General features: G+C 43.9%; 1 protein-coding gene across 3 annotated transcripts; it reads left to right on the top strand.

The window, feature by feature from the left end:
* The first annotated feature begins 4,686 nt into the window (after window positions 1–4,686).
* On the top strand, window positions 4,687–37,115 carry wdcp (WD repeat and coiled coil containing). 3 transcript variants are annotated; one of them, XM_070885061.1, is made up of 4 exons: window positions 4,687–4,705; window positions 8,000–9,911; window positions 17,497–17,617; window positions 36,825–37,115. In XM_070885061.1, the coding sequence occupies exons 2-4, from the start codon at window positions 8,010–8,012 to the stop codon at window positions 36,998–37,000; spliced, it is 2,199 nt and encodes a 732-aa protein (XP_070741162.1). In that variant the 5' UTR covers window positions 4,687–4,705; window positions 8,000–8,009; the 3' UTR covers window positions 37,001–37,115. The 3 variants fall into 3 exon arrangements, with proteins under 3 accessions (XP_070741162.1, XP_070741161.1, XP_070741163.1); XM_070885060.1 differs by having other exon boundaries at window positions 4,696–4,776; XM_070885062.1 differs by lacking the exons at window positions 17,497–17,617; window positions 36,825–37,115 and adding an exon at window positions 16,534–17,479 and having other exon boundaries at window positions 4,696–4,776.
* Window positions 37,116–68,169: the final 31,054 nt, after the last annotated feature.

Consider the following 68,169-nt stretch of genomic DNA (forward strand, 5'->3'; position numbering starts at 1 on the left):
CAGATCGACTTAGGTCAGCGTATGTGGACAGCTCTGAAAAACCTTGCGGGCAGTGAAGAAAAAGCAGCGCACATTCGGCAGAAATTGGAGCAGGGATAGGAGAGGGAAGGGAAGTGGAGAGGACCTCAACAACCTAGCACCAAACATTGCAAGGAAAAGCTCAAACAATTAAATTACTAATAAAAATGAAGTAAATCCTAATGGAGAAATGCGAGCTGCTGGCTGCGATGTCACGGGGGAGCACGGGGTGTGGGTTAGCCAGAGAGAGAGAGGGAGATGCTGGTATACAAAACACTTTTTCTCCGCCCCCCCCAAACACTCTTTCTCTCCCCCCCCACCCCATACACTTTCTCTTCCCCCCCCCAAAACTCTCCTCCTCCCCCCCCATAAACTCTTTCTCTCCCCCTCCCATACACTCTTTCTCTCCCCCCCCCCCCCGCAAAACACTCCTCCTCCCCCCCCAAAACTCTCCTCCTTCCTCCCTGCCCAAATCAAAACTCTCAAGCACACACAACCACTAAATAAAAAATAAAACCGAAGTCCTACCTCGCCCGGGAACTCAGCGGGCCGGCCGGCCGGTGCGGAAGTCCACTTGGCCGGGGATAGGGTGCGGCGAGATCGGTGCGTCCCTTTAGCCGGGGATAGGGCTGCGAGCATCGGGTTCTGCTCACAGCCCGCAGGACATGCTGGGAGGGCAGGAGTATGCGTGCAGACTTCACTGCGCATGCGCGCAGCTGCCGGCAGTGTTTTCTGCGCTGGCCTGTTGCTCCGCCCCCTCCCCCCCTTCAGACTGCATGCCACGCCACGCCTCTGGAGACTCCGAAGAGCGGCCAGGATGTGGCCCCTTTTTTCCGGCGCCCTTTTCAATGTGCATAGTCGGCGCACTTACAAAAGTGGGTGGGCAAAGTTGGGCCCATATTGAGGTAGAAATTCCGACGTCCCCGGGCCTGAACGAAGTTTCTACGGACCCGGAAAGGCATCAGAAGGCACTGAAAACCGGCTTTTCCGATCTGTCAAGCAGCTTGACAGATCGTAGCCAGATCGGGAGCGAGGACATTTGTACAGGCAAGATTGGGCTATTTACGCATATCTTGTCCGGCAAATGTCCTCAAAAATCTTGTGCCTGAAAAAGCAGGTGCATAGCCTACTTTTACTGGTGCATGTGTTTTAAAACACACAAAAACATATCAAAATAAAGTTGTGAAAACATATTTTATTGTTAAAAACCCTCCCCACTACGTTAAGTTTATTTTAAGGCATAATTAAAAAAACTTCTTTAAAAATCGGGAAAATATTTTTTTTATATGACATTAATAACTTTAATTTAAATGAATCTTAAATATGCAATGTATATTTTCTATTTTTTATTAGTATTTTGGGTGTTTGGAGGGGGGGGTTCTCATTCATAATAATGGGAACTCCAACTTACGGAGTTCCCATTATTATGAATGAGAAAATACTGTACCTTGATTGGCTGGCCAGAGCTATGTGACTCCAGCTCCAGCTTACGGACATCCCTACGAGCATGCACTGCGACGTGCAGGGAGAGGAGGCCTGTGGATCGGACACTCGAGCGAGCGCAGCAGCTTCAGGTAGGTGCGCATTTTTTCTCTAAAATCTAGTCGAACACCCGTGGGAAGGAGAAAGCGGAATTTCTGCGCCATTGTGTACAGCTGAAGCCCAAGCATTAATGTTTGCGGTAGCCCACTAGTTGCAGTCCGCCAACTCAAAAATTACCAATTTATTCCTTGTCCTCTGTTTTCTAACTGTTAACCAATCCTCAATCCATGTGAATATCTTACCCCCAATCCCATGAGCCCTAATTTGTGTGGCATAAGAACATAAGAACCTAAGAAATAGGAACAGGAGTAGGCCATACGGCCCCTCGAGCCTGCTCCGCCATTCAATAAGATCATGGTTGATTTGATCATGGACTCAGCTCCACTTCCCTGCCCACTCCCCATAACCCCTTATCGTTTAAGAAACTGTCTATTTCTATCTTAAATTTATTCAATGTCCCAGCTTCCACAGCTCTCTGAGGCAGCGAATTCCAGATTCACAACCCTCTGAGAGAAGAAATTTCTCCTCATCGCCGCCTTAAATAGGCGGCTCCTTATCCTAAGATCATGCCTCTTCTCTGCATCCACCCTGTCAAGCCCCCTCATAATCTTATACGTTTCGATAAGATCACCTCTCATTCTTCTGAATTCCAATGAGTAGAGGCCCTACCTACTCAACCTTTCCTCATAGGTCAACCCCCTCATCCCCGGAATTAACCTAGTGAACCTTCTCTGAACTGCCTCCAAAGCAAGTATATCCTTTCGAAAATATGGAAACCAAAACTACACGCAGTATTCCAGGTGTGGCCTGACCAATACCCTGTACAACTGTAGCAAGACTTCCCTGCTTTTATACTCCATCCCCTTTGCCATAAAGACCCAAATTCTATTGGCCTTCCTGATCACTTGATGTACCTGCATACTATCCTTTTGTGTATCATGCACGTACTCCCAGGTCCCGCTGTACTGCAGCACTTTGCAATCTTTCTCCATTTAAATAATAACTTGATCTTATCAAATTATTTCTAAAAATCCAAATGCACTACATCAACTGGTTCCCCCTTATCTATTCTGCTAGTTACAACCTCAAAAATCTATAACAGATTTGTTAAACATGATTTCCCGTTCATAAATCCGTATTGACTCCGCCCAATCCTATTATTATTTTCTAAGTGCCTGTTACCACGTCTTTAATAATAGATTATAGCATTTCCTTACTACTGATATCAGGCTAACTGGTCTGCAGTTCCCTCTCTCCCTCCTTTCTTAAATAGTGTGGTTACATTTGCTACCTTCCAATCCATGGGAACCTTTCTAGAATCTATGGAATTTTGGAAGATGACAACCAATGCATCCACTATCTCTATAGTCACCTCTTTCAAAACCCTAGGATGTAAGCCTTCTGGTCCAAGGGATTTATCGGCTTTCAGTCCCATTAATTTCACTGGTACTATTTTTTTACTAATACTAAATTCTTTCAGTTCCTCATTCTTGATAGACCCTTGGTTCCCGACTATTTCTGGGAGGTTTTTTGCGTCTTCTTCGTGAAGACAGACACAAAGTATTTGTTTAATTTCTGTCATTTCCTTATTCCCCATTATTATTTCTCCTGTCTCGGCCTGCAAGGGACCCACATTTACTTTTGCTAATCTTTTCCTTTTACACACCTATAGAAGCTTTTGCAGTCTGTTATTATGCCTGTCACTAGTTTACTCTGATTCTATTTTCCCAATGTTTATCAATTTCTTGGTCCTCCTTTGCTGAATTCTAAAATCCTCCCAATCCTCAGGCTTACTGCTTTTTTGGGCAACATTATAAGCCTCTTCCTTTGATCTAATATTATCTTTAACTTCTCTTGTTAGACACGGTTGGACCACTTTTCCTGCGGAGTTTTTGTGCCTTAAAGGAATATATATTTGTTGTAAATGATGTATTATTTCTTTAAATTCCAGCCATTGCTCATCTACCATCATATCTTTTAATGTAGTTTCCAAATCTACCTTAGCCAACTCACCCCTCATACCTAGTTTGCTTTGTTTAGATTTAAGACCCTAGATGTGAATTTAACTAAATCACTTTCAAACTTAATATAAATTTCTATCATATTATGGTCATGCTTCCCTAAGGGACTTTTTACTACAAGGTTATTAATTAACCCTTTCTCATTGCACAATACTAGATCTAAAATAGATCGACTAATAACAGTTAAAAATCTTTCATCAGTTGAATAGTAAGAAAGACTTGCATTGATATTGTGTCTTTCATGACCTCAGGACATCCCAAAGCCCTTTACAACCAATGAAATAGTTTTGATGTGTAGTCACTGTTGTAATGTAGGAAATGTAGCAGCCTATTTGTGTACAGCAAGCTCCCACAAATAACAATGAGATAATGACCAGATAATGTGTTTTTAGTGAAGTTGGTGGAGACATAACTATAAGCCATTCATAAGGGAAAGCTTCAAAACCAATCTGCAGGGATAGATCGTATTTGTCTTAAAGGACTACAAGATATGAGGGAGGAAATTTCTGAGGTATTACTGGCCATTATGAAGGAGTCACTGCACACTTGGGAAATATTGTTGATTGGAAACATAGGAACATAAGAACAGGAGTAGGCTATTCAGCCCCTCAAAACTTGTTCTGCCATTCAATTAGATCATGGCTGATCTGTACCTTAACCCCATTTACCTGCATTTGCTCCATATCCCTTGCTACCTTTACCTAACAAAAATCTATCAATCTCAGAGCAACTGAGGATTCCCCTCTACCGTGGTTGACAGGGCCCTCGATAAGCATCCATCCCATTCCCCACAAATGGCGGATCATCCTTCATCATTTCCACCACTTCCAGCATGATGCCACCACCAAACATATCTTCCCCTCCTATTTCAACACAAAGTTCCTTGTATTAGTTGTGCCCCTTAAATGACAATAAAAAAATATTCAGTGGATGACACTGAGGCAGCCCAGAGTCTCCTTCCCCCTCAGCTTGTTGCACCCGTACTCTCTCATGTGTGGATGACGGCAGCGTCTGTGCGCATGCGTGCATGATGGGCCCGTCTGTGCGCATGCGTAGATGACGATGGTGTCCGCGCGTTTTACGCGTTGACCGGAAGCGCAGCGGTTGCCGTGGCAGTGCTTCCGGTGAGGCCTCGGCGTTTATTAATCGGACGGTCCGTGAGTGGCGGACTGGAGGCCGGGGACAGGTTGAGCGGGTGAGTGCCGCCAGGGGCTCCTCCCCCTCCGCGTGTGTCTAGGGCTCGGAGCTGGCGGCACTGGAACGGGTCGGGTAAAAGCTGCCGCAGCCTTTCCAGGAGAAGTGAAAAGGCACAGAAACATTGAGTCACATTTGGCCCTGAAATGAGCTTCTGACCACATGTCCACCTGGTAACTAAACCACTTGTCCCCACTGTCACCCGTTTACATCGCCAGTCTCTGCTCCTGCCTCAGCTGATCCGCTGCTGAAACCCCCATCCATGTCTTTGTTATCACTAGACCTGACTCTTCCAACACACTCCTGGCTGGCCTCCCATGTTCTACCCTATGTAAACTAGAGCTGATCCAAAACTCGGCTGTCTGTGTCCTAACTCGCACCAAGTCCTACTCACCCATCACCCCTGTGCTCGCTGACCTACATTGCCTCCCAGTTAAGCAATGCCTCGATTTCAAAATTTTCATTATTTTCCAATCCCACCATGGCCTCGTCCCTCCCAACTCTAATCTCCTCCAGCCCCATAACCTCCCCCCGAGATGTCTGTGCCCCTCTAATTCTGTCCTCTTGAGCTTCCCTGATTATAATTGCTCAACCTGTTGCCCGGGCCCTAAGCTCTGGAACTCCCTGTTTTAACCTCTCCACCTCTACCTTTCCTCCTTTCAAATGCTCCTTAAAGCCTACTTCTTTGACCAAGCTTTTGGTCACCTGCCCTCATTTCTCCTTGTATGGCTTGGGGTCTGTTTTGTTTTTGATAACACTCCTTGGGATGTTTTATTACATAAATATAAGTTGTTGAGATTACTAAAGCACCACAAGTGAAAGATTGTAGCTACCAAAGTTGCACACAGTTTAATGAAAAGTATTTTAACTATTGGAATAAAGCAAAAGGGCATCAAAGTTACTCAGTTTAATTATTATATTCAATACGGTGGCTATGGTACTGAGCTAGAAATCTACAGCTTGTGAATTGAAATCCCACCATGGCAAATTGTGAAATTGCATTTAAAATATCTGTTTGTGGATTCGTACCAGAAAATGACCATGAAAGCTGCTGTATTGCCTTTTGGGGGAAAAAAAAGATTCACTTTTGTCCTTTAGGGAGAGGAACCTGCCCATCCCTACTTGATGGTTGACAGCTGATCCAGTTCCACCGACATGGTTAACATAAGAAATAGGAGTAGGCCATTTGGCCCCTCGAGCCTGCTCTGCCATTCAATAAGATCATGGCTGATCCGATCATGGACTCAACTCCACTTCCCTGCCTGCTCCCCAACTCTTAATGCCCTCAAGCAGCCTAAGGATGGGCAATAAATACTGCCTTGCCAGCCCAAGAGTTAGTACTGAAAGTGCTACCACCTGAACCAAGTGTCATCTCGGCTCAGCTGGCAGGACTTCCACCTCTGAATCAGAAGGTTGTGAGTTGAATCCACATTTAACAGAGGTACCACTTTATGATGATCTCTTTATTTAAGCGACCTGATCTGTCTCTTCAGATGGATATAAAGGATCCTAATGCACTATTTGTCGAGGTGTAGGAAGTTCTTGTGGTGTTCTAGCCCCATTCTTATCTCAACCATTCCTCCTTCAACCAATGGCAGATTATCTGGTCATTCATCTCTTTGGTGTTTGTGGGAGGATGCTCTGTGAAAATTGGCATGCATGCTTGGCTGCAGTGACTGAACTTCAAGAGTAAGATATTGACTGTGAAGTGCTTTGGATAATCCAAAAGATTTGATGAATCTCTTAATAAATGCAAGCTTGTTCTTTATTTCTTAATAACTCCCTAAAGTTGCCCATTAATTGAATTTTGGAAGGATGGTGTGTTGCTGGCAAAACATTTTGTTGTGTTGCAGGCAATCCTACTTTCAAAGAGCAGGAAAATGTGTACAGTACGTGCTATTCTACACATTTTGCTGTCTTGAATTAAAATTTCAAAAATATTTTTTAATTCAGTAATTGAACAAATTGCAACTCTAATGGCAGTGTTATTTTTCCACTCTCTTTTTCTCTTCCCCCCCCCCCCCCCCCCTCCTTCAATTAAGCTTGACATTTATTGCAGATGGCCATGGCAAATTAAGTGGACAGTTTTGTGTGTAGATGACATTTTGTAGACAATATAAAAGCTGAAAGTTTGGAATCCTTTTTCTGGATATTACAGCAGTCTGTGGTCCAACTGTGTGTAAACGAGGTTTTCTTGTACAAAATCTTATGCGAAGCTTCTAAAATATTTTGGATATACGGAAGGAGTGGTTTAGTATCAGGCTTTTGACAGTTTATACATTAACTGTTTATGCTGCTGCTACTGTTAAAGAAAAGACAAAAAAAATCACTGAATTTAATGTAGCAGATATAGACTTAATAGCAAGTATAAACAGAGCAATCTAAACCATGTCATTTTCTGGGTGCTGGTGGCACATCAAAGCTTTAAAAATTAATTACAATTTAATGGCAATGACTGCTCTCAGCACTGCTCGATTGTTCAAGGACACTGCTCACCACCATGCTGGCATTTGGTTTGATTGCTGTCGTGTAGAGCATTGTGGGATTCCACTGTAAGCCTAAATTTATGAGATCCGCTCCATGTTAACACGATTTCTATCATTAGGACTGTGAGCGAGTTTAAAAATATCACCACTGGCAGCAATTGATAAATGTGGAATTTCAAAATACAATGGGGTAAATTTTTATCTTAACGTTCCATTGCCAGATGCTCTCTCCCATGAGCATTGAAGTCAAATTTACCCCAGATGACTTTTCTATCTGTCTTTTTTACTACTCTTCAAAAAAATGGAAATATTTAATCCCAGATGTACCTAATGCAACAGAAAAGCAGAGCTATTGCTGCTCTATTTTGCATATGGTTCACTTGTGCTACTTCCACTGTGAGGGTTTAAAATATCTGTTATTTTTAACTTGGAAACAGCAGTTATGCCTGGACTGCTAAAGAGAGTAATCAGCTTAAGTCTCATTATGGATTAAATGCTGTAGATTTCCTCTTTGGGACAGCTGTTTTGAAGAAGCCTTAGGTAAGCAACAGACTGCTGAAAGAGAAGGTTACACCACTCATCTCAGGGAGACAAACCTCCATCTGTACTGCAGAAATTAACAGACGAAATTGCTTTGACTCAGATGTATACAACATTAAGACTTGCATGAGTAAGATTTATTGGAAAACATGCTGCGAGTTCAGGTAGGATTCTAAATTTCATTTTTATTACCTTCAGAATTCTACAGATGATCAATATGGAGCTTGGAAAAGCAAAATTGCTGCGAACTGGAATTAATGTATTGCATCAAGCTCTTCATCCAATTCACGGGATTGCCTGGACAGATGGAAAGCAAGTTGCTCTCACTGCCATTTGCCTAGTCAATGGTGAGGTAAAGTTTGGAGACAGCAGTGTCATTGGATGTTTTGAGCATGTCAATGGACTTCATTGGGGTCCTGTTTGTTATACAGGGGCTCTGGCATTACTTGCTGTTCAACATAAAAAACATATAACTGTATGGCAGTTACAAAACAGTACATTAGAACACAACAAACTTTTGGTTTCCCAAACTTGTGAACTGGGAGAGATTTTTCCTATATTGCCACAAGGCTGTGTGTGGCATCCAAAACATGATACCTTAGTGGTACTAACAAAGAAAGATGCCTCAGCGTTGTTTGCAGTGCAGATTGACAATCGCAGAGTTAAAGCAGATATCAAAGGGAATGGTCTGATTCACTGTGCCTGTTGGACTCCAGATGGGAATCGTTTAGTGATTGCTGTAGGCAGTGCCGTTCATTCTTACATTTGGAATAATACTCAAAAGACACTTCATGCGTGCAATTTCTGCCCTATATTTGATGTCGGAGGATATATCTGTGCAATAGAGGGTTGTTTGGATTTTCAAGTGGTTGTGACAACTGAATTACCCCTTGACAAAATCTGTGGTCTCAATGCTGGTATTGCCTTTGATGTTACACCTATACCAGAAACTGGATCTTTGATCTCACGACCCACAATGCTGGCTGTTGATGAAAACTGTTACATGGATACAAGAAGAAAATCAATAGATTCCTCAAGGTCTTTGACTGAAGACCCAACACATTCATCATCTTGTCCTTTAGACCTGACGCATCTCCTGGCAAATCATCGTAGATCTGATCCCAGTCCCCTTATTCACCTGAAGCACAAGGATTGCCTTACTGGAAGTGGTCACGACTCTTCACATCTGATTCTAGTAACTTTTGAGAGAAAGGTGACAACAACTAAAAAAGTAAGCATCCCTGGGATTCTGGTCCCTGATATCCTAAGTTTTGACCCTCATCATTGTACAGTCGCTGTATCATCCAACACTTGTAACATGATATTGGTGTATTCAGTGACCCCTTCAAGTATGCCCAACATTCAGCAAATTCAGTTGCAAAAAAATGAACGACCAAAGGGCTTGTGTTTTCTGACTGAAAAACTATTACTGCTTTTGGTTGGGAGGCAAAAAACAAATGAACTGGCTTTTCTCCCATCTTCAAATTCAGATCGTTATTTAATCAGACTTATGACTAAAAAGCTATTGTTAGATGATCCTTGTGCATTATCAGCGACTCATCAAAGTGGGCAGCCTGGCACTAACATCTCTGGAATGAAGAAATATTTTGAAAATCTGTCCAAGGAAGAGCCAGTTGCAGGAAAAGAACTATTATTGCCAGGGGATTGCACAATTCAATTTCCAAACTGTAGACTGGGATTAATAGAAGAACTAAATATCAGTAGCAGTGAGCAGAGCTCAGAAGCAAGCACTCCAAAACGGACAAGAGTCTCACCCTGCGAGTCTGCAGTGATTTTGAGTAGCTGTAATGCAGAATCTGTAAATAGCTCCTTAACTATGCATGGACTTGGGGCATCAAATAGGGATTTGATGAGCCCAGTCTTGTTTAAGGGAGACCTAAATACACAGCAACATGCCAGTACTTTAATGAACAGTAGTGACAATGCAAATTACAACATTGAACAGTTGTCGAGAAAAATGGAAAGATTATTTGATGGCTTCACAGAGGTGAAGCAGTGCCTTTCTCAAATATCCGATTATACAAGAAATGGAAAGAAGCCTTCAATGCCCTATCCATCTGATCCTTCCTTTCTTTATGTCATCTGTCAGGTAATTGTTTTTCTCTACAATGTTAACTGTGCTGTCAAAAGATAGATGTTTCGCTCATACTCTTATTACAGAATTGAGCTTTATTTGATTTTGAATCTGCTACATGAAAACTTCAACATTTTAATCTTCGTACAGTATTTTAAAGAAGCTAAACTTAAACCAGGAACAGTTTCTCGATTTTTTTTTTTTGGAGCAATTTGATTTTTTTGGAGTATCTTAAAAATTGCAATTCTGCACATTTAATTTGTGCCAGTGTAAGTGAGTTAGTTAGGATTTTTTGAAGTTTTTTTTTCAAAAGGAGGTGTTACCAGCCATCTACGCCTGTTTTGGGTATTTAAGCTAGTTTGGGCAGCTAATAGTTACTCCAAACTAACTTAGGCCAGCGTATGTGGCCACTTGTGGCCACACAGAAAAACCTTGCGGAGAGTTAAGAAATCAACTCCGGTAAGTACATTTAAAGCACCAAGCACTAAACAAAGCAGTACACTTAAAGCACCAAGCACTAAACAAAGCACAAAAATAAGCATTCAATAACAAAAACAGTACAAGGAATCTGAGAGGACTTGCACCTAACACCAAGACTTACAAAGCACTAAACAAAGCACAAAAAGTATTAAGCAATTAATTAACAAATAAAAAATAGAAGGAATCCTGCACCTAAAGCACCAAGACCAAAGTAATGAGCAAGCAATCAATCAATAACAAATAAAAAGGTCGGCGAATTGGCAAGGCCCTGAGGTCGGTGAGTCGGGACCCTGAGGTCAGTGAGCTACATGTGTGCAGCTTTCACTCACTGCTCCGCCGGCTCCGAACAGCCTCAATCCCAGGAAACTGTTCCCTGCCGGCCGACACTCTGAGCCCTGCATTATTGGTGAGGAGTAATCACCTGGAGAAGTCCTTGTGGATTTAGCTGTCAGCAGTTCTTTCTCACTGTGCAGATCTGCTCCCGGTGATATACCCTCAACTTCCTACTGACTGCAACTCTACTTGCATGCATGTGCAGTTGAAACTCAGAGAAAGCTCAGAATCTCTTTAGTGAACTTAAACTGGGGTCTCGCGATCTCGTGCAACCCAGAAAGCAAAATGAAAAATGGACCACATAATCAATAAATAAATAAACAAAAAAAATAGAAGTCCTACCTTCAGCGGACCGCCGATGAGGGAGCCCATTCGGCCAGGGATAGGGGCGGCGTGCTTTGAGCCCTTCCCACACACCCTGCAGAGCACAAGCAGAGATTCTGGGGGTGAGGAGCTACTGCACATGCGTGCACACTCTAGCGCGCATGTGAAGAGGTCCCGGCACTGTTTTCAGCGCCGGGACCTGGCTCCGCCCTGAATCCAGTGGCCACACTGGGGAGGCTGGGGAGCGGCCAAACTCGGCCTAAAGATTTTTGGCGCCCTAATCGGTGTACAAAAGCGGCGCACCTCTGGTGAGTGCGCCAGAAATCTCTACTGGCCAAATTTGGGCCCATTGTTCTAATTATTTGGTTGGATACTGGTTCATTATTTACAGTTGGTTGTGTATAGATGTGAACGACTTACCATTCAATTTTTATTTCATGATCGGGCTAATCAAAATTAGCTCTAAATTATTTTAATTTTAGCATGAAATAGCTGAAAAGAAAACATTTTATTTACAAGTTATTTCAAAATTAAAAAACAAAACTTTGCATTGGATCTCCTATCTTTGATAATAATGAGGACACAAAAGAGCAGGTATTCAAATCGTCAGGTGTAAACTCCTTTAATCACAGGTGTCCAACCTGCTGCCCGAGGACCACAGGCAGTGCCCACGCCCTAGCAATCCAGCTCTTGAAGGCTAGGCTTATATTTCTCATTTCCTGGTTTGTCCTGCTTGAATTTTGGGGGCCCCTTGGTCTGAAAAAGTCAGTTTTTAGCACTGTTGTCTCATTGGCAGATAAATCCTCAATTAGAATATCCAACATTTATTATCAGCAACTTGAGATTTTTGCAAATAAATGTGAATGCTGATTAAACTTCGTTTGTAGCCCAGCCCCATTGAACTATTTTCTCAATCCTTGCATCTCCCCTCCTCTTGCTTTACTGTCATTCATCTCACCCTGAACCTCTACCCAGCCCTCTTCTCTCTCATTTTTTTCATACCTCTATTTGTTTGTCTGTCTGTCTTGCTCACAGGTGTAAGCAATAATTAGTAACTACCTTTACTATCAGCAAAATAGGTGGAATGGGTGGTCACATGACAGATGAAACTCAACGCAGAAAATTGAGAGGTGATACATTTTGGTAGGAAGAATGAGGAGAGGGTAACAGAAAAGATTTAATAGAATGGTTCCAGGGATAAGGGATCATCATAGGCAGTCCCTCCAAATCGAGGAAGACTTGCTCCCACTCTAAAGTGTGTTCTCAGGTGACCCAACAGTCCAATATGGGAATTACAGTCTCTGTCACAGATGGGACAGACAGACAGTCGTTGGAGGAAAGGATGGGTGGGAGGATCTGGTTTGCCACATGCTCCTTCCGCTGCCTGTGCTTATTTTCTGCATGCTCTCGACGATGAGACTCGAGGTGCTCAGCGCCGCAGCGCCGTCCTGGATGCTCTTCCTCCGCTTAGGGCGATCTTTGGCCAGGGAGTCCCAGGTGCCGGTGGGGATGTTGCACTTTATCAAGGAGGCTTTGAGGGTGTCCTTGAAACATTTCCTCTGCCCACCTGGGGCTCGCTTGCTGTGTAGGAGTTCCGAGTAGAGCGCTTGCTTTCGAAGATAAGGGATTGCAGTTACATGGATAGACTAGAGAAGCTGGGGTTGTTCTCCTTGGAGCTAGAAGGCTAAGTGGAGATTTGCAAAAGGTTTTCAAAATCATGAAGCGTTTAGATAGACAAAATAAAAAGACGGAATGGCTGCTGCCAATGACTGGAAGCTGCGCAGAAGCGTCTTGTGCATTGAAGGTTGGCATGCAGGTACAGCAGGCGGTTAAGAAAGCAAATGGCATGTTGGCCTTCATAGTAAGGGGATTTGAGTACAGGGGCAGGGAGGTGTTGCTACAGTTGTACAGGGCCTTGGTAAGGCCACACCTGGAGTATTGTGTACAGGTTTGGTCTCCTAACTTGAGGAAGGACATTCTTGCTATTGAGGGAGTGCAGCGAAGGTTCACCAGACTGATTCCCGGGATGGTGGGACTGACCTATCAAGAAAGACTTGATCAACTGGGCTTGTATTCACTGGAGTTCAGAAGAATGAGAGGGGACCTCATAGAAACGTTTAAAATTCTGACGGGTTTAGACAGGTTGGATGCAGGAAGAATGTTCCCAATGTTGGGGAAGTCCAGAACCAGGGGTCACAGTCTTAAGGATAAGGGGTAAGCCATTTAGGACCGAGATGAGGAGAAACTTCTTCACCCAGAGAGTGGTGAACCTGTGGAATTCTCTACCACAGAAAGTTGTTGAGGCCAATTCACTAAATATATTCAAAAAGGAGTTAGATGAAGTCCTTACTACTCGGGGGATCAAGGGGTATGGCGAGAAAGCAGGAATGGGGTACTGAAGTTGCATGTTCAGCCATGAACTAATTGAATGGCGGTGCAGGCTAGAAGGCTGAATGGCCTACTCCTGCACCTATTTTCTATGTTTCTATATTTCTAGAAGCATGATGTTTCTGTTTTTTTTACACAAGCCCGCTCCCCGCCCAGCATTTTCCCCCAGGGACCGGTCCCTGCCCGGCATTTTCCCCCAGGGACCGCTCCCTGCCCGGCATTTTCCCCCAGGGACCGTTCCCCGCCCGGCATTTTCCCCCAGGGACCGTTCCCCGCCCAGCATTTTCCCCCAGGGACCGGTCCCTGCCCGGCATTTTCCCCCAGGGACCGCTCCCTGCCCGGCATTTTCCCCCAGGGACCGTTCCCTGCCCGGCATTTTCCCCCAGGGACCGTTCCCTGCCCGGCATTTTCCCCCAGGGACCGTTCCCTGCCCGGCATTTTCCCCCAGGGACCGTTCCCTGCCCGGCATTTTCCCCCAGGGACCGTTCCCTGCCCGGCATTTTCCCCCAGGGACCGTTCCCTGCCCGGCATTTTCCCCCAGGGACCGTTCCCTGCCCGGCATTTTCCCCCAGGGACCGTTCCCTGCCCGGCATTTTCCCCCAGGGACCGTTCCCTGCCCGGCATTTTCCCCCAGGGACCGTTCCCTGCCCGGCATTTTCCCCCAGGGACCGTTCCCTGCCCGGCATTTTCCCCCAGGGACCGTTCCCTGCCCGGCATTTTCCCCCAGGGACCGTTCCCTGCCCGGCATTTTCCCCCAGGGACCGTTCCCTGCCCGGCATTTTCCCCCAGGGACCGTTCCCTGCCCGGCAATTTCCCCCAGGGACCGTTCCCTGCCCGGCATTTTCCCCCAGGGACCGTTCCCTGCCCGGCATTTTCCCCCAGGGACCGTTCCCTGCCCGGCATTTTCCCCCAGGGACCGTTCCCTGCCCGGCATTTTCCCCCAGGGACCGTTCCCTGCCCGGCATTTTCCCCCAGGGACCGTTCCCTGCCCGGCATTTTCCCCCAGGGACCGTTCCCTGCCCGGCATTTTCCCCCAGGGACCGTTCCCTGCCCGGCATTTTCCCCCAGGGACCGTTCCCTGCCCGGCATTTTCCCCCAGGGACCGTTCCCTGCCCGGCATTTTCCCCCAGGGACCGTTCCCTGCCCGGCATTTTCCCCCAGGGACCGTTCCCTGCCCGGCATTTTCCCCCAGGGACCGTTCCCTGCCCGGCATTTCCCCCCAGGGACCGTTCCCTGCCCGGCATTTCCCCCCAGGGACCGTTCCCTGCCCGGCATTTCCCCCCAGGGACCGTTCCCTGCCCGGCATTTTCCCCCAGGGACCGTTCCCTGCCCGGCATTTTCCCCCAGGGACCGTTCCCTGCCCGGCATTTTCCCCCAGGGACCGTTCCCTGCCCGGCATTTTCCCCCAGGGACCGTTCCCTGCCCGGCATTTTCCCCCAGGGACCGTTCCCTGCCCGGCATTTTCCCCCAGGGACCGTTCCCTGCCCGGCATTTTCCCCCAGGGACCGTTCCCTGCCCGGCATTTTCCCCCAGGGACCGTTCCCTGCCCGGCATTTTCCCCCAGGGACCGTTCCCTGCCCGGCATTTTCCCCCAGGGACCGTTCCCTGCCCGGCATTTTCCCCCAGGGACCGTTCCCCACCCGGCATTTTCCCCCAGGGACCACTCCCCGCCCGGGATTTTCCCCTCAGACCGAATGGCCTACTCCTGCACCTATTTTCTATGTTTCTATATACGAAAGGCACAAATTTATGGTGATTGGCAAAAGAACCAGAGGCAACATGAGTGTAAAAACTTTTTTACACAGAGGGAATGAGCTGCCTGATAAGGGTGGTGGATACAGATTCAGTAGTAGCCTTCGAAAGAGCTGGTATAGACTCGATGGGCTGAATGGCTTCCTTCTGTGCTGTACAATTCTATGAGTCTAAAATATGAGTTAAACAGTTGGCTTCAAAATTGGCGTTAACATGAAATCTCGGTATCTGACTGTCTTCTCTCATCTCTTAATATACTTTCTAAAGTTTATGGAATATAAAACAAAAGCTACAACAGATGTGTAGTCAGATCATTCTCTGTCTCACATGCACAAGCTCTTTTTAAAAAGAAAAGCATTCAGTGTACATTTTGCCTCCGTAAAGGTTTTGAAAATTGTCTTGTTTTTCAAAATTATTTGAGAAAAGCTACTCAGTCGAAAGTGCTAGAAGTTGATGAAAATTGTCCCACCGGTTCAGCTGACTTGAACAGTGCTGATATAGTCTGACTATTTTCGGACTACATAATCAAAATTCAACACCTGGAGTTAGAGCTCGCCAAAAATATCAAGCCCAAACCCAAGCATTAAAAGACAATTCCATGGATAGATTTAATCTATTTTTAATTTTTTAAAATTAGATTGAGAGAATTTTAAACAATTTGTGGGAATCTGGTGGCCAGATTGCACGATAATAGTGGCAGATTTATGTAAGCAAATCCCATTATAAATCTGAACATAGAAACTTTCCCATTTGGAAAAAGTTAAAACTCAAATGTGACGGCAGGAAGTTATGTTGTGTCGACAGGAAATGCAAACATCAATATATTATGAACAGATAATGCAGTGCGATTACATTTATTATACCACACTACTTTGTTGAAGACAACTCCATATTAATGCAAAATGCCTCCACATTGATTAATATGGTAGTCACAAGCATATCAAGTATTGAAAGAAATGACCTAAAGCTTATTTAAATAGATCTTTTGGCAGTAATAACATTTCTGATTTTAAATGTAACTCAGTGGTGTACAGTATTAAAAAAATCATATTATGCAGCAGTATTGACATTTAATGGGATCCTGCTGGTTATTGACATAATTTGTATTTTTACTTCTGGCCATTAAACATTTACATTTATATTAAGCCAATGTTCAATACACAAACTCACATCAGTGATACCAAGAACCTTTGACACTTGCACAGTGTTGTCAACATAAATATTATTGAAGCTTGGATATCTCTGCTCTGCTCTGTTATGTTTATGCATGCATTGTTATCGATGTTCTAAATATAACATTGAGCTTTTCAAAGTGTGCTTCTGTGGTGCTGTGTACTTACTTGTCTCTATCGGTTCTCAGATGATCAGTCCTGCTGTCACTTGATTATGTAAAGGAGTGCTCAGCAGGTGTTATTGCCCAGGCAGTGATGGAAACCGCCAAAAACGAGTCCATTTCCAGCAACAAGTCCAAGAAGACAGGGGTAGAAGACAGTCTATTTCTTTCTTTCAGGGATTGATGGTTGGTGTAAGAAAAGCCAAAATTAATTTACAAAATAGAAAAAAATTATTTGTTCCATTCAGCTAGGATGGCTGTGATTGAATCCATCGATAAATAAAATGCCCTCACAATACCTTACTTTCAAATATTATATCTTGGGTGTTAAAACTATCAATCTTCTTCCTTAGGGAGATATTTAATTTATTTTACTGTTTGATGTATTTATGTGCTCATTAAAATGATATGTTGTTGCTAGAAAATGGAATGCCCTTCCAATTTGGGACCCAGTGTCGGCATCAGACACATTCCAGTTCGATGCATCATAAATCAGATGGAGGATAAAGACCCCTTACTTTATAATCACAATATATCTTAAATCCAGCCGAAAGACTTCCTCTGCTGCATGACATTTCCATTTACCACACCAACTGTCTTTCTGGCCTAGCTGAGTGAGATTGCTATTTAGCAGAGTTTATAAACAGCTGTATTTGTGGATGCGCGTCCACCAGCAACTGGATTGAAACGATTGAAAATAATTTTGCTTAGGACCCTTAAGGGCATTGGGGAAAAAACTTTTATCAGTCTGGGCTGGATTCAACCTCGGGACCCTGTAGTCCAAGAACAGCATTCCAACCCATGGTATCATCCAGTTCCCTGTGGCAAATGTACACATTTTAATGAATTCTCATAAAACATGTGTAAATTGTAAGGTTATATAAGATAATTTATTCGATTACTATCGGCTGAATTCATTTAAGTTGTTTGGTTGAAAAGAATTACATCTGCACTACATAACATTGCTTTCAATCTAAATTCTTTTTGAAGAAAAAGCTTCAAGAAAAGATGGTTGTGGATGAAAAACGAGCTTTTATCCTTTGTGAAGGCAAGCTTCGTCTGAGTACAGTCCAAGAAGTTTTTAATCTCTTTGTTGTTGAAATGTTTTATGGTAAGTGCTTTCGGTTTGTGAATAAGAAATGTATTATGCCTTTCTCTGTAGTGACAAAAGTATTTTTGGCATTAGAAACATTAGACAAATCTTTGGTATGAGATGTTTGTTCCTGAATCAGGCACATAACTGAGATGTCATCTCACGTTGAAAATATAATTGTGGTTAAAAGCAATAAGCTGCATCCATCATGCAGGTTGTGCTGGAAGGTATGTTTGTGCTTTAATCTGAGATTCCTGTCCTGTTACTACTGATATGACTGCGGTCTCTTATTTCCTCGATTGGAGCGATTGAGCCATCCCTCTTGTTAATGGTAGAAAGAAGATCACTCAGTATGGTACCAGTGAGTAGCATTTCTTGTTTTTATAACCTTCTTGCAATAAATTGTTAATGTGGGTTGAAAATTCTCGGCTTGAGAAAGAATAAAAGTCACAAATGCAATTAAAAATTTGATGTCATTCTGTCATGGCTCATATTGCACCTGCAACCTCTAGAAGGTATATGCACGTGGAGGGCGGAAATCTCTGGGCATGTGCAAACCAAAGTTTTCTCAGAATGTCTATTGGCAGCATTATGCTGTGTCAGCCATTGGGCTGGAGGTGGGGCGGGACTTATGGCAGGGCGGGACTTATGGCAGGACTCGCAGCAAACAATCTTACCAGTCTCCATGTGTGATTGCAAGGGGAATTACCCAATCTCCATTGGGGCTGGGAATAGTGGTATCGCTATAGGCAGCCGAGTGTGACAGTATTTTTATGCTGCTATGCATTTGGAATTTGGGCCTTTCATAAGCATAACATCATGATCTTCAGGTGGGGAGGCAGGAGAACTGGTAGGCATGTTTTATAAAAAAAAATCAAAATTGTCAATCAAAGAGCAGCCTTGTTCGTGCACTTGATCTGTTATGCCAGGATTATTAAGCTTTTGAAGAAAAGAGACTCAAGTGGCCTATATCCAACTGAAAAATTCCCAACTACTCAATCCCAATCTCATTCAAGTATCTGTAGCCATTTTTTAATTCATGTAATCTCCATTTTCAGATAGACTATTTTCAAAGCTCTGGCTAGTCACTTTGTTCAATTTGTATATTTAGATAATGATACTGTTTCGAGTTTGAAAAATATACAGCTAGAATGGTACAGATTATTGCATTGTGTTCAAAGTTTTCCCCTACTTTATACTGAAAAAATATATTTACCAAAATCTCATTTTGGCAAGGTAACCTGCATAATTGAAATGAGGCTATTCTATTCATTTGGATTCCTTGTGTCTGATAACATAGCTAAAAATTGGTTCTATTTGTATCGGTTCAGTATCTTATAAGTTTAAAAAATAAATGTCAAGCCAGGTTTTTACATTAAAATGATATTAGCCGCACCAGACAGAATTCAGTAAACCATTAATAGAAGTATATGCAAGGTGATTCATGCAGAAATCTTTCTCTCCAAAAAAAATGCAGTTTGATGTAATGCCACATAGTTTACGCAATATATGACTATCCTAAACAGAAGTAAAACATTCTTGAGATTATCATTAGCGACTACTGTGCTAAGGCTCATTACTGAAATCCGATTATGTCTTAATGTGTGACGTTCGTATTCAGTGCTATAAACTCAACAAGTAGGACAGATGGTTGATCCTATTTATTTGCCACTTAGTACTTTTTTAGCATATGGACTAGCAGTATTCTAAAATAATCTGCAAAAGCTCCAGATAAGAATCTCTCACACTTTTCATGCATTTCAATAACAATTTTGAAACTAATCTATTGAGAATAATGGCAATTGTGAAAAAAAGAGTTTCGACAGCATTGTCTACTTGATTTTAGTGGTTGTCAGCTTTCAAAGGTAGTTAATGCAAACAGTACCTCAGCCTCTGGTAACCGAACATTGATTTATGATCTAACACTACTGTTCCTACTTTTCTTGTTAATACAATTTTCTCAGACTGTTGTTTCTGCTTGTTCTTTTAAATTCCGGACTGCTCTTCTCTGCTGTTTGTATATATTTTCTTGTACTACTGTTAATAATTTCAGTGCAGTGCTTCTCTGTTTCTTTTGTTTTCCTTGTGCCACCTAACCCATTAATTAATTCTGTCTCACTTCCTTAAACCCCATTGCCCTGGATCAGAAGCTATTTAGATGGCAGGTATTTATTCCACCTGTGATTCGCTCTGTAGTCCATTGCCCAGATATTTACCAGCAGATGGAGAGGGTACAGGTGAGGCAGAAAACGGCCAAAGAACCAGGTAAGGCCAGGTCTAGAAGGTCTGCCGATCATAACGGCAGGACCTCATTAACATTTTGTAGGTCCCTCTCCCGCCCAGCAGCCAGCCAAATGGACAGCCTGGCTGGCGGGCAGACTGGAGGGGACACCAGTGGCAGGAGGCTGCATCCGAGGATCTTTGCTGCGGACGGTCTCCGGCAATTGAAAGGGCTGGGGAGAGGCCCACGATTGCGAGGGGGGGGAAAAGAGGCCACGATCAGGGGCTGAGGGGTGTGTGGAAGATCCGTGATTGGGGAGGGGAGCTTGGGAGGTCGGAAATTGAGGTTTGGCGGGGGGCGGTGGGCGAGATGTGGGTAGGCTGATGATTGGGGCTGGGGAAGCACTCCTGCTCCTCCTGGCCCACAAGGTGTGCTGAAAGGCATTTACTTTGGGGAGAGAGCAGCTCCCACCTCCATTTCGCTGCCGAGTTGCCTGACCCCTGAGGAATCCCGCACAGCAGCAGGGAATTTCAAACTGGACTCCCAATTGCATTGTAAGAGCCCTATTTAAATATGTTAATTAAGGTTCCTGCCTCTCCACGGAGGAACAGTCTGAAGTCCTGATATATGCGGCTTTAAAAAAAAGGCGGCAGGTGCATGCTCGGAGGCTTGAAGGCGCGTGCGTGCATTTCACTTTTTAAACCCCCCCCCGGACCACCACCTACCATTGTGGAGGGCTTAATATCAAAACTCATGTCTCTAAAGCCCTCCTTTTCCTGCTCAGTCTGTCTCTCTGCAACTCTCCCAGTTCATTTGCCCACTTGCCTCACTCCTGCCTAATTTGCAAATACCTCCTAGATTAATCTCTTATTCTCATAGTTAGGATTAAGGAAACCACCAAGGTGAATTTGTTCCAGTTTATTCATCTGAGAATTAAACTTGGGTTCACGGCATAGTAGAATTTAGCCTCTCTTCCTTGTAATATTCTGTGACATGCTTTTTCTTAATAACTCGGGTTCGTGGCTCTGTCATTTCTCCGAGTCTGTTAGTGACCTACTCCACTCATCATCCTATTCACAATTTTGCTGATTATTAATCAAATTCCTCCATGCTGTATTCTCTTAGTGCTCAAAAGTTTCCTGGGGTGCAATGGCTGCAGCATTACTTCTCGATCTACATGGGGGATCTACGGGGGAGTGAAAATCTTGTTTCAAAGACACTGTTTCTTTGTTTGAAAATCTAATCAACAGCTGCCATCTCCTGTCTTTGGCACCATTTTTGGTCCTTCTTCATCTATCGACTTTTTTGGCCTTTCTATTTCCTCTGACCCAAAATGAATCTCCTGCATTTCCTTAATTGCTAAAGTTGTCTCCAAGTAGTTCAGTTTTCTCTTCTGTGCAACAGTAGTTTTCTCCTTGAATGGTTTTGGATTTTTCCACAGGAGGGATTTCCAAATGAGTTCTATTTAATTGGTGTATTTTAAATTAAAGTTCATTCATACAGGTTTGGAATTCTCGTTAGTGATATGCTACAGAGGAGTTTATATGTTAATGATCCAGGCAGTATAGACGTGTTTACACAATGATTAAGGACAACAGTTAATTTGTCATGTTGTCCCATCCTTTTTCTGAGTCTTCGTACCCATTATTGTTGGGGTGAACTATTCATTTGAACCCAACATTGGGTATCTGCCACAAATCCACTCTTCGAGGTAGGGCGGAGGTGGTCGATTTTATTAGCAAGCCCACTGATGAATCACTGAATAGGGAAGAAGTTGGAGGGACAGCCCACCTACTTCCTGTGGTCGGGAGTAACAAAAAGAGAAAAGCTCATGTTCAAGCTCAGTCAGTCTGGAAAATGGCCTAGGGAGCTTACTGAAAGACTTGTGCTGACCAAGCCTCTGTAAACCTTGATCTGTTTCAATGCAAGACTGACCAAAAGCAAGTATTAGTCAGCCCACTAATCCAGGGCAAGGCAGCGTAGTTTATTATTTTTTATTCATGAGGATAGGTTTGAAGTTAAGTGAAGTGAGTTTTGAGTAGAACTAATACCCTGCGTTCACTTGCTGTCTGAAGAAAAGCAGCTTAACGATTTTTATCCAATCTCGACTTGCCTAATTATTTTCTGTCTGGCACTGAAAGATTTGGCAGCGCACATGAGGGCAAAGAATACAATATCCATTTCAGATCACAAGGTGTTTTATTGTTAACCCCCGGGTTACGCTATCACGAGTAGCCACTGGGCATTACGGCACACTCCTGAATATAAGATAAGAAAACTGCTTATAGGGGTGACCTGAATAGTGGTCCACAACGTCTCACTTAATTCTCTAAAATTCAAGATTTGAAATCGCTCATATAGCTGGGGAGTCTATTTTAGTACCTGTCTTATACTCCTGGACATGGGAAACAAAATTGGTAGCATATGTACTCCATGAATAGGGCTGAAATATCTAAGAATGAAGTTGACAGAGACCTAGGAGTCCTGGTAGATGTGGTGCTGAACATTTCCAATCGATGCAAAGCAACAATCAAAGCCAATAGAATGTTGAACTACATAGCCAAAACAGAAAACAAGTCAGAAGTAGTTGTGGTTAGTATAGTGCTCTTGTATCACTGCGACCTGTGTACCAGGCTCATTCCTAGTGTCAAATGCCTGAGTTAGAAGGAAAGACTGGTGAAAACGTCTGCTTTTCAGACTGGAAAGTTGACATCGGATAGGTGATCTTATGGAGGAATACAAGATAGTTAAGGGAATGGAAAAGGTAAGTACAGAATATCCCTTCAATTTAAATTGCAGGAGACACAGAATGAAACTAGTAAAAGGTAACTTTAGGGCTAATATCAGGAAAGTCTTTTTCACACAGTGATCAACATTTGAATTAGACTTTTTCAAGTAGAGTAGTGGAGGCAAAAATCCTGGAAGCATTAAAAAATTGATTGGCTGCTATAATGGAGGGGAATTTCTAGATGGGCCAAAGGACCTTTATCATCCATAACTGTGATTTTCTGTTCGGAATTTTCTCTCTCACCTATAGCTTGCTTCGCAGACTCTGTTTTACTGATTCTACTGCGGTCTGTACTCCTCTAAACTCTCACTTCTAAGCTCCAAATATGCTGCCTTCTCTTCCTTCCACCCCCACTCCCCATTCCCATGCTATTTGTGTTGGAATCAATTCTCACCGCAAAGTCTTTTATCGACAGTCACCTTGTGATCTTTGGACCTTTACATTGCTTCCCAATAACCAAAAATAGCACGCTTAAATTGAATAGATTTTTTATTTTCATATTTCTTCCCATATCTAGTAATTGTGGATGATAGCACTGTACTATGACTGTGAAGTCAGAATATCTGAATCAGTCACCTGAAAGAAAGAATTGCATTTATATAGTGCCTTTCACGACCAATCGATGTCCCATAATTCTTTACAGCTAATGAAGTATTTTTGAAGTGTAGTCACTGTTGTAATGTAGGAAATGCGGTCGCCAGTTTGCACACAACAAGCCCCCACAAACAGCAATGTCATAATAACCAGATAATCTGTTTTAAAGGGCCCAAGTTTCCACATGATTTGCGCCTGATTTTTAGGAGCAACTGGTGGAGAACGGACTATCTTAGAAATCGCAATTCTCCACATTTTTTTTTCTGCAGTTCTAGTCAGGTAGAACAGTTCCACTTTGGAACAGAATTTTTTCTTCAAAAGGGGGCGTGTCCGGCCACTGATGCCTGATTTGAAAGTTTCCACAGTGAAAACGTACTCCAAACTAACTTAGAATGGAGCAAGTGAATATTTTTGTAGAACTGAAAAAACCTGTTCTACACACTAAAAAATCAGGCGCAGGTTACAAATTAGGCGTCCAGAACGAGGTGGTGGGGGGGAAGGGAAGTCATTAAATTCTACAATAAATCCTTATTTATACTTGTACAAATATTATACAAATAAATCCAACCTGAATAAATATTTATAAGCTAAGAAAAGATGAAATAAACCATCTTCCTACCTGTGTGAAAGTGCTTCAGTCAGGGAGAATGCTGCAGCAAGCCTCACAAAACGAGGCAGCCGTTCCCGAACGCGGGGCGGGGGTGGGGAAGGAAGCCGTTCCAGACGGCCGGCGGGAGGGAGGGGACCGACCGACCGACCGGGGGTGGGGGGGGCGGGAAGGAACCGACCGAACGTGGCTGGGGGGGGGAGGAGGAAGCCGTTCCAGACAGCGGGAGGGAGGGAGGCAACCGACCGAACGCAGGGGAGGAAGCCGTTCCAGACGGCGGGAGGGAGGGAGGGAAGGAGACAGAAGGCTGCAGGAAGCCTCAGAAATTGAGGAGCCATTTCCCGACGGCAAAAGGGGGAGGTCGTCGGGAAGCGGCTGCCTCAACTTTCTGAGGCTTCCTGCAGCCTTCTCAGTGCTGATGTGCTGATGGCAATGTGCTTTTATTAAAAAATGTTCAAAAACTAAACAGCTACAAAGAACTACAAAAATGGCCGCGTGCCAATGTTTCCTTCACACTGCGTGTGCGCGAACGCTCCAACGCGCACGCGCAGCGTTGCCGGCAGGAAAAAAACTAATTTAAATAGTACCCACCCCCTCCCACTTACAAAATCGGCACGAGTGTAGGCTCCGCCCCCCTGGGCGCCGCGCCAAACAGACAAGGAGCTGTAGGGCGCTCCAGAATCGCGCATTTTTTTTCCGACGCCGTTTTAGGCGCGAAAAACGGGCGCCCAGCTCGGAGGGGCGCCCGTTTTTTATCGTGTGGAAACTTGGGCCCTATATGTTGATTGAAGGATAAATATTGACCAGGACACTGACCTGGTCTTTGAAATAGTGCCATGGGATCTTTTACATCCATCAGAGAGAGCAGATAGGGTTTCGGTTTAACGTCTCATCTGAAAGATGGCACCTCCGACAGTGCAGCATTCCCTCAGTACTGCACTGGAGTGTCAGCCTGAATTTTTGTGCTCAAGTCTCGAGTGGGATCTGAAGCCTCAACCTTCTGACTCGGAGGTGAGAGTGCTATCATCTGAGCCACAGCTGTCATAGAAACACAGAAAATAGGTGTAGGAGTAGGCCATTCGGCCCTTCGAGCCTGCATCGCCATTCAATGAGTTCATGGCTGAACATGCAACCTCAGTACCCCATTCTGCTTTCTCTTCATACCCCTTGATCCCCCTAGTAGTAAGGACTATATCTAACTCCTTTTTGAATATATTTAGTGAATTGGCCTCAACAACTTTCTGTGGTAGAGAATTCCACAGGTTCACCACTCTCTGGGTGAAGAAGTTTCTCCTCATCTCAGTCTTAAATGGCCTACCCCTTATCCTAAGACTGTGTCCCCTGGTTCTGGACTTCCCTAACATCGGGAACATACTTCCCGCATCTAACCTGTCCAGTCCCGTCAGAATCTTATACGTTTCTATGAGATCCCCTCTCATCCTTCTAAACTCCAGTGAATGAAGGCCCAGTTGATCCAGTCTCTCCTCATATGACAGTCCGGCCATCCCTGGAATCAGTCTGGTGAACCTTCGCTGCACTTCCTCAATAGCAAGAATGTCCTTCCTCAGATTAGGAGACCAAAACTGAACACAATATTCCAGGTGAGGCCTCACTAAGGCTGTGTACAACTGCAGTAAGACCTCCCTGCTCCTATACTCAAATCCCCTAGCTACGAAGGCCAACATACCATTTGCCGCCTTCACCGCCTGCTGTACCTGCTTTCAAAATGTATTAGTTGCACCATGTGGTATCACAATACATTTTGTGTTGTGTATTATGCTTTCAATAATGGGAATGTTACTTTAGTGCTAATCCTCAAACACAATAATGATAAATGTTATAGGTCAGTATTGAGCATACAAAAGCCTCATAGAAAATTTATAGAAAATATATGAAGGTACAGTAACATTCCTTGAAAACTTGTCAATATTATTACAGGTACTGTGCTGTCGTGTCGTTGTCAAAGTCACCTTGAAGTGTGTTGCACTGTTCCAATATGATGCATTTTGACTTGATCTGAGTATGGTTGCCTGAAATGAATACAGATGTTGCATGCAATGTTCCCTCTAATTTTTTGGTGGTGCGTGGCCCTTTTAACGAGCTGTCCGGCCCATTCAAACTTTCGCGCATACGTGGTCTTTCCATTTAAAGCCATGCAGGACCACCAGTCCGCTGCGTGGCTGCACAGCTTAATGGGAATATTGATTGCATGTCTTTTTTTTGTTTTTGGTATGGAAGTAGATGGTCAGATCCTTTCTTTAGGCGTAATATTGATGACCGTCACCACTGGCATATTTCAGTTTGGTCATATTTCCTTTTAAGCAATTACTCCAGTTACTCCAGTTTAAGTTTTTACAATAAGAAACAGAACTTTCTGTTAATGGCAAAAATTTGCATGGTATTGACTAAAGTAATGAAAGATTGATTGGGTACTGGAGAAGTTCTCCAGGATTGAAAGTTAGCAAAGATAAAATAATTAAATAAATAACTTGCATATATATATATATAATCACCTTATCACGCCAATTATTCCAACGCTTTCATCTTTTAACTTTCTCCCCAACTACTTTTGCTATTGGTATCAAAAACAATTTTTGCTCTTTTCTTCAGTGTCCTTTAAACACCTAATCATTTTTAAATCCATTTAAATCTGCTGTATTCCTGCTAAAGTTCTACCCCATCCTTGTAGGCTTTATGTAGCCCATTTTTCTTGCCTCCCTTTTAATTTCTCTGCTCAACAGTTTGTGTTTGTTTAGTTTATCCTTATTGCACTTTGATATGTATTTGTCTTGTATATCTGATATAGTTTTAAATGTTTTCCATTTTTCTTCACTAATCCCTCTCAACAGCATATATTAATGTATTTAATTTGCACCTCATTCCATTAAATTGTGCTTTCTTGTAATCATATACTTCTGTCCTAGTCCTTGATGGTGCCTATCTCCAGATCTGAAATGTGATCAAATTATGATCTACAAATGAGCTTCCATTACTTCTAACTTGCAAGCTATTAGGTTGGCATCTGCAAGAACTGTCTGAATTTAAGTTTCCTCTAGCCTGATCTATTGCACATGAGCCAAAAAATTGTTGTTGGCAGTATTATGGACAAACACAACACATCGGAATACCCTTTTGACACAAGCATTAATCTATTTGTTTTATTTCTATTTGGACTTTCCTAGTTAATAGTCCTCCATTATTACAATATTGTGAACTGTACAAAACCATCTAATCTCATCATAAAAAATTCTTTCCCTGCCCGCAGAGTTGAATAGCAGAACCAATTTGTTAACGCAGTCTATGATTTTTTGGGGGTCCAGCCACCTTTTGCTTTTTCCTTTTCCCCTGAGATAATCACAATTTCCTTGTCTGTCTTATTATCCTGTACATACAAAGCTAACTGTCATATTATTACTGTCCTTCCTGAACAAGCTATCTTTGAATGTTGAATTCACTCCCGTCTTTTGGGGTGTACAATGTCTGGACAATCTCTAAAATGCCAATTTTTTCTACTGCTACAGTTGCTTCAAGTTCCAGTATTTTATTCCTAATGCTTCCAGTGTTTTCGCAAAAGCTTTTTATAGATTCCTTATTTTTGTCAAAGATTCTTTAACCTATTTTTCTTTTACATTGTGTCTAAATTTATTTCCTTGTTTATTTTGTCTTCTCAATTCCCCCGCCACCCCCCCATCCCCCCCCCCCCCCCCCCCCCCACCACCACGACCATGGACAACCTCCAAATTCTGCTTTTTCTGACTCCCTGCTCCTTCCAAATCTAGTTACATAGAAACATAGAAAATAGGTGCAGGAGTAGGCCATTTGGCCCTTCGAGCCTGCACCACCATACAATAAGATCATGGCTGATCATTCCCTCAGTACCCCTTTCCTGTTTTCTTTCCATATCCCTTGATCCCTTTAGCCATAAGGGTCATATCTAACTCCCTCTTGAATATATCCAATGAACTGGCATCAACAACTCTGCGGCAGGGAATTCCACAGGTTAACAACTCTGAGTGAAGAAGTTTCTCCTCATCTCAGTTCTAAATGGCCTAGTCCGTATCCTAAGACTGTGTCCCCTGGTTCTGGACTTCCCCAACATCGGGAACATTCTTCCTGCATCTAACCTGTCCCGTCCTGTCAGAACCTTATACGTTTCTATGAGATCCCCTCTCATCCTTCTAAACTCTAATGTATAAAGTCCCAGTTGATCCAGACTCTCCTCATATGTCAGTCCAGCCATCCCTGGAATCAGTCTGGTGAACCTTCGCTGCACTCCCTCAATAGCAAGAATGTCCTTCCTCAGATTAGGAGACCAAAACTGAACACAATATTCCAGGTGAGGCCTCACCAAGGCCCCTGTACAATTGCAGTAAGACCTCCCTGCTCCTATACTCAAATCCCCTAGCTATGAAGGCCAACATGCCATTTGCCTTCTTCACCGCCTGCTGTACCTGCATGCCAACTTTCAATGACTGATGAACCATAACACCCAGGTCCCGTTGCGCCACCCCTTTTCCTAATCTGCCGCCATTCAGATAATAATTTGCCTTTGTGTTTTTGTTGAAAAGAAAAATCGATTTTGTTTTGTTTAATCTAACTGTATTAGTAGTCAAAATCTTAACCATATCCTAGCAACCCCACAATTCAGAGAAGTGCTCTTTCACCTTATTGATGCAGCAGCAAAAACCAATCTCACTAATTGTGTATGATGGTCATGGTAACCTTGGAGGTAAAATAGAACAGGGTTTTTGCTGAAGCTATTTTGAGTTGCTGAGATTGAAATTTTTGTCAAGTACCACTGGCACATTTAACATGCTTGATCCACTTTATCTAGTAAGGGAATTGAACAAATAAAAAATCATATCTGACATTTAATGTGGAGATGGTTAGTTATTGGAAAATTGTCACACAATATGATTGATGTTCACTAAAATTTGGTGAAATTTATTCCCCCTCTCCCACCCCCCAAGCCTGACATTATGTGACACAGAAAATACTTAGAGGTTTGTATTAAATTGATTTTATTTCCACAACAAAACCAAATAATTTAAAGTTTAAATAGAGTCATAAACAGCCTTATTTAGAAAATGTTCATAAAAGATCATTATTGTTCAGATCTTAATTCTGTGTATTTCACCAGAAAAAAAGTGTTTATTTTGGTCATACTAAGCCTTAAAGTTGACTCAATGACTGGAGAGCTGTTTGCCTACTTGCTATCTTAGCCGCTGTTTGTATAGATTAGCAAGGTCCCAGGTTCAACCCCAGTTTGTGCTGAGTTAGATGATCTCAACCGGGCCATTAAAAGAGATGCTATAATTAGCCACAGTTCATGTTCCACACACTTCCCACATCCTCTGTATTCAACCATCAGTGGCAGACACTTCATCTTTCTGCCCTCCTCTCTCTCCACACCCCCCTCCACCTTTTTAATGTTTTTTTAAATCATCTTTCCTAACCTTGTCTGTCAAACTAATGTTTGGTGTTCATTTCAATGTTCATTGAAGTACCTTGAGATGTTTTCTATGTTAATGGTGCTATAAAAATGAAAGTTGTTGCGATTTGATTAATACATGGTTTAAATTATTACAATGAACGGTGGGATGGTATCTGTTTTGATGCTGTGCTGGTTCTCTGAAATCTTCTGAACCTTATTGTTGCTCTCTGCAGCTCTGCTGATTCATTTACAGACTTGCAATGTGGCAGTAGTATTTTTCTTTTACAGTTGGGCATACTAGAAATGTAACTGAGGATAGGTGGGAAAGGGATAGAATAAATTAATAGACTGGTACTTGAGAGGTGATAATCAGTGATTGAGATATATTTATCCTGATAACCCTAGGTGAATTAGCCCTAGCTAAGTTTCTATCCTAATGCACGTAATATACTTAATTTTTTAACAGTATCATCAGACTGTTGCAGTTGAATGTTGAGTAGCGAAGTGTACAGACTTCAATATGTGATGAAGTATTTCATCTGTTGAAATTTCTCTGATTGCTACATTTCGAGTGCTCTCCGATACTTTTTTTCTCATGCACAACACAAGGTCTGCTTTCAAAGGCTAGTGAACATAAACATGTGTGAAGTAATTGGGAACGGAACAAGACCCAGATGAACAATTAACCCATTTACGCACATGCACTTTTGAAAAAGTATGTATTATTGCTGCAAACTCCTGATCTCTCCAACTGATGGTCAGATAACATTCTAGTAGATTGTATAGTAGACTAAAAAGGATGAATCAAATTTTATTAACTAGTTCTCTGCAGTATAAGCTTGGACCACACCTTTATTAAAAAGGTTTGAGCTGAGAAATTGTTGGTATCGTTCATTAGTTTTCATCCTTATAACGTAATGATCCCACTGTGGGATGGTAGAGTTGTGCCAGGAAAGGGGAGCCACAACTCCTGCAGGCCAGCTCCACTTGATTGTGCAAGTGGTAAATTAAGAAGGAAACTGGAAATATGTTAATATCTGTTTTATATCCGTATCAGTTTCTCGGGCGCTGTGATAGCTGCAGGTGTCGTACTACACCAGCGTCACACCATTTACTTGGGTGATTATTACTGGAGGCAGCTTAATTGCACCAGTTTTAGATTGAGCATCGTTGTACTACAGATATGGCAACGAATCGATAGCAAATACATGAATTCATGGTGAAATTGATAATGTTAGAACACTAAATCGACCTTATTGAATGTTGGGTTTATAATTGTGTGCACCAGAATATCAAAACATCTGAGATTGGGACTAAAAGCCAACAAATCCTCTGGACCTGATGGCCTACATCCTAGGGTTCTAAAAGAGGTGACTGCAGCGCTCGTAGATGCATTGGTTGTGACCTCCCAAAATTCGCTAGATTGCAGAACAGTCCCAGTGGATTGAAAGGTAGAAAATGTAACCCCGCTATTCAAGAAAGGACGGAGAGAGAAAACAGGGAACTACAGGCCAGTTATCCTGACATCAGTCGTCGTGAAAACGATGAAATCCATTATAAAGGAAGTGGTAACAGGGTACTTGGAACATCATAATATGATTAGATAGAGTCAAAATGGTTTTATGGAAGGGAAATTCTGTTTAACAAATTTATTAGCGTTTTTTGAGGATGTAACCAACAAGGGAGATAAAGGGGAACCAGTGGATGTAGTATATTTGGATTTCCAAAAGGCATTCAATAAGGTGCCACATAAAAGGTTGCTACGCAAGATAAGGGCTCATGGGTGTTGTACAGTTTTCTTGCTCTTTTCACTTCGTTGCTTTAAATGTCGAATTACACACACTCAGTTGTAGTAAAGGCAGGATCAGGTCTTTTATTTAAACATTCATACTAAACAAACCCAGTATGAATGCTACTGAGACACAAACACTTCACAAGCCAACTTTCTGCTTGCTCCAATTCCAGTGGCTGCTTGTGAGGCACACACCTTCCGAATGTCTAGTGTCAAACTCATCTTTATACCAAAAAAGCCTTTGAACTTTGTATAGTACATTTAGACAATTAACATGCAGATGATGTAGAATCAAAATGGCATTGTCCTGAAATCACAACTAACTGCTTTCTGAACTATACACAAACCAAATCATACTTAACATACAGACGATGTCATCAGATTATTATTCGCATAGTAACAAGTTACACTCAAATGCTTAACATAAGACAATGGGCTCAATTTTGGCCAGGAGTTGCTGTGTTTTTTTTGGAGTAACTTGGTTTTTCTGGCATAACTTAAAAATCCCCATTCTCCCCAATTAATTTGCACCAGTGTAACTGAGTTAGTTTAGTTTAATTTTTTTTCTCAAAAGCGGGTGTTATGTCAGTTCTGCCCATTTAGGCAACTTTGGCCAGCTAATAGTTACTCCAAATCTACTTAGGCCAGCGTATGTGGCCACTTCAGAAAACCCTTGTAGAGAGTTAAAGAAATTGGCACAGGTAGGTACATCGGAGGCCATTCAGCCTGGGATAGGGGCGGGAAGCGGAGACGACCTGCCTGAACCTAAACCACCAAGCCTTACAAACCACCAAACCTTATAAACAAAAAGTACTATCGATCTCTTAGAAATCTCACCGGGAGGCCACTCGGCCAAGGCTAGGGGCGGGAGCGATTCCAGTGGCTGGCATTAGGTCCCACAGAGTGGCTGCAGCAAGCACACGGAGAGGCTGGGGGCGAGGAGCGATTCCAGTGGCTGGCATCGTGCTCCACAGAGCGGCTGCAGCAAGCACACGGAGAGGCTGGGGGCGAGGAGCTACTGTGCATGCGCGGACACTCCACTGCGCATGTGCAGACGTCCCAGCACAGTTTTCGGCGTGGAACGCTGGCTCCACCCCCGACTCGACTGGCCATGCTGCGCGACTACAGGGAGGAGGCCGGACAGCGGCCAAAGTGGGAAGGAAATTTTTTGCCGCACTTCAGAACGGAGAAAAGCGGTGCAATTCCGGTAAGTGCGCCGAGAAACGGGCTGCTCCAAAGTTGAGGCCATAGTCATGAATTGCTATACACATCAGATTATTATTCGCATAGTAAGAAGTTACTCATACTGATAAATGACCAGCTGCTCATTTCAATGGCTAAATGGCACCACGCCGTCTTGCAGCCTGTTTTAAACCAAACTTGAATCTTCCAACTTTTAACCATTTCAATATCTCCAGACCGTGCCGAAACAAAGCATTTCTGAAATGCGGTCATGCGCTCTCACATTCCCCCACTTCTTCTCTTTGCCTCTCTGCAGGCCTTATCTGGGTAACATTTGTGTGTCCATTTGAGCTCGTTCAACAGCACTCTCCAATTGTCCTTGTTTTCAAACATGCCATCTGTAGTAAATCAAAATGACACGCACTATCAACTGAAACAACACCAGCATAAGGACAGGATGTATCATGTCCACAATTGCTTGATTCAAACTCTGTAGCTGTTGAAATCTTGGATTCCACTTCCACATTTCCTTCTTCCAAATAGCAGTAGGATTACCATATCCATTTTCACTTAAGTCAACTTTCAATTTTTGACATTTTCTACTGAATTCAATGCTGTTTACATTCAGAAATGTAAACTCTCAATCGGTGTCTTCGACCAAGGCTGTTGCCCTCTGCACAGTATTTAACAATTTTCTCTGCTTTATGGGAGAAGTGTAACAAAATAGAGTAAAGGATGACGGAAATGCTAAATAGTCAGTCGAGTGGCCCAGTCCTTCTCTAAGTTCACCCTTCGGAACTGCTGTAATTTTGACATTTGCGACGCTCCAACTTCTATTTCGCATCCTTTAAGATCATGTTTATAACTCTCACATTTGAGCCTTTCACTGAACACCTCATCAGTTCTGAGACCACCCGTTCCTACAGAAACTTTAAATGCTTTGAACAAGCTTCTCCCACTGCTTTCATCTCTGACTGTTCAGTAACTGTTCCTGGTGTATCTGGGGTGATGGGGTACTGTCTCTGAAGAGGGGAATCCCCTTCCTCCAGGACCACCTCAACCTTCATTTGTCCGGTGGACCCTGTCGATTTCCCACTGACCTTCCACACAAGCCTTGATAAGGGTATGGCCACCCCCATCCTGAAGTAAGGGTCCTAAAGAAACGATGTGTGTGGTTGAGGCACGGCATCCCTATAGAAATCCTCCCTCACCTACGTAATCTACTCCCGACCTCAGCAACTGAACCGAGGTATCATCCCTGTCTGTGACTAGCTTCTCTTTCCTGATTCTTCAACTTTTCTGTTAATTTTTCTAATTCTTTAGCCAGTCTATTGCTGTTCTCTATCAGCTGACGTGTCGGAATCCAGGCACTACCTGTTCCTTTTATGCGACTCCTAGCGGGATTCATCAACTTAGGCCCTTTTGCCTTCCATTGCTGTAACCCCTGTCTTACTTCCATGACTGAAATTCCTGAAGCTCTCTGATACAAGCTTTCTACCCTTGCCAACCATTTATCAAAATTATCATCCCCGCCCCAGGCATCTACTTTCAGAAGTACTGAAGGGGGTAGGAGAGTCAAAATGATCTTTCTGTGTATCATCCCCGTAATGACATAGCAATCCAATTAGTTCCCAAACTTTTACATAACTGGAATATATGTTCCCCACTTCCCTGGGTCCTTCCCCTGGTAATAATGCAAGCTGCTTTATTAACTGTGACCCTGAGTGAGCACCAAAGATTGCAGCTATTATTCTACCAAACAGGGACCTGGAGGTTGTTCAAAACCTACTACCTTTCCCCGGTGATTCCCTAAAGCTTGCAGAATCATGTGAACCCCTCCGTTTCTCTGATATGTTCCTTGACTGCCACCATCCCAGAATATTACACCACCATTGGGCAAACTTAAGATCCTGAAGTGGTGCAGGTCCCACTTCACTAAGGATAGCTCTCATGTACTGTAACTTTACCCCTCCTCGCTCATACCAGGAATCCTCAAAACCACTTAAGGTAGTGTTCCTTTCATGAGCACCATAGGGAGTAGAGGAATCATGATCCTGCTCTCGCCTTGACCGCAAGAGCGTGCTTCCCCCACTCTCCACATTACCGGAGGGTTGTGTGTAATGTTGTGGAGTGTGAAGTGACTGCGGAACCAAAGAAGCATCTAACTGTTCCGCCTCCATACCTAACGTTGCCACGCAAACCACAAGGGATCGACGCTCTGAAGTCAGAAGACAAAGGAGTTGCAGATGGGAACGGTGGGCATTCTCCCTGTCCCTTAATCCCCTTTTCAACTCTCTGACCTGGGGAATCCTCCGAATACCACCCGGTTTTATCAATTGCTGTCTCCGCTGGGCAACCTAATACCATCTGCTGCAGCTTAGATATTCCTTTCTGTAGATCTTGATTACGGTTTTGTTCATCAGCAAGATGTTGATCCAGCATCAGAACAGACCTGGCTGCCCCGAATGCCTGAACTCTCCAATTCTCTACTTCTTTACTCACTGCTGTTAATTATGCTGAGTTCTGAGACTTCCCTATCTCTAGCCTCAGCCTCTTCTAACTTTTGAATCCCCTGCAGTAGACACTGCAACACTAATGCTTTTCTCTTTTTATCACTTTTTAACCCAAACACTTTTATATAAAAAAAAAAAAATCTTTTTTAACTGGACACTCCATTAAGGACTGCCGTGTCTCTCTCCATCCTCCTGTCATCGTTTTCTGCCCAATCTCGTATGGTCCCCCTTTAGAGTTAATCCATTCATTAAGAAATACTCCTGAGCCTCCCATAACTAACTGGAGATCCCTTTAATTCATGACAACGAAGAGAATGCTCACCCCTCGAACTGATGTGTGGGAAACACTTCTTCGAAAAACTCAGCCAACAAACTTTTGAAAATCACGTCGGGGTCACCAATATGTTGTACAGCTTTCTTGCTCTTTTCACTTCGTTGCTTTAAACATCGAATGACACACACACTCAGTTGTAGTAAAGGCAGGATCAGGTCTTTTATTCAGACATTCATACTATGCAAACCCAGTATGAAAGTTATTGAGACACTTCTCAAAGGCAGCTCTTCCAATTTCCATGGCTGCTTCTGACACACACACCTTCCGAATGTCAGTGTCTAGTGTCAAACTCTCATCATTACTCAAATACTGATAAATGACCAGCTATTCATTTCAATGGCTAAATGGCTCTATATCGTCTAGCAGCCTGTTTTGATCCAAACTTGAATCTTCCAACTTTTAACCCTTTCGATATCTCCAGACCGCGCCGAAGCAAAGCGTTTCAGAAATGTGGGCTTGCGCTCCCACAATGGGGGTAATAAATTAGCATGGATAGAGGATTGGTTAACAGACAGAAAACAGAGTAGGGATAAACAGGTCATTTTCCGGTTGGCAAGCTGTAACTAGTGGGGTGCTGCAAGGATCAGTGCTTGGGTTTCAGCTATTTAAAATCTATATTAATGATTTGGATGAAGGGACCGAGTGCAATGTATCCAAGTTTGCTGATACAAAGCTAGGTGGGAAAGTAAGCTGTGAGGAGGACATAAAGAACCTACAAAGGGATATAGATAGGTGAAGTGAGTGGGCAATAAGGTGGCAGATGGAGTGTAATGTGAGGTTATTGACTTTGGTAGAAAGAATAGAACAGAATATTTTTTTAACTGGTGAGAAACCATTAAATGTTGGTGTTCAGACAGATTTAGATGTCCTCGTACTGGAAACACAGAAAGTTAGCATGCAAGTACAGCAAGCAATTAAGAAGGCAAATGGCATGATGGCCTTTATTGCAAGGGGGTTTGGAGTACAAGAGTAAGAAAGTCTGACTACAATTGTACAGAGCTTTGGTGAGATCACACCTGGAGTATTGTGCACAGTTTTGGTCTCCTTATCTGAGAAAGGACATGCATGTCTTAAAGGCAGTGCAACATAGGTTCACTAGATTGATCCCTGAGATGAGAGGGTTGTCCTATGAGGAGAGATTGAGTAGATTGGGCCTATACTGTCTGGAGTTTAGAAGAATGAGAGGTGATCTCATTAAAACACATAATCTGAAGGAGATTGCCAGGGTAGATGCTAAGAGGTTGATTCACCTGACTGGAGAGTCTAGAACTAGGGGGCATAGTCTCAGGATAAGGGATCGGCCATTTAAGACTGGAATGAGGAGGAATTTCTTCACTGAGGGCTGTGAATCTTTGGCATTCTCTGCCCCAAAGGGTTGTGGATGCTCGGTTAATGAATATATTCAAGAATCTATTTTTGGATATTAAGGGAATCAAGGGATATGGAGATCGGGCGGGAAAGTGGAGTTGAGGTCAAAGATCAGCCATATTATCATACTGAATGGTGGAACAGGCTCGAAGAGCCATATGGCCTACTCCTGCTCCTAATTCTTATGTTTTTATTGAGGTTTCTGAAAAAATGAATTAAACTATTTTGCAAGAACTGGGATTGTAAGTGATGTGTATTTCTGATTTTTTTGTTGTAAACATTATTTGCTTAATAAACTATGAATTGGAGCATTTAATGTTTATTTGGTCGGTTTGTTTCATTTGTGTGTTATGAATATCATCGTGTAGTAATCTTTATATTTTCACTTGTAGGTTCTAACTGGATAATTCTAACGGCAGATAGAGATGGATTTGCTCCATTAACATTCAAACCCAAACAGGAGGTTATGATTCGTGATGGGAAGCAAACTACAGGACCTCTAGAATTCCCACCACCTCCATCTCCAACCGACTGTATCAATTTGGAAAATCAGAAGAGTACAGCGTAACGTTCACTTGCACACATTGTCATGAAATCTTACAGGCTTCTTTTATAACCCAGTTATTAATTGTGGTGTTCTTATATGAGCAGTGGAGTAATAAAATGGTTTGAGTTTCTATCAATTATGTTAGCAGGTGGCTATGCATAGAGTGTCAGATAGTTTTCTTTCTGCTGGGATCATCATAGGCACAGGTGTAGGGCATTCAGCCCCTAGAGCCAGTTCTGTCATTTAATGAGATCATGGCAGATCTCTATCTTAACTCCATCCACCTGCCTTGGCTAGCAAAAATCTATTATTCTCAGATTTTAAAATTTTAATTGAGCTAGCCTCTGCTTTTTGTGGGAGAGGGGTTCCACACTTCTACTACCCTTTGCGTGCAGAAGTGTATCCTAACTCCCCGTGAAGGGCCTGGTGCTTGTCCTAGCCTCCCCCACCAGCGGAAAAACATTCTCTTTATCTACCCTATCAATTCCTTTCAAATTCCTTAATAACCTCAATTAAATCATACCTTAAAGCTCTCTATTTCAGGAATACAAGCCTAGTTTACAAGCCTGACTATTATATTTTAGTGCAAAAGCAAAATATTGCGGATGCTGGAAATCTGAAATAAAAACAGAAAATGTTGGAAATACTCAGCAGGTCAAGCAGCATCTGCGGAGAGAGAAGCAATTAATGTTTCAGTTCGATGACCTTTCGTCAAAGTTCTGAAGAAAGGTCATCGACCTGAAACATTAACTCTGTTTCTCTCTCCACAGATGCTGCCTGAGCTGCTGAGTATTTCCAGCATTTCCTGTTATATTTTAGTGACCAGGGCCTTGTATAGCTGTAGCAAAATTTCCTCCCTTTATATTCCAACCCCTAGTTCGAAAGCCTAACATTCCATTAGCCCTTTTGATTATTTTTTTGTACCTGACTACATTTTAGTGATCTGTGTACATGGTCCCCTAAATCTCTTTGGACCTCCACTGTTCCTAGCTTTTCACCATGTAAATAATACTCGGACCTTTCCTTTTTTTGGTTCAAACTGGAGAACCTCTCAATTACCTGCATTGAAATCCGTCTGCCACTGTTTTGCCCACTCATTTAATCTGTCAATGTCTTTTTTGTCATTTTATTTCCATCTACACTACTTACTATACCACCAAGCTTTGTGTTATCGGCAAACTTGGAAAAATGTGTTATCTAAGTCACAATAAATATAGTGAATAGATGAGGCCCCAGCACAGAACCCTGTGGGACACGGCTAGTCAATTCAAGTACATACCCACTATCCCTAATTCTCTGTCTTCTACTGCCTAACCAATCTCATAATCACACCAATAATTTGCCTTCAATTCCACGAGGTTTAATTTTAGCTAACAGTCTCTTGTGTGTGGAACCTTATCGAATGCCTTCTGGATGTCCATATAAACAACATCCTTAGACATTGTCCTGTGGCTGACTGGGAGAGATTTTCCTGGATCTGCACGTGGGTGCACTGGATTGCCGGGTCAACCGAATGTTGGAAAATCAGGTGGGTTGGAGCTTGCCTCCTTAAAGGAAGCTGTCAATTGTTCTCCATTAATTTAAATAGAAGGAAAATCCGATTGGTTCCTTTACAGGCAGCGCTCTGGCCTGACTGATTGATTGACTAGATGCAGTGAGTACTGGAACAATCAATCAGTGAGTCTGGGTGCAAACCCAGTATTTCCTCTTGTATCGTTTAACAACTTTGTGTACTGCCTAAATGGCTAATCCTTACTTCCTTGCTATTAGAAGTTTGAGTTCGGGCGCGTGAAGATAGTTCCCTAATTGAAGGATTCAAATTGGAAATAAACAGTACAAAAAAATTTAAATTCTAGACTGCCTATTTAGACTAAAAATCCATGGCCCTTCTGATGCATTCTTTCCATGAGTCATGCAGGAGTGTGCCGGAAGGGACAGAAAATAGACCAGGGCATGGATATGCTGGGTCCTGGCCTAACCTCGTGATTTTTACAGACTTTGTAAGATTAAGAGTCTCTATCCTCCCCTTACAATATCAGAGGCATAAGAGGGGGCTAGACTAGGGACTGAGATCTTATGGTAAGGGTTCCTGAGTCCCTGACTTAGTAACAGATTGAGTAGTAGGAGTTGGGGTCCACATGGGCATCCAGGCCAAGGATCATATTTCTTTATTGATTCCTTATAAAAGGGGACCAGTTGAGCATCCCCCTCCACCACCTGCCCAAACGCCCTGGAACTGGCACCACTTGTCACAATTTACCCTTTGAGAACAAGGTGGACACTCAATATGGACCCCTAATGGTGTAGGTGCCTACCTGGACCACAAATCAAGGAACCTCCCCCGGACGGTTCATGCTCTGAAGGGGATCAGCAGCAGAGGTCTTGGGTGGGTGTATCCTGACATTTACTGAGGGATGTGTTCCCTATCCCCCACCCCTGGCAGATTTTTAATCTTCATTGTACAGTAACTAAACCAATCGTTTGAAAAGTACATCCTGACTCAAATTTTGAGATTAAACATTATAGCCTGGTAAGATTTCTCTTGGCACTGCTGTTACAGGTAATGAAAACAGGAGGGGACGGTGTCTACTGAATTATAAAAATTTAATCTGAAATACTTAAAACACAGTAGAGATTATAGAAAATTCTATGAAAGTAAAGACTACTGATTTTCTTGGTGTCATTTCTAGAATTCTAAAATGCCACGTGTTTAGCAAACATGGTTTTAAGATGCAGAATCTCATTTGATTCATTTTTGGTGGCCATCTTGCATTTCAAAACAAGATCTACCTTTCCATTTTTGAAAATGCCATAGAATTTGATTGTTCAGGTTAAATTGCTTGAACCTTTAATGTAACCTGTTTTAAATTGCTTAGTTAGATTTCTTGCATGATCCTTTCAGATTGTTAAACTATAAATACCTTTGTGAATTACTACAATTTTAGTTTAAAACAGCTCTCCATCTCATCCACCTCCATAACTCAAGGCAACCAGAAAAACATAAAAAATAGGAGCAGGAGTAGGCCATTCAGCCCTTTAAGTCTGTTCCGCCATTCAATAATATCATGACTGATCTACCTCAACTCCACTTTCCGGCACTATCCTCATATCTCTTGGTTCCATGAGTGTCCAAAAATCTATCGATCTCTGTCTTAAATATACTGAACAACTGAGCATCCATAACTCTCCAGGGTAGAGAATTCAAAAGATTCACAACCCTTTGAGTGAAGAAATTTTCTTCACTTTATGTCCTAAATGGCCCACCCCTTATTCTGGGACTGTGATCCCCTAGGTCTAGACTCCCCAGCTAGGGGAAACATCCTCTCAGTATTTAAATTGAAAAATCTAAAGGCCACAGCGGCATTATTCACTTTTACACTTGCCAACATGCAATTTCCTGTCCATTTATTTAATGAACAGAGGATTGTGGCTGGCATATCCAGAAACAGAAAAGTGCAGCCCATCTGTAGGACATCTAATCAGTGTGGTATTTTTGTAGTCACTGGAAGATTGGGGTACCATTTGGAGATTAAGAAATAAATCAGCAGCATTAGACCACAATTACTATCTTTCCTTGTTGTAGAAGCTGGTAGTGATGCCTGCAACAAAAGTCTTGTTTGTGAGAGATCACTTCTGAGTAGGGTAAGTAACATAAATCTTGGAAGCCTGACATTTACTTATGTGAAATAACCTGGAAGGTGGAGGCCATGATTGTAGCAGATTGGTTTTATCATTAAGTGAGATGAAGTCCAAAATGATTTTAAGACTCGTGTAGTTTTACACCTACTTTCCACTGTTGTAAAATCAACTGTATTTTTTGGCACTGGAATGAGCAAAAATAAGAAATTAATAGCAAAAAAATGGGAAATCAAGGAGTGTTTTTTAATCTGATATTCATATTACAACCCATTAAATTACTGAAGCATTTCGTAACCTCAGTCCAATATCATCACATTGTCAAGAATAGATTTTTGAAATCTAAAGTCAGCAGGCTAGATTTTCTGCTACTGCGATCTTACAGTGGCATGTCTTCAGCACCACAAAGCTGCCCTTGCAGTTTTCCAGCCTCTGGTCATTTAAATCATTTTGACGGGTTTCCCTTCATCTTCCGAGGAGTTTGGAGGTGGCTCAAAGATTGTGCCAGATTTTGGGTAATTCCGCAGCATAGCTTGGGTAAGCTGCCATCGGCTTCTGAGCTGCCAGTTCAAGTTATTTATAAAATATTTCTTTCAATTCACTGCCCAAGACAATATTGGGCACCAAGTATAAACAGGCGTTACTGATGTCCAATGTTGCTATGGTGCAAATGACAAATATATCAGATTAAGTATTCCCATCATTTGTGCAGTGTCTGAATATGCCCATGGGTATTTGGGTGGATGTATTCTATGCATCATTAGTTTTGGCAAAATATTCAAAAAGTATGCAGTGCCTGCGGAATAATTCAGGAGCAATGTCCTACCCACATCCGCTGGAGTGACACCGACTGCCTAGTGTAATTTTCAACTGAAATTCTACCACAGTGTATTTGCAGTTTAAAAAAAAAGAAAGATTTTTGTCATGAAGTATTTACTGTGATCTCTCAAGTTGCCTGTTTAAGATCAGCTAATTTAATATGCACTTTCGATGACATAAGAGAAATCCACAATTATTGTTCAAAACTTGATTTTGTTCAACTGGTTATATCTATTATTGCAGCAAAGATTTGTGACAATTGTGAAGAAAGATGTCTGGAAACTGTCAACTTGTAAATTGTTTGATGCACTTTTGCTCTTGAAAATTATATGCTATATTTGGAATAGCTTGTACTCCAAAGAAAACCTTGCATTGAACAACTCTGGGTGAACTGATCCCTTAATATTACAATTGATGGCTTTTTTTTTTGCTTTGCTGTCGAACTTACTGATGCATCTGGAAACGGCACATAATAACATTGGGTTATTTCTCTGGCTGTAGTCATTAGGGGTGATTTACTGAGTACATGCTAGCAACAGGGAGCCTGCCCACCACCAGTTTATATCGATAAATTACCCTTGTTGTGCTTTTTTCTGGATCGATCACTGTATTAGTGGGCAAAATGTGCTATTGCTGCAATATTTTGGAGATAGCCATCCAAAACAGGAAGGTTGTACTTAGGCTTTAGGAACAACAGTCCAAGATCTTCTGAGTCTTGGTCAGAATCCATACTGGTGAACTATGTGTTTTCCTTCATGTTTATATATTTATTTAAAAATGTAGTTACTGTATTTTACATTTTAGATTATATTTGTTATAATTCATGTAATTAAATATCCATTGTTGGAGAAACTATCTGTAAAAGGATATTTTGGAGTGTATTGGTCTTTGTGTAGTCTTTAGAAATAAATAATGGTCTGTCTTTACAAAATATTTATTTGATTTAAAATAGGTTTTTGATGTGAATTCTTTTGTACTACACCAGTTGCTTGCAGCAGGACTTTAGAGAATTGCATACAGAAAAATCTCTTTTTTGATTCAAACTTTTGTGCTAGTTTGGACAGGATAAATCTGGATAGTTTTATAAAATTGCTTGTTTAGCCAAGGTTGAAAATTCCCACATTTCCATATATTTCTGTACTCTTGTAATTGATGATCAATTTTCTCCATTAATTGACATTTATCTCCAATACTAAATTGAGCTGGTGTTTAAGTTCAAGAGCAATGTTTATTGGAGGCTTTATTTTATGCCACTTTCATTTTAAAACCTAAGTTGGCTCTATAACCATTTGTTCAACAAATTTGATAGCTGTGAAATGATACCAAAACGATTAAATTGTTTACATATTAAATCATGTTTCCTCATTTACTCTGATACCACGTACCAGCTTTGATCTTATTAAAACTGCAATTCATTCCGTAGCTGTTATAAATAAGAGAAAAACATCCATGATATCATATCTCAATATCATTGAGAGGTTATTTTGAAACAGATATCCATGGTTGCCAGCTACCTCCATCATTCTACAAAATGTGATTACAGAAAGCCAGCCTGATCTATGATCTATGCTGTCTTGATACTATGACAATTTTAGGGTTAATGATGTGTAGATGAATGGTAAAAAAAATTCTGTACTGTATCCAGCTTGACCAAGGGGGCTACCCACTTAACATTACAAATACCTCAAACTTCTACTTTCTCTTACGTTCGCTTTGGTGAATTTCAAATTGTATAATGTATATAATATACATTAATCTTTTACAGTAGAAACTGAAAATGCTGGAAATACTCAGCAGGTCAGGCAGCATGTGTGGAGAGAGAAACAGTTAATGTTTCGGGTTGATGACCTTTTGTCAGAACTGGAAAAAGTTAGAGATGTAACAGATTTTAAGTAGGTGCAGAGGCAGGGAAAGGGGGAGGGGATGAAAGAACAAAAGGGAAGGTTTGTGATAGAGTGGAAGGTGGGAGAGATTAAATGACGAAAGGGATGATAGTACAAAGCAAAAGGAGATGGTAATGGGACGAGTAAGGAAACAAAAGATGAGTCGAAGAGGTGTAAATATAAATGGCAGAAACATCAACATGTAAAAAATAAATAGGGGCAGAGGTTATGGTCTCAAATTGTTGAACTCTATGTTGAGTCCAGAAGGCTGTAAAGTACCTAATCGGAAGATGAGGTGCTGTTCCTCGAACTTGCGTTGAGCTTAGTTGGAACAGTGTAGGAGGTCAGAGTGGAGAATTAAAGTGACAGGCGACTGGCGGCTCGGGGTCACTCTTACGGACTGAACAGAGGTATTCCGCAAAGCGGTCACCCAATCTGCGTTTAGTCTCCCCAATGTAGAGGAGACAGCATAGTGAGCAGTGAATACAGTATACTAAATTTGAAAGAAGTGTTAGTAAATCACAGTTTCACCTGGAAAGAGTATTTGAGGCCCTGGATAGTGGGAAGGGAGGAGGTGAAGGGGCAGGTGTTGCACCTCTGTTTAATATTTTGCAGATTATCTGCTTTTATTTCCTCCAGTTCTAGTATTTTCAAATTGTATTTTGTTTATTACACAATATAGTTCCAATCATAAAATCTGCTTCTTGGTTATAAAAATGAAGTATTAGATCCAATATATATCGATTCAGTAAAATATTTATTAATCGGAAGTCTAAATTCAGAGTATGAACAATGTATTAATCACCATCTATTTAATTTTATTGGCATATCTTTCAAATAACATGGAATCAAATAGGCAAATAGATAAGGATGAAATCAATTTTGCAACCTGCACAAATACTAAGATCAGTCAAGCATCTAGTTTGGAATTTGGATTTTGTGATGGTGATAAAAGTGATCTGTATCTCTAGGGTGTAAAACCCACCACAGAATAAGTATCAATGAACCATATATACAATTTTCAGAATTTGTAGGTTTAACTTTATCACCATAAACCAGAAAAAGTGTGGGAATTAATGAGCTTGAAATGTTTGGCGGTAACAATTTTAGAATATATGAAGTGATTTTATGCTGTGAAAAGTTCATGAAGGAATTCTCTTTGGGTCTAAATATATTGACCAATTTATAGCATCTTTAAAATTTGGGATCATTGGTGATTACACTGAAGAAAGAACAAAATTGCAATTATATAATACCTTTCATATCCTCCGGACATGTCAAAATGCTTCAGTCAATTAATTACTTTTGAAGTATAGAAACACAGCCATGAGATAAATAAGCAGTTAATCTGTATTGGTGGTGAAACTCCCCTGCTCCTCTTCAAATAGTGCAATGGGATCCTTTTATGGCCACCTGAACAGGCAAAAAGTTTAACATCTTATCTGACAGGCAGCACCTCTGACAATGTAGCATTCACACATAACTGCACTGAAATATCAGCCTAGATTGAATACTCAACTCCAGTAGTAGGGCCTAAACCCATAACCTTCTGACTCTGGCACAAATGCTATCATGAGCCAAGCTGAACTTTAATGCTAGTTGGTTAAATGTTAGGTGTTCATTTTCAGCACAACTATTTTGCCAGATTTGAATGCTATGCAACAACAACAACAACTTGCCTTTAACGTAGTGAAACATCCCAAGGCACTTCATAGGAGTGTTATAAAACAAAATTTGACACCGAGCCACATAAGGAGAAATTAGGGCAGATGACAAAAGCTTGGTCAAAGAGGTAGGTTTGAAGGAGTGTCTTAAAGGAGGAAAAAGACGCTGAGAATTTTAGGGAGGAAATTCCAAAGCTTGGGAACTTTGGCAGCTGAAGGCACGGCCACCAATTGTTGAGTGATTAAAATCAGGGATACTCGAGGTCAGATTTAGAGGAGCGCAGATATCTCGGGCCATATGGGGTTGGCGGAGATTAGAGATAGGGAGGGGTGAGACCATGGAGGGATTTGAAAACAAGGATGAGAATTTTTAACCATTTTGCCAGATTTGAGCCAATGTAGGTCAGTGAACACAGGGGTGATGAGTGAATGGGACTTGGTGCGAGTTAGGACATGGACAGCAGAGTTTTGGGATGGTCTCAAGTTTACGTAGGGTAGAACGTGACCAAGAGTGCGTTGGTATAGTCAAGTCTAGAGGTAACAAAGACATGAATGAAGGCCTCAGCAGCAGATGAGCCGAGGCAGGGGCAGAGTTGAGTGATGTTACGGAGATGGATATAGGCGGTCTTAGTTATGATGCGGATATGTGGTTGGAAGCTCAGTTCTGGGTCAAATATGACACCAAGATTGTGAACAATCTGATTCTGGTTCAGCCTCAGACAGATGCTAGGGAGAGGGATGGAGTCGACGGCTAAGGAATTGAGTTCGTAGTGGGGACTGTAGACAATGACTTTGGTCTTTCCAATATTAAGTTGGAGGAAATTTCTGCTCATCCAGTGCTGGATGTCGGACAAGCAGTCTGCCAATCCAGAAACACTGGAGGGGTCGAGAGAAGTGATGGTGAGGTAGAGCTAGATATCGTCAGCGTACATGTGGAAACTGGCATAGTAACTGTTTTCAGATGATGTTGACAAGGAGCAGCATGTAGATGAGAACTAGGAGGGGGCCAAGGATAAATCCTTGGGGGACCACCAGAAGTTACGATGGAGTGGGAAGAGAAGCCATTGCAGGTGATTCTCTGGCTACGATTAGATAGATAAGAATGGAATCAGGTGAGTGCAGCCCCACCCAGCTGGTCGACAGTGGAGAAGCATTGGAGGAAGATACCTAGATACCAACCTCCAAAATGGCTGTATTTAAAAACAAAGAGATTGGCTAGAGGAATGCATTGCTGATGTATAAATTTTAAAGAGGAGATAAGATGCAATTATTCCTATATCAGAGCTCTGATTGGAATTGACTCATTAGATACCTTGCACAACTGTGACCTTGCTGAATGGTTGATATATTGTTGGAGTACCCTATTGGTTCATGTACATAGTACATGTAAATTAATACAGTAGCTCATGCTGCAATAGGCAAGAGGTAAATGTACATATTTTGGTAGTGCATGTGCCTGCTTACACTTATGATAGGAACCAAAAGATTTACATTGCAGTATTTAAGTGAAATGTCAGAGATTCGACAGCAAATTTTAAATTACATACACTTTCAATTGGTGCTCCCTCCCTAGCACTTATTATTCATTCCTAGGAGGTCTGGAATGTGCTCTCCTGGAAAATCTTTGAATGTTTTATATAAATCTATATACATAACATGTTGCATTCTAATTAAATAAAACAATACTGTAGAATTAAAAAATGCTAGATTTTTAATGTGCAAAAAAAGTTATATTGCTTTATGAGATTGTTCACTGCAGAACCATAAATCTGGGTTATAAGGACATTGCATTTTTACTGCAAGAGTTAACCACCCACCCAACCGCAGCCATGTAATCGGGAAGAGGCAAAAAACCCCAGAAAAAACCCAGGGCCAATAAGAGGAAAAAATACTCTGAAAAATTCTTCTCTGACCCCCCACAGGCGATTGAAACCACTCCAGAAGATCACATGGACTAAGTGTTATCTATAAAGACACTTGCCTTCTATATGATGTGATCTTTATTCTAGTTAGGAACTGGTCCAGCTCCTTCTTGAAGGCATGCAGCGAGTCAACACCCACCATACCAGCAGCAATCTCTTCCAGAGGCTCTCAATTCTCTAGGAAAAGAAGAATCACCTGATATTCAGTCTGTTCCTACTCTTACATAGTTCAACTTGTGTCCCCTGGTCCTCCCCAATCTGTTAAAATTGGAATAATCTATCAACAGGGATGATATCCAGCCCTTTAGTTATTTTATCGATCTCTAAGTCTGCGCTGCTCTGAAGTAAAGTAAAGTAAGTTCCTTGAGCCTGTGTAGCTGAAGTTATTTAAGCTTGGAATCATTCTTGTAGCGATCCTCTGGACCTTTTCCAAGGACACTATAATCACCCACCCTGTGAGGGGACGAAAACTGGGCACAGCACTCTCCTCATCATCATCATCATCATCATAAGTGGTCCCTCAGAATCGAGGAGGACTTGCTTGCACTCCCAAAGTGAGTTCTTTGATGGCTGAACAGTCCGATACGAGAGCCACGGACTCTGTTACAGGTGGGACAGACATTCGTCGAGGGAAAGGGTCAGTGGGGCTGGTTTGCCGCACGCTCCTTCCGCTGCCTGCACTTGGCCTCTTCATGCACTTTGCGTTGAGACTCAGGATTCAACGCCCTCACGGATGTACTTTCTCCACCTCGGGTGGTCTACGGCCAGGGTCTCCCAGGTGTCAGTGGTGATGTTGCACTTTACCAGGGAGGCTTTGAGGGTGTCCTTATAACATTTCCGCTGTCCTCCTTTGGCTCGTTTACCATGTTGTGGTCTGAGCAGCAACCTGTACAGTGACAGAATGGTGTCTTTTGATTTATACTGAATAGTTCTATTAATACATGCCAGTACCTTGTTAGCTTTAGCTATGGTTTCACTACATTGGTCATGAACTTTGTGACCTGTGCACAATAACACCAAGATCTTTTTCTCTCTTGACCTCTTTCAGTATTAGTCCTTACAAAGTTCATCACTTTTAAATTCAATCAATTTTTAAAATAATTTTTAAGAAATAGTTCCAATAATGTTTTACTGGAAATTCCTCAATGTTACCATTCAACTTGTACATTTGTAACCAGTTGCAGCCACCTTTACACGTAAAAACTTAGTTTAGAATTTTTAAGACACATGGGGGCCGAAATTGCCCTTTTCCTGAAGGCCTCTTAACACCGGAAATCAGCAGCCACACCACAGAGTGCAATGGTCGCTGACTTTTCGCGTAATGGCCGCCATTATCAAAATTCGGCTCTTGCAATATCCCAACGGTGACCCGCTCCCCCCATGGCTTCGCTGCTGCCGATCCGTGCTAAGTGCGTCATCACAGTGCGCACCGCTGATGTTCCCCCCCGACGGCAAAATTCTGCCATGAAAATCTTCCTCCCGCCGGGCGGTGCCAAAACCTGCTTTTACCCAAAGGTGCAGTGAGGCTGTGGCCTTCTGCAATAGTGGTGCAGCTCCCATTAAAGGGGAGCACGCACTGCCGCTGCCGCCATGTTTTTTTATGGCCGACTGCCATGTTGGGCTGACAATTGTGCCTCCGGGTTTGGCCGGGCTGTCAACAGGCAGCCTGGCTGTCTTGGGTGCCAGGCTGCTGGCCCAGCCGAAAACCTCCCTGGTGCCCAGTGGACCGAACTTTAGAAATCGCACAGGCTCTGTTATGTATGTAAACCTGTATTACCATGTCTAAGCACCAGAGGGCTTATCATCTGGTGTCCCAAGTGATCCCACAATCCCTTGGGAGCACCTGTATAGAAGGAGGCCTCAGGCTGGAGAGGCACACTGAGATCTGCAATAAAGGACTACGGTCACATGTACTTTGAGCTTGCAGTATCTAGTCTGACTTTTTAGGTAAGACATAACAACTGGCATTGAGATACAGATGATGAACCCCACCGCAACAATGCAGAGAACTGTGGGTATCCTGGAGAAATGTTCGGAGGGAGATGATTGGGAAATCTTCGTGCAGTGACTTGACCAATACTTCGTGGCCAACGAGCTGGAAGGAGAAGCGAACGCTGCCAAACGAATGTTGATTCTCCTCACCATTTGTGGGACATCAATGTATGGCCTCATGAAAAATCTGCTCACTCCAGCAAAACCCACAGACAAGTCGTACGATGAGTTGTGCACACTGGTCTGGGAGCACCTAAACCCGAAGGAAAGTGTTCTGATGGCAAGGTATCGGTTCTACACGTACAAGAGGTCTGAAGACCAGGAAGTGGCGAGCTACATCGCCGAGCTAAGGTGTCTTGCAGGACATTGCGAATTTGAAGGACACTTGGAGCATATGCTCAGGAACTTCTTTGTACTTGGCATTGGCCATGAAGTAATACTTCGCAAACATTTGACTGTAGAGACCCCAACCTTGAGTAAAGGCATAGCGATAGCCCAGGCATTTATCTCCACCAGTGACAATACCAAACAAATTTCCCAGCATACTGTGAACAAAGTAACGTTGTTTACGAATCGAAATGTACATGGCAGGACGTACACGCCTGTAGCTGCATATCTGCAGATGACTCAGAGTCAAGGGTGGTGAATACAAGGCAATTAACACCTTGTTGGCATTGTGGGGTGATCATTGATTTCATTCATGCCGCTTCAAAGATTACATTTGCAAGGACTGTGGAACAATGGGATACCTCCAACGTATGTGCAGGCGAGCTGCAAACCCTGTTAATCCTGCAAACCACCTTGTTGACGAGGAGGACAGATCCACGAAGCAGAACCTCAGACCAAGGAGGCAGAGGTATATGGGGTGCACAAATTTGCCACAAAGTGTCCCCCGATAATGCTGAAGGTTGAATTAAGTGGACTCCCAGTGCCCATGGAGCTGGACACGGGCGCAAGCCAGTCCATAATGAGTAAAAAGACTTTCGATAAGTTGTGGTGCAACAAGGCATCAAGGCCAGTCCTAGAAACATAGAAAATAGGTGCAGGAGTAGGCCATTCGGCCCTTCGAGCCTGCACCAGCATTCAGTAAGATCATGGCTGATCATTCCCTCAGGAGCCCTTTCCTGCTTTGTCTCCATACCCCTTGATCCCCTTAGCCATAAGGGCCATATCTAACTCCCTCTTGAATATATCCAATGAACTGGCATCAACAACTCTTTGTGGCAGGGAATTCCACAGCTTAACAACTCAGTGAAAAAGTTTCTCCTCATATCAGTCCTAAATGGCCTACCCCTTATCCTAAGACTGTGTCCCCTGGTTCTGAACTTCCCCAACATCGAGAACAATCTACCCGCATCTAACCTGTCCAGTCCCGTCAGAATCTTGTATGTTTCGATGAGATCCCTTCTCATCCTTCTAAACTCCAATGTATAAAGGCCCAGTTGATCCAGTCTTTCCTCATATGTCAGTCCAGCCATCCCGGGAATCAGTCTGGTGAACCCTCGCTGCACTTCCTCAATAGCAAGAATGTCCTTCCTCAGATTAGGAGACCAAAACTGAACACAATATTCCAGGTGGGGCCTCACCAAAGCCCTGTACAACTGCAGTAAGACCTCCCTGCTCCTATACTCAAATCCTCTAGCTATGAAGGCCAACATACCGTTTGCCTTCTTTACCGCCTGCTATACCTGTATGTCAACTTTCAATGACTGATTTACGCTGACACCCAGGTCTCGTTGCACCTCCCCTTTTCCTAATCTGCCACCATTCAGATAATATTCTGTCTTTGCGTTTTTGCCCCCAAAGTGGACAACCTCACATTTATCCACATTATACTGCTTCTGCCATGCATTTGCCCCCTCACCTAACCTGTCCAAGTCACCCTGCAGCCTCTTAGTGTCCCCCTCACAGCTCACACAGCCACCCAGTTTAGTGTCATCTGCAAACTTAGAGATATTGCACTCAATTCCTTCATCCAAATCATTGATGTATATTGTAAATAGCTGGGGTCCCAGCACTGAGCCCTGCGGCACTCCACTCGTTACTGCCTGCCATTCTGAAAAGGACCCGTTTATCCCGACTCTCTGCTTTCTGTCTGCCAACCAGTTCTCTATCCACATCAGTATATTACCCCCATGTGCTTTGATTTTGCACACCAATCTCTTGTGTGGGACCTTGTCAAAAGCCTTTTGAAAGTCCAAATACACCACATCCACTGGTTCTTCTCCCTTGTCCACTCTACTAGTTACATCCTCAAAAAATTCCAGAAGATTTGTCAAGCATGATTTCCCCTTCATAAATCCATGCTGACTTGGACTGATCCTGTCACTGCTTTCCAAATGCGCTGCTATTTCATCCTTAATAATTGATTCCAACATTTTCCCCACCACTGATGTCAGGCTAACCGGTCTATAATTACCCGCTTTCTCTCTCCCTCCCTTTTTAAAAAGTGATGTTACATTAGCTACCCTCCAGTCCATAGGAACTGACCCAGGGTCGATAGACTGTTGGAAAATGATCATCAATGCATCCACTATTTCTCGGGCCACTTACTTAAGTACTCTGGGATGCAGACTATCAGGCCCCAGGGATTTATCGGCCTTCAATCCCATCAATTTCCCGCCTAATAAAGATATCCTTCAGTTCCTCCTTCACACTAGACCCTCGGTCCCCTAGAACTTCCGGAACGTTATTTGTGTCTTCCTTCGTGAAGACAGAACCAAAGTATTTGTTCAATTGGTCTGCCATTTCTTTGTTCCCCATTATAAATTCACCTGAATCCGACTGCAAGGGACCTACGTTTGTCTTCACTAATCTTTTTCTCTTCACATATCTATAGAAGGTTTTGCAGTCAGTTTTAATGTTCCCGGCAAGCTTCTTCTCGTACTCTTATTTTCCCCCTCTTAATTAAACCCTTATTCCTCCTCTGCTAAATTCTAAATTTTTCCCAGTCCTTAGGTTTGCTGCTTTTTCTGGCCAATTTACATGCCTCTTCCTTGGGTTTAACACTATCCTTAATTTCCCTTGTTAGCCACGGTTGAACCGCCTTCCCCGTTTTATTTTTACTCCAGACAGGGATATACAATTGCTGAAGTTCATCCGTGTGATCTTTAAATGTTTGCCATTGTCTATCCACCGTCAACCCTTTAAGTATCATTTGCCAGTCTATTCTAGCCAATTCACGCCTCAAACCATCGAAGTTACTTTTCCTTAAGTTCAGGACCCTAGTTTCTGAATTAACTGTGTCACTCTCCATCCTAATAAAGAATTCTACCATATTATGGTCACTCTTCCCCACTCCCATTCGCACTAAACTGAGAACGTACGCAAAGGAACTGATTCCCGTAATTGGCAATGCTACTGTAAACATCTCCTACGATGGAGCGGTGCACGATTTACCACTCTGGGTGGTACCGGGTGATGGCCCCATGCTATTTGGCAGGAACTGGCTGGGAAAGATACGCTGGAACTGGGACGCCGTCCTCGCGCTTTCGTCTGACGACTACACTTCATGTGCCCAGGTCCTAAGCAAGTTCCCCTCGCTGTTCGAACCAGGTATCGGGAAGTTCCAAGGAGCAAAAGTGCAGTTCCATTTGATTCTGCGGGCGCAACCCATCCATCGCAAGGTGAGAGCGGTACCTTACATGATGAGAGAGAGGGTGGAGATCGAGCTGGACCGGCTGCAACGAGAGGGCATCATTTCACCGATCGAATTCAATGAGTGGGCCAGTCCGATTGTTCCAGTCCTCACGGGAGACGGCACCATCAGAATCTGTGGTGATTACAAAGTAACTATCAATCGTTTCTTGCTGCAGGATCAATACCCGCTACCAAAGGCAGACGACATATTTGTGACACTGGCGGGAGGGAAATCGTTCACGAAGCTGGACTTGACCTTGGCCTACATGATGCAGGAGCTGGAGGAATCTTCAAAAGGCATCAACCTACATCAACATGCACAAAGGTCTTTCCGTTGACAACAGATGCCCGTTTGGGATTCGATCGGCCGCGGCGATATTCCAGAGGAACATGGAAAGCTTGCTGAAGTCAGTCCCGCGCACCGTGGTCTTCCAAGACGACATCTTGGTTACAGGTTGGACACCGTCGAGCACCTGCAGAACCTGGAGGAGGTTCATAGAAACATAGAAACATAGGAACATAGAAAATAGGTGCAGGAGGCGGCCATTCGCCCCTTCGAGCCTGCACCGCCATTCAACAAGATCATGGCTAATTACCCACCCCAGCACCTCCCCCCCTCGCACCCTCCACACCCCCCGACACTCCCAGCCGCAAGGACCACATCCAACTCCCTCCCGAACACATCCAATGAACTGCATCAACAACTCTCCGCGGCAGGGAACCCCACAGGCCAACAACTCCCCGAGTGAAGAAGTCTCTCCCAATCCCAGCCCCAAACAGCCCACCCCCCATCCCAAGAGCGTGCCCCCCCACAGCTCCGAACCCACCCAACACCGGGAACACTCCCCCCGCACCCAACCCGCCCCGTCCCGTCAGAATCCTTCCCAAATGCCGAACACCCCCAGATGTCGAGCCCCCGGCCACCCCGGAGCCACGCCCCCGCGACGCCAACCACATCACATCCACCAACTGCCATCTGCGCAGTCAACCCGTCCACTCCACTCTGAACGCTCCCCGCACCGAGGTACAGAGCCCCCAGGCCCGCCCCTCCAACACACTTCGCCCCCCCCAGACCTCCGCTGTAATGTGGCCCCTCCTGTCCCCCGCCTTGGGTTTCTTTGCCCCCCACCTCCACCACTCTCCCCTCCATCCCCCGCCCCTGTCTCCCCTCATCTTCCCTCTGCCTCCCCACACAGGCTCCCATCTTGGGGGCGGTAACCTTCTGGGGCAGGGAATTTTAGCCCCCAGCGTGGAAGTCCTGCTCCCGCCGCAGAATTGGCCTTACCACCCCTCAATGGAAGCAGAGTGCAATTTCCCACACTCCACTTCCTTTGGGGGCAGTTACCGGGGCACGACTGGATGCCCCTGTGACAGTTTGAACTGGTGTTCTCCACTCTCCTGTCCTGTGAGAGTTTGAACTGGTGCTCTCCAGTCTCTTAGATGGCTTAATCGTGTGGGGCTCAGGCTAAAACACTCTAAGTGCGTTTTCCTGGTGCCTGAAGTGGAGTTCCTGGGGAGAAGAATCGCGGCGGACGGCATCAGGCCCACCGATTCGAAGATGGAGGCAATCAAGAACGCACCGAGACCACAGAACGTGACGGAGCTGCGGTCATTTCTAGGACTCCTGAACTATTTTGGTAGTTTCTTACCGTGTCTTAGCACATTGTTAGAACCCCTGCACTCATTACTGCATAAGGGTATGGGGTAAAAGCCAAGAAAATGCGTTTGAGAAAGCTAGGAAGCTGTTATGTTCAAATTGCTTGTGTTGTATGATCCATGTAAACGTTTGGTACTAGCATGTGATTTGTCGTCATACGGGATCGGATGTGTATTGCAACAAGCTAATGAATTTGGGAAATTGCAACCGGTTGTTTATGCATCCAGAAGTCTGTCTAAGGCCGAGAGGGCCTACAGTATGATCGAAAAAGAAGCGTTAGCGTGTGTTTACGGGGTAAAGAAAATGCATCAATATCTGTTCGGGCTCAAATTTGAATTGGAAACTGACCATTAGTCGCTTATATCCCTCTTTTCTGAAAATAAGGGGATAAATACGAATGCATTGGCCCGTATCCAGAGATGGGCACTCACATTGTCCGTATGCAACTACGCCATCTGCCACAGGCCAGGCACAGAAAACTGTGCAAATGCTCTCAGTAGGCTACCATTGCCTACCACCGGGGTGGAGGTGGCACAGTCTGCAGATTTAGTTATGGTAATGGAAGTATTTGAGAGTGAGCAATCACCTGTTACCGCCCGACAGATTAGAAGCTGGTTGAGCCAGGACCCCTTACTGTCATAGAAACATAGAAAATAGGTGCAGGAGTAGGTCATTCGGCCCTTCGAGCCTGCACCACCATTTAATAAGATCATGGCTGATCATCACCTCAATACCCCTTTCCTGCTTTCTCTCCAAACCCCTTGATCCCTTTAGCCGTAAGGGCCATATCTAACTCTCTCTTGAATACATCCAACAAACTGGCATCAACAACTCTCTGCGGTAGAGAATTCCACAGGTTAACAACTCTCTGAGTGAAGAAGTTTTTCCTCATCTCGGTCCTAAATGGCTTACCCCTTATCCTTAGTCTGTGTCCCCTGGTTCTGGACTTCCCCAACATCGGGAACATTCTTCCAGCATCTAACCTGTCCAGTCCCGTCAGAATTTTATATGTTTCTATGAGATCCCCTCTCATTCTTCTAAACTCCAGTGAATAAACGCCCAGTCGATCCAGTCTCTCCTCATATGCAAGTCCTGCCATCCTGGGAATCAGTCTGGTGAACCTTCACTGCACTCCCTAAATAGCAAGAACGTCCTTCCTCAGATTAGGAGACCAAAACTGACTACAATATTCCAGGTGAGGCCTCACCAAGGCCCTGTACAACTGCAGTAAGACCTCCCCACTCCTTTACTCAAATCCTCTCGCTATGAAGGCCAACATACCATTTGCCAGCTTCACCATCTGCTGTAACTGCATGCCAACTTTCAATGACTGATTTACGCTGACACCCAGGTCTCGTTGCACCTCCCCTTTTCCTAATCTGCCGCCATTCAGATAATATTCTGCCTTCATGTTTTTGCCACCAAACTGGATAACCTCACATTTATCCACATTATACTGCACCCGCCATGCATTTTTCCACTCACCTAACCTGTCCAAGTCACCCTGCAGCCTCTTTGCATCCTCCTCACAGCTCACACCGCCACCCAGCTTAGTGTCATTTGCAAACTTCGAGATATTACACTCAATTCCTTCATCTAAATCAATGATGTATATTGTAAATAGTTGGGGTCCCAGCACTGAGCCCTGCGGCACTCCACTAGTCACTGCCTGCCATTCTGAAAAGGACCCGTTTATCCCGACTCTCTGCTTCCTGTCTGCCAACCAGTTCTCTATCCACGTCAATATATTACCCCCAATATCATGTGCTTTAATTTTGCACACCAATGTCTTGTGTGGGACCTTGTCAAAAGCCTTTTGAAAGTCCAAATATACCATATCCACTGGTTCTCCCCTGTCCAGCCTACCAGTTACATCCTCAAAAAATTCTAGAAGATTTGTCAAGCATGATTTCCCTTTTGTAAATCCATGCTGACTTGGACCGATCCTGTCCCTGTCCTTAGTAAAAAACTGTGTGCTCCACGGGAGTTGGTCTAGTGTCCCGTTAGAGATGCAGGAAGAAATAAAGCTGTACCAGCGGCGCAAAGATAAAATGTCTATACAGGCAGACTGCCTCCTATGGGGCAATCGGGTAGTTGTGGCAAAAAAGGGCAGAGACATTTTCATTCGTGATCTCCACAGTACCCACCCAGGCATTGTAATGATGAAAGCAATAGCCAGATCCCACGTGTGGAGGCCCGGTATCGATGCACACTTAAGAGTCCTGTGTACACAAATGTAATACATGTTACCAGTTAAGCAATGCACCCAGAGAGGCGCCACTAAGTTTATGGTCTTGGCCCTCCAAACTGTGGTCTAGGGTTCATGTTGACTAGGCAGGCCCATTCTTGGGAAAAATGTTTTTGGTGGTTGTAGATGCGTACTCTAAATGGATTGAATGTGTGATAATAGCGGCAAGCACGTCCGCTGCCACCATTGAAAGCCTACGGGCCATGTTTGCCACGCACGGCCTGCCTGATGTCCTTGTAAGTGACAATGGGCTGTGCTTTACCAGTGCCGAATTCAAGGCATTCATGAACCGCAATGGTGTCAAACATATCATGTCCGCCCCGTTTAAGCCAGTGTCCAACGGTCAGGCAGAACGAGAAGTTCAAACAATCAAGCAGAGTTTGAAAAAGGTAACTGAAGGCTCACTGCAGACTCGCTTATCCAGAGTCCTGCTTAGTTACCGCACAAGACCCTACTCGCTCACCAGGGTCCCTCCCGCTGAACTGCTCAAGAAAAGGGCACTTAAGACAAGGCTGTCGTTAGTCCATCCTGATCTACACGAACAGGTAGAGAGCAGGCGGCTTCAACAGAATACATATCATGATCGCACAAATGTGTCACGCGAAATTGAAGTAAATGATTCTGTATTTGTGTTGAACTATGGACAAGATCTCAAGTGGATTACTGGCACTGTTTTGGCCAAAGAGGGGAGTAGGGTGTTTGTAGTCAAACTTGCAAATGGACTCACCTGCAGAAAACACTTGGACCAAACCAAGCTCAGATTTACAGACTATCCAGAACAACCCACAATAGACTCTACCTTTTTTGACCCTCCAACACACACGCACAAGTGGCAACCGACCCACGGTTGACCACGAAGCAGAACCCATCATCCACAGCAGCCCAGCAAGACGCACCACCCCCAGCAGTCCAGCAAGGCCAGCTGCACAGCAGCCCAGCGAAGGCCCAACAAATGACTCACTAACACCAGCATTTGCACCGAGCTGATCAACCAGGGAAAGGAAGGCCCGAGATCGACTCACATTGTAAATAGTTACACTATTGACTTTGGGGGGGGGGGGGGGCGGGGGGCGGCGGGGAAGAGTGTTGTTATGTATGTAAACCTGTAATTACCATGTCTAACCACCAGAGGGCTTATCCTCTGGAGTCCCAAGGGATCTCACAATCCCTTGGGACCACCTGTATATAAGGAGGCCTCACAGGCTGGAGAGGCACTCTGAGATCTGCAATAAATGACTACGGTCACCCTTACTTTGAGCTTGCAGTATCTGATCTGACTCTTTATGTTAGACATAACAGGCTCTCCCCTTTAAGTGAGGGGAAGAGCCTTGGTGACTCGGTGCCGTGATGACATTATCAGTGCTATACTGATGACTGACAGTGGCGGCCACTCCGCACCTCCCCAACTTCTGCCCCTCTAGTGTACTCACTGCCCCACTTCCGCCTCCATTATGAGCGACTTCCGGTCCGCGTGGGAAAAAAAAGCCAACCAGCGGAATTTCGCTCAAGAGGCTACCTCAACCACCGCACGCACCCTGTTTCGGGCGGAGGCCAATTTCGGCCCCACGTAATCCTGACTAATTACATTTCTCCATTTTCCAGAGGCAGCTCCATACTATTAAAATCCCTTTGTTGTATGATTGTCTTCAAATGCGCAAGTATCAAAAGTGACATGGTCCATGGGTGCAACTTTGCATCATGACAGCTGCATGCATCTAAGAATTGCATTGGAGGTGGCAGTTAATGCAGGAGCAGAAGGCTTTTGGAACATCCTTTGAGACTGTGATCAGCAGATGTTACTGTGGACAGCTGACATCACTACAGACCTATGGAAAGGGCTTATTGAAATGTAAAGTAACCTGGTGCAATTGGCATCTTAATGGCCCCTTGCAAGGAAACCACAAAGCAATAGGGAGTAAGCAGGGTAGAGAGTTCTCTCACGCACCTGTCACTGGGACGATTGAGACATTAGATAACCAGATAGAGTCTCACTGCCAGATTTGATGGCGTATGTGATTGTTTGGAAAGAACAGCGGTGGTCGGCTTCATTGGCATTGTGTTGTACTCAATTCTCTGGACTGAGACTTGAACCCACAACCTTCTGACTCAGAGGCTTGAGTGCTACCAATTGAGCCAAGGCTCACACACGTGCATTTCTTAAAGCCAGCTTTTCCTCTCAGAATCACATGCAGCTACCACCACCCCTCTACCCCCCATGGAAAAGCATACACAATTGAATAGGTTGAGATTGCGTGCCTATGCCCACAGTTATAGATAAATATTCTCCATGCTGGGCCTCACCCTGAGCTTCTGTTAATGCTGCATGTTTCTAGTTTCCAAGGTAGAAAAAGTTAGCATATTGAGTAGCATCTTGTCATGGGGCAGATCTTGCATGAGAATGAAAACGTTCAGTTAAAAAGGCAGATAAAGTCTGAAGGGCAGGCTGCTGCATTTCAAGCTTCACTCACCTCAAGCTTAGTGTCGGCTGTGATTCAGTGGGTAGTACACTCACTTCTAAGTCTGAAGTTGTGGGTTCAAGTCCCACTCCAGGAACTTGAGCACAAAACCTAGGCTGACACTCCAGTGCGGTGCTGAGGGAGTGCTGTATTGTCGGAGGCGCCGTCTATCAGATGAGCCGTTAAACTGAGGCCCTGTCTATCCTCTCAGGTGGACATAAAAGATCCCACGACACTATTTCGAAGAAGAGCAGGGAGTTATCCTCGGTGACCAATCTTTATCCCTCAATCAACATAACAAAAACAGATTATCTGGTCATTATCACATTGCATTTTGTGGGCGTTGCTGTGCGCAAGTTGGCTGCCACGTTTCCCCCATTACAACAGTGACTACATGCCAAAAGTATTTAATTGGCTGTAAAGTGAAAGGGGCTATATAAATGCAAGTCTTTTCTTTCTTTTCACCATCTGAGAGATAAGGTGGAACAAAACCTCTCCAATTTATTTATTCTCTTGAGAATATAAACTCTAATAAATTAAATTATATAACCAATGAATTTCCAGATCCTGGCATTACAGAGACATATGCATATATAAATAATCTTCTCTTATGATACTTCTACTCCCTGGAGCAATATCTTGACATGTCATTTCATGCAAATCATCTCAAAATCTCAAAAAAATCAAATCAAAACAAGTTCATGTTTCATACTTTTCAGTCATTTTAGTAGTTTGTTAAGCCTGATCACTGCCTCTGAATAATTAAAAATCTTTGTCACAATCAGTCAAACAAGCCGTATTTCAACCATTCCTGTTGTAGGTTTTTCTATTTCATTTTGTCGATGAAATTCATTGGCAAATTCAGGCACAGGAAAATCCTTTTATTTTCAAATGGCAGATGGTTTTCCTGTAGTTCCCAAGCTGCTTACTGTAATTTTGTTATAATTTATGTAATGTAGGAATCAGTATGAAATAGTGTTATTTTTTTTTCAGTATTGACTTAGAAGTGTATAACTGCACTCGCTCTATTTAATTCAACGTAACTGGTTCAGAAAGCTTCAGCAGCTCATAAAGTAACAGATGCACAAAGCTAATTTGATCCTGTGTTCCTTCAGGGTCCAACAATTCTGACATGTTCTTTTCTTCCGACGCTCCCAGCTGAGTCCAGTCTCTTAGTAAAAATTAATCATTTCATGTTAAGATGTTAAGTGTATTGTCAGGTCTGTAAATGAAAGAATTGGTGACACAACTTCACAACTTCCTTTTTCACATCCATTATTGGATTAAACGGAGCCTGTCCAAGTATGGTTGCTCGTGTCATGTATACAAGTCATGAAAACAGCTCAAACCACACAGACAATTACTGAAAGAGTCACGCAACGATTTAGAATGGCACTATCCACCTGGAAATATTGAACCATTTTCTGCTTGCAAGAATAGTCCGTTCAAAATTATTTCAGGAATGGAACGTCTGCTTTTTAAACTTAATTCATGTAAGGCATTTGCACCAATTCAGTTGAAACTGTTTTAGAGGCTCTCTGTAGACGAAGGAATTGAATATCTATGGGGTTCTCCTCATCGTTCATTGTAACTTCGGCAGAAATCCCAGAGAAGTGTTTCTTTGGAGTTTCTGCAGAAATTCCGCCGAAGTTATGGCAGACAATTGGGAAGCCCCCCCACCACCATGGAAACTCAACCCCTAAATACTCCATTATAGAATAGATCACAAGATAATTATGGCTGAGGAAAGCCACTTAATCCATCTTAATTTACCCATCCAGAGAGATACTAACATCTTCCTCCCACTGTAGCATCCAATTGTTTTTAAATTGTTCCAGGGTTTTTGCTTCCACTACTCTATCTGGAAATTTATTTCAGACGTTGGTCACTTTGTACGAAAATAAGTCCCTGATATCAGTCCTAAAATTATTTTCTACTAGTTTGAACCTCTACCTGAAGTCCTACTCCCACAATTAAATTTAAAGTAATATTCTGAGTTAAATTATCTATGCCCATGACAACTTTATACATCTCTATAAAATCACCTTTCAGATGCCTTCTTTCTAGGTTGAAAAGCCCAACAGAGTTATTTTCGATGGCTCCATCAGGTGTTAGAGCCTAGGAGGTGGCCAGGATGGTGTCTTGAGCTGAAATATCGGTTTAGCCCACATTTAGTGCAAGATGCCTTCTTGGTAAAGGAGTTGAAGCTTCTTTTAGGAATGACTGCCCAGAGAATCGTTAAGCAGCTGATTATCACTTAAATTGCCTGCTGCCGCTCATTAAAGCGGTTGCATTTGCCTTCAATGCCTTCTTTTAACAGTGACCAGCTGATTAGGAGTAAACAAGTTGTTGCTGAGGATTTTGAGCACTACTTAAAGCTATATCACTTTTTGCTGTTCACTTGCTGCTGGAGGTTTGAAGAAGACTTTTGAAACACGTCGTGAGTGTAGAGTTCTCAACTCTAGAACTATTCATACAAGGCATATACTGCAGACAAGGTCACTCATGACATGCACCTTTATTCCCCGGACCAAGGAGTGCTGAGCCTGTTGGAACCTCCCTTTAAGTACCTGGCTGACCAGGTAAGGAGTGTCTCCCACAAGTTCACCCCCTGTGGTCAAGGTGTGTATTTCACAGTTGTATACAGTGTACAGTGTTGTTACATATTGGTTACAGTTATGTGAAGGTTACAAACATGACATCACCTCCCCCCCATGTCTTTCGGTCAAAGATTGAGTCTTTCAGGTGGTCGACGCTCTCTCGTGGAGTGCCGCAGTTGTGGCTCTGGTGGTTGAGTTGTGGCATGTGTCTCTGTCGCCTGAGTTGGTTCCGGCCTGTCCAGGCTGGCTGCAGGGACTGTGCATGCTGTTCACTGTCCTTGTTGCTCGTTCACTGGCAGTGATGTGTTTGACATCCCATGGTCTAGTTCAGGTTCCTCAGTGTCCATGCTGAACCTTTTCCTTACCTGGTCCAGATGTTTGCGGCATATCTGCCCATTGTTTAGTCTGATCACTATGACCCTATTCCCCTCTTTGCCTATTACAGTGCCCTCAAGCCACTTGGGTCCCAGTGCATGGTTAAGCACAAATACAGGGTCATCCATTTCTATACACCTCCCCCTTGAGTTTCGATCATGGCACTCGGTTTGGGACTGCCGCTTGCCCTCAACAATGTCTGCCAGGCTTGGGTGAATGAGGGACAGCCGCATTTTGAGCGTGCATTTCATGAGGAGTTCCGCTGGCGGGACTCCCGTGAGTGAGTACAGGTGGGACCTATAGGCCAGCAGGAGGCGCGATAGGCGGTACTGAAGAGAGGGTCCCTGGATACGGAGCATGCCTTGTTTTATGACTTGGACCGCACGTTCTGCCTGACCATTGGAAGCTGGCTTGAACGGTGCCGTCCGGATGTGTTTAATGCCATTACCTGACATAAACTCCTGGAATTCATGGCTGGTGAAACACGGGCCATTGTCGCTGACCAGAATGTCCGGCAAGCCGTGGGTCACGAAAACCATGCGCAGACTCTCCACGGTGATGGATGTCGTGCACAAGTTTAATATGATGCACTCGATCCATTTCGAATATGCATCGACAACAATCAAGAACATTTTTCCCATGAACGACCCCGCATAGTCCACATGGATGCGTGACCATGGCTTGGTGGGCCAGGGCCACGGGCTGAGCGGGGCCTCCCTGGGCACACGTCGTGCACCTGCGAACCCAGTGTTCCAGGTCTGAGTCAATCCCCGGCCACCATACATGTGACCGGGCAATGGCCTTTATTAGCACAATGCCAGGGTGCTCGCTGTGGAGTTCCCTGATGAATGCTTCCCTTCCTTTCTGGGGCATGACCACCCGGCTGCCCCATAGTAGGCAGTCGGCTTGGATGGAGAGCTCATCCATCTGTCTCTGAAACGGTCTGACCTCCTCGGGGCACGCCCCGTGTGCGGGCGCCCAATCCCCAGTCGGGACACATTTCTTTATCATGGATAGGAGGGGGTCCCTGTTGGTCCAGAGTTTGATCTGGCGGGCTGTGATGGGGGAGCCTGCGGTGTCAAAAACCTCAACGGCCATGACCATCTCAGCGCTTTGCTCCGCTGCCCCCTCGGTGGTGGCCAGCGGAAACCTGCTGAGCACGTCAGTGCAATTTTCAGTGCCTGGCCGGTGCCGTATGGTGTAGTCATACGCAGCCAGTGTGAGAGCCCATCGCTGTATGCAAGCTGACGCATTGGCATTGACAGCCTTGCTGTCGGACAACAGGGATGTTAACTGCCTGTGATCCGTTTCTAACTCGAACGGTCTGCCGAAAAGGTACTGGTGCATCTTTTTCACCGTAAACACACGTGAGTGCTTACTTCTCGACCATGCCGTACCCACGCTCTGCCTGGGAGAGCGACCTGGAGGCATAAGCCACCAGTTGTAGTCGGCCGTCGTCATTTCCCTGCTGCAACACACCCCCAACCCCGTATGATGATGCATCGCATGTTAAAACTAGTTTTTTTACAGGGGTCATACAAAGTCAACAGTTTGTTAGAACAAAGTAGGTTCCGCGCCCTGTTGAAAGCCCGTTCCTGACAGTCCCCCCCAGAACCAGTCACAACCCTTAGGCAGGAGCACATGTAATGGCTCCAACAATGTGCTTAAGTTCGGCAGGAAGTTCCCGAAATAGTTCAAAAGTCCCAGGAACGATCGCAACTCCGATGTGTTGCCGGGCCGGGGCACACGATGGATCGACTCCGTTTTGAATTCGGTAGGCCGGATCCCGTCTGCAGCAACCCTCCTGCCCAAAAACTTAACCTCTGGGGCCAAAAACACACACTTGGCCTTTTTCAGCCGCAGGCCTACCCGGTCCAGTCGACGTAGTACCTCCTCCAGGTTGTGGAGGTGTTCCTCGGTGTCTCGACCGGTGATAAGGATGTCTTCTTGGAATACGATTGTGCCAGAAATGGATTTGAGCAAGCTTTCCAATGTTCCTCTGGAAGATTGCGGCCACTGAATGAATGCCAAACGGACACCTGTTGTAGATGAACAGTCCCTTGTGCGTCGTGATGGTGGTCAGAAGCTTGGATTCTTCAGCCAGTTCCTGAGTCATGTAGGTCGAAGTGAGGTCCAACTTAGTGAACAGCTTGCCACCCGCCAACGTGGCAAAAAGGTCCTCCGCTCTCGGGAGCGGGTATTGGTCCTGCAGCAACACTCGGTTGATGGTGGTTTTGTAGTCGCCACAGATCCTGACCGAGCCATCTGCTTTAAGGACAGGAACGATGGGACTTGCCCAGTCACTGAATTCAACGGCCGAAATTATGCCCTCTCTGAGCAGCCTGTCCAATTCACTCTCAATCTTCTCACGCATCACATATGGCATCGCTTTGACTTTGTGGTGCACTGGTCTGACATCTGGGGTGATGTGTATCACTACTTTAGTGCCCTTGAACGGTCCGACACCGGGTTGAAACAGTGACCCAAATTTTTGTAGGACCTGCGAGCATGAACTTCGCTCCACAGGCGAAATGGCGTGCACATCTCCCCATTTCCAGTTCATCTCAGCTAGCCAGCTCCTTCCCAAAAGCGCAGAGCCATTTCCTGGAACAATCCAGAGTGGCAGGTGGTTCTGTGATCCATTGTGTATTACCACCAGGTTTGCACTGCCCAGCACTGGGATGATTTCTTTGGTGTACTTGCGTAGCTGCGTGTCAATGCGTTCCAGTTTGGGCCTGCTAGCTCTGTGTGGCCATAGTCTCTCAAATTATTGGATGCTCGTAAGGGACTGGCTGGCTCCCGTATCCAGCTCCATGTGCACCGGGATGCCATTCAATAAAACTTTCATCATCATGGGTGGCGTTTTAGTGTATGAGCTGCGGACGTCAGCCACATGAACCCTCTGGAGCTCAGCATCCATGGCTTGGCCCCAGGCATCATCCTACATTGCAGACCCCTCGTCTGATTCCTCTGTTTCATAGATTAGCCTCGCTGCAGCCTTTTTACACATTCTAGCCAAATGTCCTCTGGCATTACAATTCCTGCAGGTGAACTGCTGGAACTTGCAGCTTTTAGCAGTATGTCTACCCCCGCATCTCCAGCATTGGCTGAGATTGTTGTTCACAAAGGGGCTGTTACCAGGCATTCCTCTCTGATTGTCCCCTTTGTTGTTTCTAAGCACTCTGGTGGTGGGTGTCAATTGTCCCACCACGGGACGCATTGTCCCTTGTGATGGCATGAATTGCCGATCCCCCTGCCATTGTCTCTGTTGCTGTCCCACCCTGGAACTTGTTGCTGCCTGGGCGGTGCCGAATTGCCCTTGCCTGCCTGCGGGGTTCTGTATCACTTTTACAACATTAACTCCCTGGTTCATCGCAACGTTAAAACCAGGGCTGCTTGCGTAAATTATCTTGGTCTCCTCTTCCCCCGCCACGAAGGTCTGAGCTATCAAAGCAGCTCTTTCCAAAGTCAAGTCCAGAGGTAAGCTTCCTGAAAATACCGGCATGACTAATGCCCTCAATGAAAAAATCCCTTAACATCTTATCCCTGCAGGTGTCTGTGAACTTACAGAAGCTGGCCAAGCGCCTCAGGTCTGCAAAACGAAGTCCGAGATGTTTTGCCCTTCCCGACGCCGGAGTGTGTAGAACCGGTGCCGGGCCATGTGTACGCTGCTCGCCGGTTTCAGATGTTCGCTGATCAGCTGGCTGAGCTCTTCAAAGGACTTGTCAGCCGGCTTGAGAGGTGCAAGCAGGTCTTTCATCAGCGCGTACGTTTTTGTCCCGCAGCATATCAGTAGATGCGCCCTTTGCTTGTCAGCCGCTTCCACTCCCAGCCAGTCCTTTGTGACAAAGGTCTGCTGGAGTCACTCCACAAAATCATCCCAGTCCTCACCCACACAGTAACGTTCCTCTGTGCTACCAGTGGCCATCCTTGTGGTTCAGTGATTCCCGTTTCTCGTCGCCAGAGGTAGAGTTCTCAACTCTAGAACATATTCACACGAGGCATATACTGCAGACAAGGTCACTCATGACATGCACCTTTATTCCCCGGACCAAGGAGTGCTGAGCCTGCGTGGAACCTCCCTTTAAGTACCTGGCTGACCAGGTAAGGAGTGTCTCCCACAAGTTCACCCCCTGTGGTCAAGGTGTGTATTTCACAGTTGTCTAACAGTGTACAGTGTTGTTACATATTGGTTACAGTTATGTGAAGGTTACAAACATGACGGTGAGACTTTCTGGGACACGTCACCAACACTCTTTAGCACCTGATGGAGCCATCGACAATAACCCTGTTGGGCTTTTCAACCTAGAAAGAAGACATCTGAAAGGTGATTTTATAGAGATGTATAACATTTTCATGGGCATAGATGAATTTAACTCAGAATATTACTTTAAATTCAATTGTGGGAGTAGGACTTCAGGTACAGGTTCAAACTAGTAGAAAGTAATTTTAGGACTGATATCAGAGACTTATTTTCGTACAATGTGACCAACGACTAGAATAAATTTCCAGATAGAGTTATTTCAGAAATTCTCTGAGGACTTCACCTAAAAAGACTGAGTGCTGTGCTGCTCTACCTTATTGCACAGCTTACAAGAATCACCAGGAGAAAGGGAGTGCTTGGTCGTGGGCATCTTGCTGGGGTCCCTCTTGGTCTGCAGGAGGAATGGGAGGAGGACATAAGGCCAGGTAGAGCAGCACCAACTGCTGGAGGAGAGAGGAACAGGAGAGCAAAGGTGGACTCCTTCCCCCTTGCGGGTACAGGACATCCCTCTTCCTTTGGATCTCCTCCACCAGGACCTTCAGTGCTGTGTCCGGGAACCTGTGCACCCTCTCCCTTAGTCGCTGTGTCAGCCAGCCCACTCCACAACTTCAGTGGAAGTGGGTGCATGGAGCCCACATATATTGCTCCACGGAAATTGTGTCTAATCAGCGCTTGAGTGCTAAACCTTCTGATGTCTGATTTAGCACCTCCAGGCAAGTTCAAATTATGGTAATCAGCAATTAGGACTAAAATTGTATGCTAATAGCAGAGTTTCAAACAGACTTGTCTTATTAGCACAGTAGCCATTCATCCTTTGTCGAAAATAACCGTATAGTTTCTCTAGTCTTTATTCATAACTCGGACCTCTGACAGTAGGGATCCTGTTGGTAATTCTTCCAGTGTTTGAATATCTCCTTTGCAACCAGACCTAGATGCAATATTCAATATGTGGTCTCATCAGTCTACTATGATATTTGATCACTACCTCGTTTGACTTATGTACTACTGCTTTGGCTACATAGTTGGGCCTCCTATTGGCTTTGTGTTGTTTGGACATGTTTAGTCTCAGGCCTATAAAGATTTCCTAAATCTCTTTGAGCTTCACCCATAGCTATTTCAACACCATCCATGGTACGTATATCATCTATATCTCCTTATGTGCAGCATGTTACACTTGACTGCATTAAATTTAATTTGCCACTGTTCTGCTCACTTAATTATTTTGTCTAACATGTGCTGTCATGTCTGAGCTGCCTCCTCCATGGCTCCTCCTAGTTTTGGTATCATTTGCAAGCTTAATGGGATTGTACATGTTCTGTGCAGGCAATAATCTTGCTAAGCTAAAAGCCTTACTTCTGTTAACACAAAAGGAATATTGTGATCAATCTGTAAGTTCATTGACATCCAGGAAGAAAATAAGATAATATATTTTCTTGTCACAGAGCTGAAGCAGTCAGTTTTGCATTTGCTAAAATTGCACATAGCTGACCTTGCCCAATTGCCCAATTTTAGCCTAATTATATATTGATAAGGAGCTCCGGGTGAGTCACTTGGCTTTAGCTCATTGCCAGCAGGGGTCAGGAAATGGTTGCAGCTGCAGTTCTGAAGGAAAGAGCTATTTGCACTAGAACTTGCTCTGATTGGCTCTCCATTATCACATGATCTGATTACTGATTGGTCCCCTTGGAGGATAAGCCACATCCAGAAGTTTCTCTGGAATGTGTAATTGGAACCACCCAGCCCAAGTTCTGAGTGACTTTGCAAAGTATAATTCGAGCCATTCTGACTTCAGGCCCCAGAGAGAATAGAGGATCCCCAACCCAGCACAAGTTCCTGACCTTACCCCACCTCCTGCCCTGCCATACATGGGGCATCGTGTGTGGGTCACGGATTGTTAACAGGTTTATTGGGTATGAAGTGAATAGTGACAGTCGAGACTTCTGGATTTCATCCACTCCAATGATGTCCCCTGTCACACGAGCACTGAGCTTTCCAAGAAATTGGGTGTGGGTGTAAAGGGAATTGGAAGAATGTG

The sequence above is a fragment of the Pristiophorus japonicus genome, chromosome 7, assembly GCF_044704955.1.
Source record: "Pristiophorus japonicus isolate sPriJap1 chromosome 7, sPriJap1.hap1, whole genome shotgun sequence".
In the NCBI taxonomy this organism is placed as follows: Eukaryota; Metazoa; Chordata; class Chondrichthyes; family Pristiophoridae; genus Pristiophorus; species Pristiophorus japonicus.

What these genes read in the sequence shown, in the direction of transcription:
- wdcp (XM_070885061.1), top strand. Translation starts at nt 8,010, where the DNA reads ATGATCAATATGGAGCTTGGAAAAGCAAAATTGCTGCGAACTGGAATT. An exon ending in TTCTTTATGTCATCTGTCAG is followed by an intron (nt 9,912 to 17,496) that starts GTAATTGTTTTT and finishes TTCTTTTTGAAG; the next exon opens with AAAAAGCTTCAAGAAAAGAT. An exon ending in TGTTGTTGAAATGTTTTATG is followed by an intron (nt 17,618 to 36,824) that starts GTAAGTGCTTTC and finishes TTTCACTTGTAG; the next exon opens with GTTCTAACTGGATAATTCTA.